At 38.3% G+C, this 72,089-nt stretch overlaps 1 protein-coding gene across 1 annotated transcript; it reads right to left on the bottom strand.

Moving 5' to 3' along the window:
* Positions 1–36,269: 36,269 nt before the first annotated feature.
* On the bottom strand, positions 36,270–56,032 carry MCUR1 (mitochondrial calcium uniporter regulator 1). Its single transcript, XM_027876767.1, has 9 exons — positions 55,501–56,032; positions 52,912–53,031; positions 49,302–49,405; positions 48,525–48,626; positions 47,300–47,341; positions 43,861–43,932; positions 41,076–41,129; positions 37,493–37,607; positions 36,270–37,033 (listed from the first exon to the last, which is right to left on the bottom strand). The coding sequence occupies exons 1-9, from the start codon at positions 56,030–56,032 to the stop codon at positions 36,978–36,980; spliced, it is 1,197 nt and encodes a 398-aa protein (XP_027732568.1). The 3' UTR covers positions 36,270–36,977.
* Between the last annotated feature and the right edge of the window lie 16,057 nt (positions 56,033–72,089).

The raw sequence follows: 72,089 nt of genomic DNA, 5'->3' as shown, positions 1-72,089 counted from the left end.
ATTATGCAAATTAAAAATAAGAAAAATCTTCAGGTCATTCAGGCCTTTCTGAAAATATTGTTTTAAGTAAAGTTTCTATGAATCTAAAAACTCTTTTTATTTAGAGGATAGTGGTAGTTGAATGGGAGGAGCATCAGAGGAAAAACTAGCAAGTTGTGCTTATGTTTTTCCATAAATGTAATTTCAATAAGAAGATCTGAGAATAAACTTTCACTTAAGTGCTACTGGGTAGTAAATGAATTACCAGCATTATCAGTCCATGCAACCAACCTTCAAATGCCAATGTGAGAGACCGGAGGAGTGTCCAGCACAAAACTTACAGCAGAAGCCAGAGAACCTTTTGAAAAGAAAGCTAATATGGATCAAATTCACTGAAATTGTTTTTGTAATGGTACCATAATGGTCAAGTCAAGTCAAGAAGCATTGATTGAGTCTACTAGGAGCCAGGCATTGATAAAAGTTTCAGGGGCCTATTTGAAATTGAAGTGGGTACCTGAAACCTCTTAACTGTAGACTAAGCCTGTCATTTAGAATTGGGTTGATCCCCAAGAAAGGTAAGGCCTTGGCAAATTCACATCAAGATGGAAATACATGGTAAGACAGGGACTATGTGAGTGAGAAAGAAACTCCCTCTATCAAAGTGTTTCTGCAGTTATTATAGACAGAGGCCTAGAGCACTGAGAGGGCAAGTGACTTGTTTAGGGTCCTATAGCTAGTATGTATCTGTCAACACAGGCTTACAAAGGTTTGAAATTCTAAAAACCAAACACTAGGAAACAAAAGTCAGCTTTATTGAGGGGAGAGACTCACAAAATGGTGGAGGATGGACCCAGAGCAATCAGCTGGGCTCACAGATGGAGTTAGTAACCTTACTGGGGAAGGGAATGGAGCACTCATTCCTGAACCAATAAAGTTTGGTCAGTTTTTATAGAGTTCTTATCAGGATATTGCAGGACCAAGTGTTGGGGGGAGGGAGTCAGGATCCTGAACTTCAGGACTGATGCTGATTCATACTAGTGGAGGAAGGGAAGACTTGGGGAATTAGCAGCCAAGAAACATTCACACTCTCCACCTGAGAAGGGGCGTTGGGCCATTACTACTGAGCTTCATTTGACAGGGTGAGTCAGGGCAAGCTTTCCTGGGTTTCTTCATTTCAGGGGTTCAGGGGGTCCACTATATTCCTTACAGTATCATAGGTAGGAGTGTCTGATTTGATATTTCATATCCTTTTTAGAGAATTGGTTTTGATTAGGGATAAGCTTGGGAAGGGAAGGAAGTGGGTTGGAAAAGGAGAGAAGGGAGGAGCAGTCTGGGAGAGTTTAAGGGTGCAGCCCTGGGCAGTGAACAGACAGGCACAGAGAGACAGGATGGGAGTACCAGAGCAAAATGTGCTATTTCACAGTTTTGCCTAGGGATGACCACACATGCTGGCTTTTCTTCAAAACCAGGTTTCAGAGAAATGACCTTCCTTTAAACAGATTGATCTAATTTGTTGCTTTGTTAGAGTTAAGTCTGGACCAGCATAAAAATAAGTACGCCTTTCAAGTGCAGGTTGTGAAAGGGAAAACCCTGGGTAAGAAGGGAACAGTGAATTCAGATAACCCTGATTCTCCCTTTATCTGCCCAAGCCCCCTGTTTTCTAAGCTTAATCTGTCCCAGCACCACCTGTGCTGTCGATTGGAAGGCCGATGTCCTGCCTGGTCTTTTGAGTTCTTCTGGTTCTCCTTAGTCAATAACTATAGATTCTTGTTAACCTTTAATTCTGCCAAGGCAGGATTGAAAATTTTCCCCCAAAAAAGCTTAAAAAATCAGAGAACGCTAGAAGAGATCTTAGATAAAACCACAGAAGTGTAACAACTGCCCTCAAGATCTGCTGCTCTAGACACATGCATAAAATGAGCTGGCATTCAGCTTAATGGACATATTAAGAAGAGTGGCTAGTGACAGCCCTATCTAGATGGCCCAGTGGATACAATGCTGCTGAGCCTGGAGTTAGGAAGATAAGAGTTCAAACCTGCCCTCAGAAACTTATAAGCTGTGTGACATAACCTCACAGCCTCAATTTCCTCAACTGTAAAATGGGAATAATAGTAGCACCCTACCTCATAGGGTTGTTGTGAGGATCAAATAATATGATATTTATGAAGTACTTAGTATAGTCCCTGGCACTTAGTAGAAGGTTAATAAATGCTTGTTTTCTTCCTTCCTAGGAGCATGCTCTGAAGAGGTGAGTTCATGAATCCAACATGCTTTCAGCCCTGGGCCCTCACTGATGAGTCATCTCCTCCCTACCCCTACTGCCCCACTTTCTGTTACATATGCAAACCCCTTTTTATTTTTCCTGCCCTTTATCCTGCTTCAGCTGAATGCTGGACCAAAATACTCAGATTCCTACCCAAAGGTATATCATGATTGGCACCACCACCACCGCCACCAGGTTTGGTGGGATTTTCAGTCGCTTCTAGAACTTGCTTCCTTATCTTTTCTGTAGAGCTGAACTATCGACTGCTCCCCCCGCCCCCTCCACCTCCAGGACCAGGACTACGTTGCAGTTCAAGTCTGAAATTGCTGGTTCCCAAATGAGGAAGGTATCCCTCTATCTGGTCCCAAAGGGTTTCAGCTGTACACTGACCCTGCTACAGCTTTCTCAGCTCCTACAGGAGGTCTCGGTGTCTCCGGATGTATTTATTCCTATCCTGTTTGGTTTGCCTGAGGCATTTTTGGTAGCTGATTATTAAAGTTGGTTCTTTCCCTGGTTTCAGGGAAACCCAACTTCTACTTTCCTAAGCTTGCCTCCTCTCCTGAGTGGCTAAGATGCTAGGATTCAACATTCCCTCCCGGAAAGCAGCAGCATTGCCAGTAGCAGTTTTGCATCTACCTATTCCAAAGCTCACACTCCACTCTGGGTTGCCCGCAAAGCTCCAGTTTCCGGTGTGGGTCCCGCCTCCTTGGCTCAGCTCATTTGCAGAATAAACATGAATGACACGCCCCTAAATCCAGTGAATGATTAAGCCTCTCTCTGCTCAGGTTTCTAGGTTTGCCCACTTCCCCAGGTTCTTTCTGATGACTCATCCCTCAGGTGCCTCCAGGGGAAATGTTTCCCAGAATCCTAGCTTTATGGCTGGATAATAACAAAGTTATTTTATGTATAAAGAAACAGACAATTTCACCCAAAGTATCAGGAAAGCCATCACCTCACAGGCTGCCTTGGTCTAAGCAGCTTTGTAAACAGCATTCCTCTATTCCTAAATCAGTTTATGGTTCTTTTAAAAGGAGCAATCAGAGCAGACTGCAGCCACCAACAGTAGCCAGAATACAGTAGCAACCTTTACTCTGGGGGGGCTATTGCCACAGCTGGAACCTGAGAGTTCATTGCTTTCATCAGTCTCCTCTGTGGGCTTGAGGTTTTCTCTGCGGATACTTAGGTGAAAAGGTAGGCTGTTTTTTGGGGGGTGAGGGCGGGGGAGTGTTTTGGATTTTTTTTTTTTTTTCTGGATTGGATTGCCTTGGCCCAGGGATGGGGAGCCTTCGACCTCGAGGCCACACGTAGCTCTCTAGGTCCTCAAATTCTGCCCTTTGACTGAATCCCAACTTCACTGAACAAATCCCCTTAATAAAAGGATTTGTGCTGTAAAACTTGGACTCAGGCAAAAGGCCACACCCAAGGACCCAGAAGGCCACGTGTGGCCTTGGGGCCACAGGTTCTGCAACCCTGCCTAAGCCCTTGAATAAGTACCATCTCCCTTTATAATTCTTCCACCCCTTTCAGAGGGTGTTGTGGCTAATTTTAAGCTTATCAGTTCAAGCTGGCAAATAGTTTCTACCACAACCACAGCTAAAGGGTGCTGTGGGAAAACAGGAAGCAAGGTTTGAGAGAACGGAAAACAACGGGAGGTGACTTAACCCTTCCCCGCCACCAGAAACCAAAGGTTTTAAAGTAACACTTGATAATTCTGGTAAAGAATTCTGAAGAAAGTAGTAGCTGCTTCCTCTTTTCACTGTTTGAAGTCCTATCTCTGATAAGAATTAGAGAGCAAATTTCTATGTTGCTCTTGATAAATCAGTCAGTTAATCAACAAACATTTATTAAATGCCTATTATGTGCTGGACACTGTGCTAAGTAACGGGGATAGAAAAAGAAGCAAAAGATAATCCTTGTTTTCAAAGAGCTCACAATCCAAATGGGAAAGACAACAAGTAAACAAATATGTACAGACAAGCTACATGCAGGATAAATGGGAAATGATTAAAACAGGGAAGGCACTAGAATTAAGAGGGGTTGAGGAAGGCTTCCTGTTGTTCAGTTGTGACCCCATTTGGGATTTTCTTGGCAAAGATACTGGTGTGGTTTTCCATTTCCTTCTCTAGCTCATCTTACAGATGAGGAAACTGAGGCAAACTGGATTAAGTGACTTGCCCAGGGTCACATGGCTGGTAAGTGTCTGAGGCCAGATTTGAAGTTTTCTTGACTCCGGGCACTGACAACACTCTAACCACTGGGCAACCCAGCTGCCCTGGCTAACTGTAGAAGATGGATTTTAGTTGGCACTTAAAGGAAGCCAGAGAGGTCAGTCGTCTGAACAGAGGAAGGATAACCAATGATAATGCCCTGAGCTGAGAGATTGAGTGTCTTGTTCATGAAACAACCAGGAGGCCAGTGTCCCTTCACTGAAGAGAATAGGGAGAGGGGGGACTAGGGGGCAGGAAGAGTATGGTGTAAGAAGGGCTAGGTTATGAAGGGCTTCAAATGCCAGAGGATTTTGCATTTAATACTAGAGGTGATCAGGAGTTTATTTGGAGGCGGGGAGCAGTGTGACATGGTCAGACCTGCACTTTAGGAAAATCACTTTAGTGGCTGAATGAAGGATGAATTAGAGGGGGAAAAGTTAAAGCAGATAGACCTACCAGCAGGCCATTGCAATAGTCCAGGCATGAGGGCCTGCACCAGAGGGGTGGTAGTGTCAGAGGAGGGAGGGACGAATAATCAACAGATGTTACAAAGGTAAAATCCACAGGCCTTGGCAACAGATTGGATATGGGGGTGAGACATGCATCACCTTGTAGCATCTCTTTAGGGATGTTCTTCCTGTCGTCCAGGAGGTTCATTTAATTGGTTGTTGAGTGGAAAGTAATAAGGAGCATTGATGAGGCTCTTCAGTGGAGGTGAAATGTAAAATGATAATGAGCAGCCCTGTTTTAAGTATCTCTAGAAGGCTTATGTACTAAGGCTCCCTGCCCCTGAGACCTTTCTCCTAGTGGAAAGTGTAAGGATGATTCTAAACTTCCTAGGGCCAGTATGGAGTGGGGATACCCTTCTACCCAAAGCTTGTGAGTGCCTGACCGCTTAGGAAAGTCTGTGGGATAGGGCCACTTGGACTGAAAAGCATTTGGTGGCTTCCCTCTTTCCCAGCATCCAGAGGATAGGATATCAGCTACTGCAGTCATTGCAAAGCATGTGTTATGACAGTAACAGTCAAGATACCCACAGAGAGATAATCTGCTGGGAAGAACAGAGCCCAATTGGGGTTGAGCAGGCTCTCCTTGGGGGAAGTGAAAGGTATATTAGCTAATGAGCAGCCCTTTTGCAAAGGTCCCAGTGAAGCTTTTTGTACCAGACTCTCAAATGATTGAACTCCAAGAATTCCTCTAACATGCCTCAGAAACCTCGGTGTCCTGGAAATTCATTCCAGCCCTGGAATTCATAAGTTGGAAGTACCCCTCTGCACCAGGCTTCACCTTCGGATTGGATGGCTCTCCACCCTCCCCTCCCTGAAACTTCCATTTAAGGCGGGCACCAGCCAAAGCCAGTCACGTTTCCAATCCTCTCCAGGCTGTACTCCTGACTTTCTTCACCATACATACCTTCATTTTCTACACCACTAGTTTTAAGCTTCCTTTTATGGGTTGCCTTCCCCTTTAAAATGTAATCTTGGGGCAGCTAGGTGGTGCAATGAATAGCACACCAACCCCCGACCTGAATTCAAAAGTGGCCTCAGACACTTACTAGCTATTTGACCCTGGGCAAGTTACTCAACCCCAACTGCCTACAAAAAATAAAAAATAAAGACAAAAAAATGTAATCTCCTTGAGGATAGGACTGACTGCTTGTATTTGTATTTCCAGGGCTTAGCTGTGGCTTAGCCAGATGTAGTGCCTGGCAAAAAATAAGTGCTTCATAAATGCTTTCTGCCTGGCTGCCTTCCTGACTAATTAAAATTGCCTGTTCCTTACCTGATTCATATTTGTACTCTGGATACTTTTTAACTTCCTCCTCCACCGTTGGGGGTGGGGAAAACCCTTAGACTAGAGCCAGAAATAGAATTATTCACCAGGAATCTTAACATGGGGAACAGAATTGAAGCTCTGGCTGGGAACCCCTTATTCATAATAACTCCCCTATTTAGGAGTCAAGCCAGAGTTTCCCAGGAGGGCACGTAAAGGACAGAAAAAGGCAGAGGTCACCAGCCCCTGAGCTGAAATCTAAAATAATAACTTTTTTTAAAAAGTAGAATTTTAAAACTGGAAGGGATTTTAAAAGTTATCTATTGTAACTCGTTTATTTTAGAGATGAAAAAGCTGAAGCCCAGAAAGGAAGTAATTTTTCCAACATGATCCTTATCTGGCTTCAAATTGATGTCATCTAAGTCTGGAACCTGGGCTCTCTTCCGCTACATATACTATCTCTCATTGTTACGTTTAGGGTCAGCACGTGATTATTCCGATTCTGCTCTTCCCTAGGAATCACTCCATTCATATCTTTCCATACTTTTGTGTTGTCTTCTCATTTTAACTTACTATGGTTTGGAATAGTGAAAGGCGGTGACGCATGATGGATAGCAAGCTGGTGTCAGTGTCATGACAGCCTGCCTCAGACATACACTGGCTTTGTGATTCTGGGCAAATCACAGCCTTTCAGGGCCCCAGGCAACTCTCTAAAAGTAAGATCTGAAAGTTGCAGGGCAGCCTTTTTGTTTATTGATAGGGGGAGTTCCTTTTTAGGAGTTCCTTGTGCTGATGAAATCACAGTCTGGTTAAAAAAAAAAGTATAATAGTATATTCTGTCACATTAATAAATTGTCTGCATTTCAATAGATCTGTGATCTCTTCAATATGGGTACTCCCTTACATGGTACAGATCAGAACCTATCTACACCTTCTTATGCTATGTTGTTGCGGTCTGAGAGGTTGAGACCCCTCAAAGACTGGAGTACAGGACAGGGTGGTCTAGAATGAATTCACAGACTCAAGCATTCTTCAAGTCAAGGTGGCAAAGATTTATTGTTACATTTTTCAGCGGGCAAGGATTCTTAAGGAACCTGCGAGAGACTGAGGATGGAGCTAGGGTTTATATGGAAAAGGACATGGAAAAGGAATCCCAGGGATACTGATTAGGTAATCCAAAGGTCCAGGTGTCTTTGGGAGCCATGGATGGGAAAGTACAGGGAGTATACCAGACAGGGAGGGAGATGACAGAGGTACGGATCTTGGGAGTCTGGCAGGAGGAAGAGTCCTTGGGCCAGCCAAGGACAAAACTCCTTGGGCTGGGCAAGGCACCCCTCTCTCTCTGTCTTGATGAGAGAATGCTCTGCAACAACGGAAAGCTTTCTCACAAGACAGGAACTTAGTGAGGAATTGGGAGGCTTCAAGAGACATGATCTGAGGGCTGGGGCCTGAGCAGCCCAGCACTCTCTCACCCAGCTTTGTGTAGCTGCACCAGGAAGAGAGAGAAAGGTCTTGCTGGGGCCCACGCATGAGTAATTGCTAGGCACAGTGTCCCTGGGCTGGGGAGTGATTGTCAGAGACAGTGTTTTTGAGACTAGGGAGAAATTGAGGTCCAAGTACACGCACAAGCACCCAAACACAAGCACCCAAGCACCCCATCAATGTGACTTTTATCCATGTATCCTTCTGGGACATCACCCAGTGTGCTAAGGGCCTCTGGGACTCATGACATTTCATGAACATCAATGGACACAAAGATTGCCCATCATCTTTCTTGTTATATAACTGGCCCATTTACTTTTCTGGTCATATATCTCCTTGAAACTATCTTTTTTTCGCATTTCATTTGTGTAATGCTTTGTTGGTTAAATTCTGTAGCCTACTCGTATCTACAAAGATGGTTCTTTGGAGGGTCTATAATTTTGATTATTTAGAGGTTAATGCATTCTATGACTGGGAGCCATATAGTGTCATTGAAATGATATTGATGTTAAAAAATTAGACTTTTTTTTTCCAGGAAAAACTTGGAGTCATTAAAAGTAATGTGACAGAAGCAAGGATTTATTGTTCAACAAAAACTTCTAGGGAAACTGGAAGAGTCTGGCAGAAATTGGGTTTAAACCAGCCTCTTACACAGTATACCAAGATATATTCCGAATGGATATATGACCAATATGAAAGGTATCACAGCAAACAAACTGGAAGAACATGTATGGAAATATTTATTACAAAGGAAATATTCGTGACCAAAGGATTGAAAAGATAGACAAAACAGAAAATTTTGATTACATAAAGTTGAAAAGCTTTTGTTCAAACAAAATCAATACACAGAATAAAATTGAAATTAAAATTAGAAGGGAAATGTAAATGGGGAAAATATTTGCTTAAGGAAGTGATTCAAATATGTCAGAATAAAAGTCAGGCATGGTGTCATATACTTTTAATCTCTGTTGCCAGGGAATATAAGGCTGGTGGAGCTATTGAGCTCAAGAGTTTTGAGTTGCAGTAAGGTTAAGCCAACTCTTTTTTTGTAGTGGTGAAGAACTGAAATTGAGAGGGTGCCCATCGATTGAGGAATAGCCAAACAAATTGTATTATATGAAAGTAATGGAATATTATTGCACAACAAGAAATGAAAAAAAAAAGATGGCTTCAGACAAACCTAGGGGAGATTAATATGAAATAATGCAATGTGAGGGGAGTAGAACTTAAAGATTAATTTATATAATAACAACATTTTAAAAAAAACCACCAAGAAAGACTTAAGAACTCTAATGAATGCAATGATGAACCACTGGGCTAAGCTCTAGCAATACCAAAAAAAAGAAAAGAACAATCCCCACTTTCATGTAGTGCATAGTCTAATGGGAGAGACAATATGCAAAAAAACTACATATAAAAAAGTTATATACTTAGGTTGTGAGCCCGGAGGCTGGAAGGGATGTTGGTTCTCAAGACAGGAATAAGTGGGGCAGTTAGGTGGTGCAGTGGATAGGGCACTGGCCCTGAAGTCAGGAGGACCTGAATTCAAATGTAGCCTTAGACCAAACACATGACACTTGCTGTGTGACCCTGGGCAAGTCACTTAACCCCAATCGCCTAAAAAACAAACAAAAAAACAGGAATAGGGAAGTTAGGAAAAGGGGAGGGGACAGATAATGAGTTCAGTCGTGGACATCTTAGTCTTCAGGCTCTCCAGCTGGAGATGTCCAGTAGGCAGCTAGGGTTGCCAGACTACATTAGATGAGTTGGATTTGGAGAAGGATGAAGAAGAGAGATAGGAGACATTTCTAAGACATTTAGAAATTTTGAGAATCTAAGGATTTAACCGCTATAGTCTTGGCTTGGTCCTGAGTTTGGGGGATAAAACTAGTACCTTTGCAAACACTGATAATGCAAATATTATTTATCCTTCTTTTATAGATCAAGAAACAGCCTGACAAGATGAAAAATGCTATCCCTCTCTTTGATCTGAATGCAGATCAAAGCATACTTTTTTTACTTTCTTTATTTTTCTTGAGGTTTTTTTTGGTTTGTGTTTTCTTTTGCAACATGGCTAATATGGAAATATGTTTTTCATGACTGCACATGTATAATCTATATCAAATTGCTTGCCTTCTTAAGGAGGGAGGTTAGGAGAGACGGGGAGAGAATTTGGAACACAAACATTTTAAAAACAAATGGTAAAAATTGTTTTTGCATGTAATTTGAAAAAATATGTAAATATTTTCACTTAAAAAAAAGAAATCTGAGAAAGCTTATAGCTTTGTGTCCCTTCCCCACCCCTGTCAAATAGGTAGTAAATTATAACAGTCAGAATTTGTGCCAATTCTTATGTCTAAACTTGTATTCTTTCTATTATACCTGCCTATTAATTAAAGCTCACAGTTATATAATGCTTTATAGTATAAAAATAATTTTGCATACAGTATCTCATTTCCTACTAACTCCTGTGGGTATTAAATAATAGTAACATTTGACCTTTATATAGTATTCGAAGGTTTATTAAAGTACGTTGCGTTATCTCATTTGAACCTCAAATGAAACAGGCTGAGAGAGCTTAAGTAATTTGCCCATGGCCACATAACTAGTAAGTGTCAGAAGTGGGATCTGAACCTAGCTTTCTCATGATTCCAAGTCCCCATGGACTTTCCCCTACTCTATGCTGCTGGTGTTACTATTATTTTCCCTCTTTACAAATTAGGAAACTGAGGCCAAAGTTATGACTCCAAATTCACTGTTCTTTTCATTAGACCACTGCATGGGCAGGGAGGCTCTGACATCCTTACAGAAGATTGTTCTTTGAAGTGAATTTGGTCTTTAGATATAATTCACTCCTAAAGAGCCATCAGTACTGGGGCTTGAAATAGGTTTAAGCCCTTTCTGGTCTGAAACTATGTGCTTATGGTGCCCCCTTCTGGATGCAACACTAAGACCAATCCATCCTGAAGCCTGCACCCTCTCTCTTCTAATTACTCAAATATTCCTTCTTCTCTAGAGCTGACAACAAGCTCTAGATCACTTTACTACTAATTTTAATATGCTTTTTACAGGCATTGAGGACCAGCTGCTTTGATCTGTCACAGAGATTTTTTTTTAAACTCCGATTGAGAAATAGCTCAATTGCTTTTATTTTTGAATCTTTATTGATGCATTTTGACAAAAGAGGCACTTCATAGGATCATAGCTTTAGAGCTGGAAAAGCCCTTAGGGGTTAACAAGTCCAACCCCTCTCCCTCATTTTGCAGATAAAGAAACTGAGGCCTAGAGAGGTTAATAGACTTGCCCAATGCCATACAGGGAATGTCAGAGCCAGGATTTTAATTCAGGTTTTCTTTCCCCAAATTTAGTACTCTATTGCCATCCCTTGCCCCATCATGCTTGAATAATATTTCATCTTCCTAAGTACATACCACAAAAATAGTTAAGTAAAATTCCATAATTGTATGATTACCACTGATAGGATAAGTCACTTTCTAACTTTCTCGTTTTATTAGTTAACAGAAAGGAAGGCTTTGTGCTCTAATTTTAGAGTTAACAGTAATTTACCAAGTATTCGTTTTATCTGATCCTTCTATATTTACTTGGTCCTGGTCATTATGTATATTGTTCTTTCAGCTCTGCTTTCTCCATCCTGATTCACTTTATACAGAATTTTCTCATGTTTCTCTGGTTTCTTTATAGTCATCATTCATTATGGCACACTAATTTTCCATTGAATTCATATGTCAAAGTTTCTTCAGTCATTTTTAGCCACTGGGTGCATCGATTTTCCCTAGCTTGTTGTTACTACCAGTAATACTGCTGAAAGTAATTTTTGGATATAGAGATCTTTTCCCCCATGTAATTAATTTCATTGGGGCTATAATCCCAGGAATAGGCAAGTAAAAATAAAAATGAACCCAAAGAATTAAAATTTTGGATTTAACAATGAAAAAAACCCACCACTTTTTTTGTTACATATTCATGACAATAATGTATATAACACCTCACAGAAACAAGTCAGAAATAACATGTTGTAATGAGAAGAGTATTGGACCAATTGTTGGGCCTGGATTCCTCTGCATGATCTTTTTTTTTTTTTTTTTTTCCCTGCTAGGCAATGGGGTTAAGTGACTTGCCCAGGGTCACATAGCTAGTAAGTGTTATGTGTCTGAGGTCGGATTTGAACTCAGGTCCTCCTGAATCCAGGGCCGGTGCTCTATCCACTGCGCCACCTAGCTGCCTCTCCTCTGGATGGTCTTGAGCAAGTCACCTTCCCACTTTAGGTCTGTTTCCTTGTCTTTAAAAAAACAGCAATTTGGGATAAATGATCTCTAGGGTCCTTTCTAGCTCTGTGTTTCAATGAATAAGCTATAGATGTTTACAGAGCACATACACTTTTTTCTATATGCTGCTGAGGATGGGTAGAAAGCATTGCAACTTTGCCAATTTTTCCTCCCCCTTTTTTCAATTCCAAGGATCTGGTGAGCTCAGGAAGCTGCAAAGGCTGCATGTTTTCCTCCTTATCACATAGGAGAGCAGACAAAGATGACTTTATGCAAATGAATTAAAGAGTCTCAGGGAAAGGTAGGTATTGTAAGGGCTTGAGCCATGTTTAGGTAACATAGCTCTACTGGGAAAATTCAGAGATGCCACTGAAACTTGGCTTGTGTCTTTCTAAAGTGACTTGTCTTTCTCACTAGAATGTCTGAGTTTAAAGTGACCTAGTAATCACGTTGCAATCACATTATAAATGAAGAATGCCAAATGATGCCTAAAAAGGTGATTCTATAGGGGAAAAATATATGTATGTATGTATGTATACACGCACACAAATACATATATCTATCTATCTAACAGCGAGCAACTTTTGATGCGCTGAAGAGGATGGGGCTATGCATCCTCTCCCTTTTTATCAAGCAGTTCCTCTGCTCTGGATCTATACAAATAGTGATCCAGGCTGGGAGAGCTTGATCAACCAAAAGAGGGGTTAGAAACATTTTCTTGAACTCCCTTATTCATTACACCCGGCACCGCAGGGAAAATTTCAAACATAGGATTGGCCCCAGTCTAGAGTCTCCCCAAAGGGTGGAGTAGAAAGGTCCTTGATTTACATTGTAAATCAGTTTTGGAACAGGCATTTATTTTTCCCATGTAAAAGAAATGCTGGATACAAAAGGTTCTCACAAGTATGCATTGACAGAACTTAAACAAACAGCAATAAAAACTATTGTTATATTCTCCTGGGAGGCTGAGACTTAAACCTTAGAATGTGAAGTGATTTGCAGAACTGATGAGTAGGCACTTTACATTTCACTTTGGCTCTGCACTGTCTCTCTCTAAGCTGATGCCTTACAGTTAGCCAGGCTAGGGATTGGGCTCATCCTCTGACCAGAGGTATCCTTTCTGTCTTTCTTTTTTTTTAAAGCTTTAAAAGTATGTTACAAATATAATCTCATTTGTTTTTTTAATTAATTTATTTTGGTTTATCAACAATCACTTCCATAAGCTTTTGAGTTTTAAATTTTTCTCCCCCTCTTTCCCCACCTCCCTCCCCAAGATGGCTCACAATCTGATATAGGCTATACATATACATTCTTATTAAACATATTTTCATATCAGTGATGTTGTAAGTAAAAATTAGAACCAATAGGAGGAACCACCAGAAAGAGGAAACAAAACAGAAGAAAAAAAAATAGCAAATAGTGTGCTTCAATCTGCATTCACACTCCATAGTTTTTTCTTTGGATGTGGATAGCATTTTCCATCATGAGGCTTTTGGAGATGTCTTAGATCCTTGTATTGCTGAGAAGGGTTAAGTCTATCAATATCAGTACCTAACTGATTGTTATTTCCTTCTTGAGCCAAATCTGATGAGAGTAAAGTTCAAACAATGCTCATCTCCCTCCATTCTTTCCCTCTGTTGTAAGAGGTTTTTTTGCCTTTTCCTGTAATGTAATTTACCTTGTCTGCCTCCTCCTTTCCTTTTCCTTTTTCTCTTAGTATATTTTCTTAGATCAGATTAATCGACTTACTTGGATCCATTTAACCCATTTGATTAGATTTTTTTTTTATCATTACATCAAAGTCAACTTTATGTTTACCACTTTAACATGGTGTAATAACAATACAGTTCTCAAGGGTTACAAGTGTCATCTTCCCTTGTAGGGATGTAACCAGTTTGCTCTTGAGTGGGATGTCCCTAAGAAGACTTCTCAGTGTAATTAAGGTTTGGGATAAGACTATCTTGAATTTGGAGATAAGTATAGGATAAGTATAGATTTCTATAGTTGCTCTTTTCTCCCAGTGTTACATCAGTAGTTAAAGCTTGCCAAGCCTGAAACCCCTGAAACCCTCTGTATCCTGTTGTTACATTCCGGTCGCGGTGACCTTCTCACAGCAGCACCTAGCTTGATCGCACATTCTAAGTTGTTCATTTTGGCAGCAAACTAAGGTGATGGATATGTATGTTGTTCCTGTGTTCCCTGTCTCTGGGGGTAGATTTTCGAGTTCAGATTGTAAGCCAAAATATTGGTCAGTTGGTGGGAGGGGGAATCTCCCCATTAGGGTTATTTAATCTGGCTTTTTGCTTCTGTACTTGGTCTCCTTTCATCAGATCATACTGGTGGAAGGACACCCGATTCTCGAGAACTGAAATAAACTTTCTGTTCCTACCTTGAGATACCTCTAAGTGTTTTTTTTTTAGGTCACATCTCACACACTCTTATTAATAACATGGTTCTTTCTGTCCTGTTTACCTTTTTATGTCTCTCTTGAGTCTTGTATTTGAAGATCAAATTTTCTGTTGAGCTCTGGTCTTTTTAACAGGAAGGTTTGGAAGTCCCCTATTTCATTGAATATCCATCTCCTCCCCTGAAAGACCATGCTCATTTTCGCTGGGTCAGAGGTATCCTTTCTACTGTGGGAACTCAACCTGTTACCAGGCTGCTCCAAGGAATTCAGGATCTCCAAACTCCTGAACTTACAAAGGTGCCACCAAAGACATGACACCCATCTCAGTATCAATGTCCGGTCACCTACATGTAAACTCAGAGAAAGAAACACAAACAGAAAAGGCAGGTGGGGGTTTGAGCTCAAGTTGGCCTAATTGAGTTCCCTTTCTCCAGCTGTGACGTGAGAGTAGCCAGGGACAGGAAAGTGTAGCCCTTTCCCTCGTCCCTCACAGGAGAAATTCAGATTGTCTTGCTAAGATCTACAGCCAGAAGGAAAAGGGATAACTGAGAGTGAGTCACTCCCTTGTAAAGATTAACTGAATTAAAAGTTGTTCATGCTTACTGGCTAATAGGGGGATTCTTTTGTCTTCCCCAAAGACCCCAGTCCTTTAGAATGGATTCACACATAGCCAGTCAGAAGCAGACGGGGGCTTTGTTATCCCCAGAGATCCCAAGCCATGAGCTACCACATATAGTGAGTCAGAAGTCCGTAGGGCAGTTCTGTGTATGTTCCATCCCTGTTACATGTGGAAAGGGCTTCAAGTCACCATGGATTCATGAAAATAGAAATTTAAAAACTATCTTGACTCTAAAACATTTGTGTGTGCCTTGATATTGAAATGATTTTTTTCCCTCTGATATTGGTAAATTCCTTTAAAATACTTTGCCTCTACATATTGACCATCAGGAATAAAGACATAGGCTTGTATTTAAAGAAATTAGTTGATATTTCCCAACATTACTTTCTTTTCCTTACCACATCCCTACTGTACTTTGCCTTCCTTACCTCTCTCACCATTGATAGTAGGTAATTGTCTTAGATTCTTAGGCTCAAACTTTCTGATCATCTTTGATTTCCCCTCTTTACCATCTGTATTGCTTGAGGTTTGTCCTCCGTTCTCAAAAAGGACCATGATGTCAGGGAGGTGATGCCATGACATGCAAGTGAATTGGATTTAAGTGAGAGAGGGCTGTGCAAAGTTACCAGCCTCACTTTCTCCTCCGGAGCCATCTGGGTCCAGTGGGCAGATATGGATCAGTATAACTGGAGATGGCCCAGTATGCAGTGGGAGATCTTGACCTTTTCAAGCTAAAGTCTTTAACAGTTTTGACTGAGGCAGTGCCCATTCAGTGATTAAGGCTTAATTTAAAAAACAAAAAAACAAAACAAAACAAGGTGGCAAAGATATGGAAGGGGAAGACACTCAGGGTTTCTGGCCAAAACAGAAACAATTGCTAATTACATTCATTCTGAGCCAATCAGGGCCCAAACAGTAACCAAGCAGGGCTTGGTCTAGGACCAGAGTGATTTGGGGTTAATGCTGGTCTTCAAGAGAAAAGACCAAAACAAAAAAAAAAGGTTTCAGAGATTAAAATTTACCAGTCAGCCCCCAAGTTCTATCAAAAATTTACACCTTCTTTTCTATTCCCATGACCACTACCTTAGTTTGGGTCTTTGCGTACCCGTGTTAGGAGACCATAGTTCCCTAACTAAATCACAGAAGCTGAGAGTTAGAAGTAATGTGAGGGATCATCCAATCCAATGGGCACCTACAAGAGAATCCCTTCTACAATGTATCTGACAAGTGGCTGCCCAGTCTTGCTTGAAGACCTATCTCACAATGCATCTCAGTGTACTTTGGGATGGCTCTAGTAGGGAAGTTTTCCTAAATCAAGCCTAGATCAGCCTTTCTGAAACTACTGCTCCTCATTCTGTTTTCTAGGACCAAGCAGAAATGGTCTAATCTATTCCGGGGTTTCGGCCCCTCAAAGACATCAACTTCCTCCTGACTCTTCTCTTTTCCAGGTGAAACATCCCTACTTCCCTGAACCAGTCTTCCTATTGTATGACTTCAAGACCATGGTGAAACATCTTGGTTGCCTTTTTTTGGATGTCCTACAGCTAAATAGTAAGAGTTTCATTATGAACACTCTGAGAGGCAAAGTTTTACCAGCAATATATGTGGTTCGTACTTTTCTCACATAATGGCTTCTCTTATTCTAGTAGCTGTTCAGTCATTTTCATTCCTGTCTGACTCTTCATGACCCTACTTGGGGTTTTCTTGGCAAAGATACTGGAGTGGTTTGCCATTTCTTTCTCCAGCTCATTTTCCAGATGAAGAAACTGAGGCAAACAGAATGAAGTGACTTACCCAGGGTCACACAGCTAGTAAGTGTCTGAAGCTGGATTTGAATTCATGAAGATGAGTCTTCCTGACTCCAGGTCTGGCACTCTACCCATTGCACCATCTACCTGTCCTTTCATTCTAGTAGCATTGGTAAGTCACATATACTATGATCCAATGAAACTCACCTTTTCACTGTTCCTTATGCATGATACTCCATCTTCTATCTCTGTGACTTTTTTTTTTAAAGGCAATTGGGGTTAAGTGACTTGCCCAGGGTCACACAGCTAGTAAGTGTCAAGTGTTTGATCTGAGGCCGAATTTGAACTCAGGTACTGCTGACTTCAGGGCTGGTGCTCTATCCACTTCTCCACCTAGCTGCCCCCTATCTCTGTGACTTTTCACTGGAATGCCTAGAATGTGCTCTCTCCTAACATTTTCCTCTTAAAATCTTTAACTCAAATGCTGCCTTCTACATGAAATATTTTCTGATTCTCCCCTGGTTCTGGGACTTTCTCCCCAAAATTACTTGGTTTCTATTCTGTACATACCTATACATATACATATGGTCTCCCATGGTTGGATCATAAACTCCTTGAGGGCAGAGATTGTTTTGTTTTTATTAATTTTTGTCTTTTTAAAAAAATCCCCTGTGCCTACATCAGAGCTTGGCACATAGTATGTACTTAATAAATGCTTGTTAATAGATTAATTGAATTTATTCTTTATGAGCTCTGATTTATGACAATTTTCATCCTTATTTATTCTTTCAATTCTCTTGTGAAGCATCCTGGATTTTTTTTTACTATTGATCTAATATAATGTTTGGGTGCTCTATAGAATTTATTGTCTTAGATTCCTTTTCATCAAGGATTTCTGAATCACTTTCCTTGACTTTGTAGTATTTTTTTTTCCTATTGTAATGTGTCTCTTTCTAGATTGTTTACTCATTTCCTCCTTTTTTATCCATCTCACTGATAGTTTATCTGTGATGTCATTCCTATGATATATTCTTTTGTTTACTTTTATTCTTTACTATTTTGGGCACATTGCCAGCCATTTTGATATAATGGATGTGGGTTAAGCTTGGACATAATGACTCACTCTTCCATTTTGCTCAAAATCCACTTTTTTTTCCTCCTCTTTTCTTGTTTATTTGGTGCTTTTTTAGCTATTTGGGACTGAGTCATGCCTGGTGATGAGTCGGTCCTTAGCTTATGGCCAGTCTCTCTCTTGACTTTCTTGCCACAAATCCAAATATCATTGCATTTTCTGGGTTCCCTCTCCATACACAGCTATTCATCATATCCAGATCTCAAAGGCTGAGTGAGTTTAGTGGCCTCCCCCATAAAAGAAGTAGGGTTGTCCATTTAGGTTTCTGTTGTGATATGACCCTGAGGAGAAATGACAGATGCCATTGCAACCATGGGGAGCCGGAGTATGAACTTGGTAATTTTATTCTTTTTTTTTACTTTGGTGAATTTCTTGTTGTTATGAGGTGGTTAGGGTGGAAGCTATCTTCCTGGGGCAACCTCACATTCGTCCTTGTTTTATCTAGTATTGTTTCTACTTCATGTAGCACGTTGAACAATGAGATGCTTGAGTCCAAATGTGGTGGCTTCACTGTCATTGATAGGGAAACAAGTTTATTATAGAAATTTCCATAGATCCTTGTCATTTCTTGTCTATTTACAGTCCTTCAACTTTTTAAAAAAAATTTATTTTAGACAAATACTAAAACTTAAACACACAATAAGAAAAGAAAAAGAAACGTTATAAACTTAAATATAAAATAAGAAAAAACAAAGTCATGTGCACAGCAGAACATAGGAGAGGATTCAAAATATATAGCAATAACTTTTCATTTCAAGAAAACCTATATATTAAATACTGTGCATTCTGTTGAAAGCTGTCTATCTTTGCTTCCTTGTAGGTTTTCTTTTGTTCTCTGCTGGAAAAATTGAGGGAACCTCTGCTGCCTGGGAACCCCAGACCCAGCTGTGCTGTGGAGTGCTGTGGGGTTGAGAAGGAATCAGCACATGCCTGGTGAGAGCAGAAGCAGTGCGGCTGGATACTGTGGCTGTGGGCACTTACAGGAGGCTAGAGGTTTTGGTTTGAGTCAAGGTCAGAAGGGAGAACTGAAGAGGATTAGAGGTGTTTACTCTTTACAGGGTGGAAATCTTGTCCAGGATTTTTCTTCAGATATTCTCCAATTGTTCCAAGAGGACCTCTCTTCTGACCTTACTCTTATTTGTTTTCATGCATCTAAGTTCACCCAGAGGCACTATTTTATCTCTTTTGTGGAGGAAATCTTGAGAGCTTGAAATTTTCAGACCTACTTTACCATCTTCCCAGAATCCTCTCCCAGCCCTTCCTCTTTAAATGACATTTGAGACTAGAATGGCTTCCTATTCTACTTGACTTTAAAATATTTCCACTTTACCTTCAACGCCTCTATACCCTCTATCATATTTCTCCAAATTAATTTCCCACAAAATTGGGACACTAATGCACTATTGGTCGAGGTGTGAACTGATCCAACCATTCTGGAGAGCAGTTTGGAACTATGCCCAAAGGACTATAAAACTGTGCATACCCTTTGATCCAGCAATACCATTGCTAGGTGTGTATCCCAAAGAGATCAAAACAAAAGGAAAAGTACGTATACGTACAAACATATTTACAGCAGCTCTTTTTGTGGTGGCAAAGAATTGGAAATTGAGAGGATGTCCATCAATTGGGGAATGGCTCAACAAGTTGTGGTATATGATTGTGATGAAATATTATTGTACTATAAGAAATTTTGAGTAGGATACTCTCAGAAAAATCTGGAAAGACTTACATGAACTGATGAAGAGTGAAGTGAGCAGAACCAGGAGACCATTGTACATAGTAACAGCAATATTGTGTGGGGATCAACTGTGAATGACTTTGCTATTTTTAGCAGCTTATTATTATTATCATTATCATGTTTTAATCTTGAGTTGTGGATAATGTTGCCCTATCTAAGGCAATTCCAAAGGACTCATGATGAAAATTGCTATCCACCTCCAGAGAAGGATCTGGTGGAGTCTGAATGCAGATCAAATGATACCCTTTCATTTTATTTTTTTCACTTTTTTTGGCGAGGTGGTTTGTGTTTTATTGTTTTGCGTGAATGCACATGAGTAACCTGTATCAACTTGCTTGCCTTCTCAATAAGGAGGGAAGAGAGAGAAGAGAGGGGAAGAGAATTTGGAACTCAGAATTTTAAAAAATGTTAAAAATTGTTTTTATATGCAATTGGGAAAAATAAATTATTGCTAAAAATTTATTTCCCTATCTCCCTATCTCCACCCCATCTCTTTCTTTAGTCAGGACAGTCTCCTTAATATCCCTTATACATCTTGTTTATTCTCATTTCAGTGCTTTCAGTCATACTATTTTTCAGATATGCCCTTAGGTTTAAAAAAAAAAACAGTTAAAGTTGAATTTAATATATTGTTGCAAATGTTATAAGATCACAAATTGGGGCTGGAAAGGACTTTCATTTTGTAAGTGAGAGGCCCAGGGAGGATAAATAATTTTCCCAAATTCCCAAAGTTGGAAAGTAGAAGGGTGGAAATTCAATATCCAACACTCTTTCCAGTCTACCACATTTCCTGTTCTATTGTAAGGCATATTGACCTTTCTCAAGAAATCTTTTTGGTTATTCAGGGGCAGAGTTGCTAAGGTTATTGCTGAGGTTCAACAGTTACCAAGGTTAATTAGTAACACCAGTCACTGTGTATAGAACAAGTCAGCAGTTCTTGAAAGAGAAAGCTTGAAGGGAGAAGGGAAATTGAGAAGTGGGAAAATACTTCCTTTTTCTTGATTTAGAGAAAAAAGTGAGATGGGGAATTTTAAGATATAGGTGATGAGAGGATGTTATGCAATTATCTCTTTTTTCTACTTCTTGGAGATGACTGAGTGGAGTTGAGAGGGAATAAAAAGTAGGCTGCTCAAAAAGAAGCAGTGATATAAATGATTATTTAAGCTGAAATATTCACTTGTGGGGAGAAGCTATAGAGCACTTAGTGACAAACTGACCTGAAGTGCTAGAGACATGAGTGACACCAATGGGGGAGGTTTAAATAACCTCCCTTAGGTTAAAATTTAGGGTTAGTTATAAAGGAATATTCTAATAGATGCTTGTATATGAGGTTTTGTTGTTCAGTCATGTCTGACTCTGTGACTTCATTTGGGGTTTTCTTGGCAAAGATACTGGAGTGGTTTGCCATTTCTTTCTCCAGCTCATTTTCCAGATGGGGAAAATGAGACAAACAGCGTTAAGTAACTTGCCCAGAGTCACACAGCTAGTAAGTGTCTGAGGCCATTTTTGAACTCAGGAAGAGTCTTTCTGATTCCAGGCCCAGAACTCGATCCACTGTGCCACTTAGCTGCCCTTATATATGTATATAAGGTTAGGGTGAGATTAAATTGAAAAGAAAATTTAATGATGAGTAAAATATACCCAAAGGCATTTATATGTATATTTATATAATATACATATATATGTATGTAAATTTATTCTACACACATTTCTATTTATCAGTTCTTTTTCTAGAAGCAGATAGCACCTTAGTTCATATGTCCTTAATTTTTGATTTTGAGTATTTATAATAGTCAAAATGACTTAATTCTTAAGTTGTTCTTCATATTGCTGTTACTGTATAACATGTTCTCTTTGTTTTGCTCACTTCACTCTTCATGTTGTGCAATTTTTTCCATGCCTTTCTAAGATCATTGAGCTCAATTGTTTCTTATTGCACAGCAGTAATCCAGCACAACCATAGACCACAACTTGTTTGATCAGCCATTCCCCAACTGATGGCGATTCCTGCAATTTACAATTATTTGCCACCACAAAGAGAGCCACTATAAATATCCTATTCATATTCAAAGTTATAATTACTAATTGTAAATTTTCCTCCATCTTATTTTTACTATTTTCTTTCTTAGCCTTTCTTTTTACCTTTCCGTTACCTTATCTTCCCCCCCACCTCCCACTTCACCCACCCCTCCATGAATACCCCCAACCCCTCTTTCCACCCTCCCAAATCCCAATCTACACACTGCTCTAAAAGTCCCCTCCATCCCCCAGTTTTCTCACCTCTCTACATGTTCAGAAGACTTCTACACCCTTCCAGATATACACGTTTTTCCTCTTCAACTCAAATGAGACTAAGGTTCCAACATTACCAGCTCTCTACCCCCATCTGCTTCCTCTTCATTGCTTCTTCCTTTCACGCCTCATTTTTATAATACAATTTTTTACTTTTACCTTTTCCTACACAATTTTGTTTTTTAGAACCACCCTATAATACACAACTCAGCCCCAAGCTTTCTTTCAAATTACCTTAGTAATGATGACAGTTTTAAGAATACCGATAACATTTTCATATATAAATATAAGTAAACAGTTTGACTTTAATGAGTACCTTATAATTAGTCTTTAATGTTTTCCTTATATTTCTTCTGGATCTTTTATATTGAATTTTCCATTGAGTTCTGGTCTTTTTGTTTTGTTACAAATACCTGAAAGTCTTTCAGTTCATCAAATGATCTTTTTTTTTTTTTTTCCATTCAGGATTATATTTAACTTTGCTGAATAAGTTATTCTTGGATGCAACCCCAGCTCTTTTGCTCTTCAAAATATAATGTTCCAAGACCTATGGTCTTTTAGAGTAGAAGCTGTTAGGTCTTGTGAAATTCTGACTGTATTTCTGCAGTATTAAAATTTTTTTTTTCTTGTTACTTGCAGTATTTTCTCCCTAACCTGGGAGTTTTGAAACTTAGCTATGACATTCCTGTAAGTTTTCCTCCTGGGATCTCTTTCAGGTGGTGAATGGTTTTTTTTTTTCTATTTTTACTTTTTCTTCTTGTTTTAGGACCTTAGGGAAATTTTCCTTAATAATTTCTTATAATATTTATTGAATTTCTTTTTTTGATCTAAACTTTCAGGTAGTTCCTGAAAATTCTTATATTGTCTCTCCTCAATCTGTTCTCCAGATCAGTTGTTTCTGTGATGAGACGTTTCAGATTTTCTTCTGTTTTTTTTCTAGTTTTATTATTTCTTTGTGATTTATACTGTCATTCAATTCCTCTTGCCCGATTCTAGTTTTCAAGGAGTTATTTTCTTAAGATTTTGGACTTCTTTTTTCCAATTGGTTAACTTTCTTTTCATAATTTTCTTGGTTTGCTTTCATTTTTTCCCCTAATTTTTCCTTATTCTCTCTTATTTGTATTTTGAATTCCTTTTTAAATTCTTCCAAGGACTCTTTTTGGGCTTGTGACCATTTGACATTACTCTTAGGAGTGACTTTTTTTATCTCACTATTTTCATCTGAATATGAACCCAGATCTTTGTTTACACTAAAGTAGCTATCTATGATCATGTTCTTTTTCCTTTGATTACTCATTTTAATTTTTATTTTGCTTAATTTTATTTTTAGCAGCTTATTGTTATTATTATCATCATCATCATGTTTTAATCTTGAGTTGTGGATAATGTTGCCCTAGACTGCAGGTCCTTCTCACTGTTATTTTCTGAATTCTGTCTGGGGCTTCAATCTCAGGGACCCCTCTCCTCCCCCAAACCAAGAAAATTATGAAAAGAACGTTAACCAATTGGAAAAAAAGAAGTCCAAAATCTTAAGCCAATCAATATTGACTATACATATTCTCTACAAATATGCCTCTCTGCCTTTGAGTCCATTCTCATTGCATGTGCAAAAGAAGAGTATAGCTCCAGTTTGGGAAGATTGTTTTAGCAACTGCTTTTGTGATAGTTTTTCAATGAATTCCTTTTTTCAAGTTAATAGAATTCAACTGATTCTGACTGATAATAAGGAATACGCTGGTGGGATTCAAGAGCTATAGTATTACAAATGCCAAATTACAGGGTTATTTCTAGAATCATAAAGGATTTATAATTTTGACACCTTGGAGATCATTTAATTCTAAGCATTAGATTTTAAAAGAAAATTTTAAATTGTACTTTTGATGTAAAGCAAAGGAGGAAAATCATATCACTCTGTTGCTAATTAAACTTACTGAGTGATCCAGTTGGTCTCAGTGAATATTTATTTACTCGCTATCATGTTGTTCCAGGAGAGGGAGATTTCACCTAGATGTCTAGTTAAAATGCTAAGTATTGACATTCATTTTGGACAAAATAATTTCCTAATTTAGTTGCCTGGGTAGATCATTCAGATAGGCACAGATAATTATTTTCCAGGACATTTATTGATACATAGCTTTCTGAGGTAAGTAGATACTTTCACGGATTGGGGGAGCAGGATGTTATTGAGTTTGTACAGTAAGAAATAACTGCATTGCACAAATAAAACCAATGCAACCAAGATTAGAAGGAAAGCAGAAAGATGGGAAACAATTTTTACAGCCAGTGTTTCTGATAATGGCCTCATTTCTCAAATATATAGAGAAATGAGTCAAATTTATAAGAATACAAGTCATTTCCCAATTGATAAATGGTTAAAGGATATAAACAGGCAGTTTTCAGAAGAAGAAATTAAAATTATCCATAGTCATATGAAAAAATGCTCTATGTCACTATTGATAAGAGAAAAGCAAATTAAAACAACTCTGAGGTACCATTTCACACCTATCAGATTGGTTAATACGACAGAAAAGGAAAATGATAAATATTGGAGAAGATGTGGGAAAATTGGAACATTAATGCATTGTTGGTGGAATTGTGAATTGATCCAACCATTCTGGAGAGCAATTTGGAACTATGTCCAAAGGGCAATCAAACTGTGCATACCCTTTGATCCATCAATGCCCCTACTAGGTCTGAATTCCAAAGAGATCATAAAAAAGGGAAGAGGAAAAAAAAGAAAAAAAAGGGGGAAAAAAGGAAAAGGACCCACACGTACAAAAATATTTATAGCAGCTCTTTTTGTGGTGCCAAAGAATTGGAAATTGAGGGGATGCCCATCAGTTGGGGAATGGCTGAACAAGTGGTACTCTATGAATGTAATGGAATACTATTGATCCATAAGAAATGATGAGCAGGTGGATTTCAGAAAAATCTGGACTTACATGAACTGATGCTGAGTGAAGTAAGGAGAACCAGGAGAACATTGTACACAGTAACAGCAATACTGTGTGATGATCAACTGTGATTGACCTAGCTCTTCTCAGCAATCCAAGACAATTACAAAAGACTCATGATGGAAAACCCTATCCACATGCAGAGAAAGAACTATGGAGTGTGAATGCAGATCAAAGCTCTTAGTTTTTTTGTTTTTTTTTTCATGGTTTTTCTCTTTTGTTCTTTTACCACATGACTAATGTGGAAATACATTTACATGATTGCACATGTATAACCTATATCAGATTGCTTGCTGTCTTGGGGAGGGGAGATAGGAGGGAGGGAGAAAAAATTTAGAGCTCAAAATCTTATAAAAAATGAATGTTGAAAACTATCTCTACATGTAATTGGAAGAAATAAAATACTATTTTGCAAAAAAATGTGCACGGTGATGAAGGGATAAAAAATGTAATAATGAAATAAAATAAAAAAAGAAAGAACTACATTGGTTTGTCTAGGCCCAATAGATAAAAGCCATTGTTTCCTCTTAAGATAGAAATAAATAGTGCCCAAGGTTCAGCTGTGTGCACAACCTACCAGGCTTTGATGGCTAGAATTCTTATAATAGAAAGCAGCATTGCCTGGAAGTCCATCAGCATGTTTTTGGTAAGAAACTCTTCCATGTTTTTTGGCAGACTGGGGTAAATCTGTACATAGAGGGGGTGAGGATATGGGGGTTGGGTGGATCACTTTGAGCGTGAGGAGATTAAGACATAATGGGGGTTGGGTGGGGTTTGTCATAAAAGGATTAGGATTCTAGTGTACTAACAAGCAGGTAGCTGTAGTTGGCTAATGTAAGTTACTAATTAGTAGTTCCCCATTTTGCAAGAAAGCAGCAGTAGCTCTCATCTTTTTGTGAGTACCCTTTGAGGGCTTCTGAGGATGAAGGAGTGGCATGACATTGGTGAACCCCACCAGGACCTACCACATACATGTAAGACAAGACAGAATTTACAAAACAGTGTATCTTGTACTCTCTCCTCCGGCAATCTCATTCCCTCTCATCACTTCAAGTGCTTTGTTTCTATATCTCTAGACATGATTTCTCTTCTGAAAGTCAGATCCTCATCAATGACCTATTAGACATCTTCATTTAGATACTGAACTGGCACCTCACATTTAATAGTTTTATACATCAATACTGTAATAGATCTGAGATCTCATCAATTAGGGGTAGGCCCTCAAGGTCCTCAAGGTCCTCAAGTACAGCCCTTTGACTTAATCCAAACTTCATAGAACAAATCCCCTTAATGAAAGGATTTGTTCTGTAAAACCTGGAATTAGTCAAAAGGCCGCACCCAAGGACCTAGAAGGCCACATGTGGCCTCAAAGCTGCATTACCCCTATATGATGTCAATAATGATATTCCCTTCAAAAGCTCCTCATCAGCTCATCTTGTTCAACTCTCCCACAATTTTCTTCATTGGGGGGGGGTTTCATCCAACATCCTAGAAGCCTTCACTTAGATTAAAAATCCCATAACATTTCTAGTCTAATACTGTGGCTATCTATCTACTATTCTTTGCTCTCATCACATCGTTCATCCTTTTTTCTAATCATACATATTCATTTTTACATTTTTATCAATGCCTTTTGTTTTTTACATTACATTACATACATCTCTGATATACTTTATATCCCACTGAATCATTAAAACTGGCTGACAGTCTATCAATCGAGTATTTACTAAGCATCTGCTGTATGCAAGACACTATGCTATATAATTTCTAGTAGGAGCAATATCTTTTTTTTCCCCTTTTTAGTGAGGTAATCAGAGTTAAGTGACTTGCCCAGGGTCGCACAGCTAGTAAATGTCAAGTATCTGAGGCTGGATTTGAACTCAGTTCCTCCTGACTCCAAGGCCAGAGCTCTATCCACTGCGCCACCTAGCTGCCCTGAAGTAATATCTTAACCCTGTCCCTGTGCAAGTCAGTCTATTTCTTCCTATAAAGGTATTGAGGTCATAATCAAGACTAGTTTGGCTCAGAGGACTGGAGGCTCAGGATTTTGACGTCACTTCTGTTTTGCCTGAGTACAAAGCCACAGGCAGGCTGTGATGATTGTTTGGTGGGTTGAAATGAGCAGCCGAGGCAAGGGAGCTTCACTCAGCTGAATCAGCTCAAAGGAGTCATCAATGCCTTTCCCGGCTGAATTGTCTTCTGCTCTGGCTAAGTAACTTTCCTTCTGTTAACTGCTGAAAGACCCGAGTGCCTCATTCTGCTTCAATATCTAAACTAAACGACCTAAGTCAGGTCCAGCCCAGAATAACCTTGTCCCTGTCATTCTACCTTCATGACATCTCTTGTATATGCCTTCTTCTCCCTTCTGACCCTGCCATCACCCTGTTACAGCCCCTCGTCCCCTCTTACCCGGACTACTGCGGTGGCCTGTTGGTGGGTTTCCCTAACTCAAGTCTCTCCTCACTCTAGTTCAGCTTCCATTTAGCTGTCAAAATGACCTTCCTAACGGATAGGTCAGATCGTGTCACCCCCTTTTTGACAAATTCTAGCTTTTTCTAATTATCCCCAGGATCAAATACAAAATGCCCTGTTTGGCTTTTAGAGTCCTTCATGACTTGGCCCCTTCCTATCTTTCCAGTCTTCTCATACTTTATTCTTCTCCACATACTTTGTGATCCAGTGCCTCTGTCCTCCTGGCTGTTCCTTGCACAAGAGACTTCATCTGCCCGGCTTTCCTCCGTGCTTGGAATCCTCTTCCTCCTCATCTCTGCCTCCTGGCTTCCTTCAAGTCTTAGCTAAAATACTAAACTCTGCAAGAAGCCTTCGCTGGTCCCCCTTAATGCTAGTGTCTTCCCTCTGAGATTATCTCTAATTTTTCCTGTGTACATCCTTTTGTGTATAGTTGTTTGCATGCTGTCTTGAGAGCAGGAACTGTTATTGCCTTTTTCGTATCTCCAGTACTTAGCATAGTGCCTGGCATATAGTAGGCATTTCATAAGTAGTTGTTGACTTGACTTGTTTCTACTTCTTTGCTAATGCAAAAATTGCTGCTATAAATATTTGAGTGTATGTGTAATCCTTCTTTCATTTTTTACTTCCTTGGGGATGTATACCTAGCAGTGGAACCCCTAAGGTCAAGAAGTACGGATATTTTACACACTTTATCTGCATAATTCCAAATTGCTTTCCAGAATATTGTTGGATCAATTCACAGCTCCACCAATGCATTGGTGTGCTTGTTTTTCCACATCCCCTCTGATATCTTTGCTAATTTGTTGGGTGTGAGGTGAATCATTAGGGTTGTTTTAATTTTCCTTTCTCTTTCTATTATATATTTGGAACATTTTAAAATAGTTTTGTTAATAGTTCGAGATTCTTTTAAGAACTGTTCATCTCCTTTGATCACTTCTCACCTGAGAAACTAGTAAATACTTAAGAAATAAGCATTGACTTAATTTTCACAAAGCAGCCTCCTCTACTCTTGTTGCCTTTTAAATACTAAACCCTTCTTCCATTCTCTGTTCTCCTTTACCCCAAAGCCTGGGAGCCAATCTGGATAGACAAGACATGTATACAGAGAAAGAAAATAAAGTAGAATATACTTACATAGGGAATGCAAAATATCATGACACTCATGAATTTCCTAAGGTACACTAGAAGGACCTCTGAAGCAAAATAACCATCCTATGAGTACGGGAAGTGAGCTAGAATATTATGATAATGAGATTAAGGTGAGCAGTTCATTCCCTATGTAAGTTAATATATTTTGCCCTGGTCCGTGGAACTATAGTATTCCTAAGGTGAGCCAGTATTTTATGGGAAAAAAAACAACATTTTTATGAATAAAAAACATTTTCTAAATAAAACAGTGTTTTATGTGTCACCTGTCACAAGGGAGACTAGGTAAGACAATGAAGATGAATGGAATGTGTCCTGTTTCTGTAGTTCTAAAGGACTTTTTTATTTTCCTGATGGAAGAGCTTTACCTATTATCATATCCCCATGGACAACCTGACACCTGAACCATTATCAGCATTGAAATACCATTTACAATACGTATGTGAGTAGCTATTCAATTAAAATTTGTAATGCCAGAATACTTTTTTTTTTAAACTACCTTTCTAAAGACAATGAATACAACTTTGCCATTACCAGAAAAATTGGTGAGACTAAGAAGAGGACAAAAAACAATGCCATTCTTTTATTCAACAGCTGGTGAGGAAAAGTTGCAAGTTTTAGTTCTCCCTCTCCAAAAACAGATCCTTAAATCAAGGTGAAAGAAACATTGAAAATGTCCTTTTGATTGCAGTAGTTCTAATTCATTTGACAAATGTTTTATTAATCACTTCCTATGTGCAATGGATTGTTCCAGGCATGGGGGAAGAGAACAAAGATAAATAAGGCAGGATCATTGCTCACACAGAACTTCAGTAGGACAGTACACGTCTAACAGCAGCAGAATATAAACAAGAATGTAAGTGCATAGGGAATACAAAAGGTGGTGACAGATTTATGAGTTTGCTGAGGTATCCTGGGAAGGGCTCCTGAAATACCACAACTTACTAGTTTGGAAAGTGAGCTGGATACTCTGATGAAATTAAACTCAGCAATTCATTCCCTACATAAGTAAATATATTTTGCCTTGGTTCATAGTACTACAGTATTCCTAAGCTCAGTCAGTGTTTTATGAATAATTGTGCAACCTGTCACAAGGGAGAGTAGGTGAGACAATGAGGATGAATCAGCCTATATCCATCACTAGTACATTTTATGGCAGTAATTTCTGGTATAAAAAAGATTAACATTGCGATATTCTTCTCCACTGGTAGCATCTTTGTATGTTTATCTCACCTGCGCTTTTTTGTCTTTGGGCTAACAATATGGCAGGGTGGAATTTTAAGAATGTTATTTAATTTCCTAGCCCATTAAAAGTAGTTCACTTCATCTCAGAGAGAGGTTGGAATCCTGCTTCTGACTCCTAACTAGCTGTGTGACTATAAGCAATTACCTTAACTCCTTCCTCATTTCTAAAATGAGGATGGTGATGTTGCTATTAGTGACCCCGTGTATGCTAATACAGTCCAAGGAGTTTTCTTGGCAATACGTTGTATGACAATTTGACAAAAGAAGGGCTCACTTCATTATTTTTTTATAGTCAAGCAAAACAGATTTGTGTTATATTGGTCATGTCTCATTCTAGAGTCCATTACCTTCCACTAAGAGGAAGGAGAAATGTTTTATCATGGAGTTGACTGGTTATTGCATTGATCAGAGTTCATAAATCTTTCAGTTATTTTTCTTTGCAGTGTTGTGGCTATTGTACAGTTGTTTGTTGTTGTTTTACTCATTTCACTTAGCATCAGCTCACACAAGCATTCTCAGGTCTCTCTGAATCTGTCCCTTTCTTCATAGCACAGTAACATTGGTTTAACACTAGATTTGTTTAACAATTTATTTAGCCTTCTCTAGTGGATAGGAATCTATTGTTTCCAGAGTAGGTAGATAATGAAGTGAATAGAGTGCTGGGCCCTGTCAGGAAGACTCATCTTCATGAGTTGAAATTTCCTCCCAGATACTAGCTGTGTGACCCTGGATAAGTCACTTAACCCTGTTTCCCTCAGTTCCTCATCTGCAAAATGAGCTGGAGAAAGAAATGGCAAACCACTCAGTATCTTTGCCAAGGAAATCCCAAATGACATCATGAAGAGTTAGACATGACTGAAATGACTGAATAACAAATTGTTTCTAGTTCTCTTCTACAACAAAAAATGCTGCTATATTTTTGTACATGAGTCCTTTCATCTTGTTTTTGATCTCTTTGGAGATTATATGTTTAGAAGTGAATCAGAGTTTAGTGACTTTTGGAACATAGTTCCAAATTGCTTTCCAAAATGGTTGGACCACTTCACAGTTCCATCAATAGTGTTATTAGTATGCCCATCCTCCCTCAGTTCTAATTTCCTTGTCATTTTTGCCAATCTATGTGTATGAGATGGAAACTCAAACATGCCTTAATTAGCATTTCTTTTATTAATTTTTGGAGTATATTTTTCATGATTGTTGGTAGCTTGGATTTCCTTTGTTGAAACCTGTCTGTTCAAATACTTTTACTATTTATCTACTGGAAAATGGCTCTGGTTTTAATATATTTGTATCAGTTCCTATGATTATTAGACCTTTGTCAGAGATATTTGCTGCTAGGACTTTTGTCTCTTAACTGTTTCCTTTCTAATGACTTTATTTTGTTTGGGCAAAACTTTTCAATTTCATGTAATCAAAATTGTGCATTTTACCTCTCTTTCCCTTGTTTGGTCAAGAACTCTTCTATCTAGAGGACGGCATCACTTTCCCTTTTCTAACATATTTTTATGGCTTTTTAAATATTGGTCCATTTGGAGCTTATTGTATAGTAGTGTATATGTTGATCTAAGCTTAATTTCTAAGTCAGACTTTTTTCTTTCAAACTTTCACAGCAGTTTTTGTCAAAAAATAATTTCTTACCCCATTAGCTGGTGTTCTCAGGTTTACCAAACATTGCATTTAGTATGTTATTTGAATGGAATGCTACTTGAATTAATTATTTATTAAGTGTCTATTCTGTGGCAGGCCCTGTACTAAGTGCTGAGGATTTAAGTACAAAGAATAAAACAATGCCTCTTACAAGGAGCTTTTATCGTAATGGAGGAGATAAGTACACATGTAAATATATACGGCATAAATACAAAGTAAATAAACACAACAGCATATAAAGTAGTTCAATACAAGATAGTTTGGGAGGGACAGCAAAGGCAGTTGGAGCATCAGAAAAGGCTTTGAGTGCAAGTTAGGACTTGAGTTGCATAATGAAGAAAAAGAAGTACTAAGCATGTAAGAGGATCAGGACAAAGGCATAGAGAAGGTGAATGGAGATGTGATAGAAAAAAAGGCCAATCTGGCGGTATTGAACAGTGAGGGGGGAGTATGAAGCTAGAAAGATAGGTTGGGGACAGGTTCTGTAGTACTTTAAAAGCTAAATGAAGAGTGACATCATCAGATCTGTACTTAAGGAGAATTACTATGTGCAGTGTATAGCAATGTGTACGACAAACTGGAGTTGTGAGAGCCCAATTAGGAAGTTGTTGCAATAATCTGGGTGAGAGGCGAGGATGGATTAAAGTGAGTAGGAAGAAGGGGTTGTGTACATAGTAACAGCCATGTTGTGTGATGACTAATATTGATAAACTTAACCATTTCCAGCAACACAAGGATCTAAGACATCTCCAAAAGCCTCGTGATGGAAAATGCTATCCACATCCAAAGAAAGAACTATGGCATTTGAATGCAGATTGAAGCAATACTATTTACTATTTTTTTTCTCTTCTGTTGAGTTTTGTTTCCTCTTTCTAGTGGCTCCTCCTATTGGTTCTAATTCTTACTTACAACATCACTAATATGAAAATATGTTTAATATGAATATATGTGTATAGCCTATATCAGATTGTGCGCCGTCTTGGGGAGGGTGGTGGAGAGGAAGGGGCAGAAAAATTTTAAACTCAAAAGCATATGGAAATGATTGTTGATAAATCAAAATAAATAAAAAACAAAGGGGTTGGATGGAAGAGATGTTATAGAGGGAGAAATGGCAAGACTTGGCAATATATTAGATATGAGCTAATGGAAATCGAGGAATTGAAGATAATGCTGAGGTTATGAACCTGAGAAACTGGATGCATGGTGCTGACTTTAATAAAAATATCTGTTTGGAAGAGTGAAAGCTTGGGGGAATCAGTAGCTGTTTCGGACATGTTGAATTCAAGATGTCTCCATGGAAATACAATTTGAAATATCTAATAAGCTTGGAGAAAGATCGAGTCTGTGTATATAGATCTGAGTCATTGGCATAGGCATAAAAGTTAACTTAGAGTTCATTGACAGAGTGTAAAGGGAAAAAAGGGCCTGGGACAGAATAATGGGCAACATGCACATTTATGGAGTATGTTGTGATGAGTCAGCAAAGATGACTGAGATGAAATGATCAGACAGATAACCAGGCTAACCAGGAGATGGTGATCAACAGTGTCAAATGCAGCAGAAACATCAAGAAGAATAAGGACTGAGAAAAGATCATCACATCTGGCAATTCAGAGATCACTGTTAACTTTGGAGAGTAGTTCCAATTGAGGAATGAGACCAGTTGCTAGACAGCAAAGTCTTAAGGAGAAGAGGCAAACTGGAGGCAACAATTATAGACAGCTTTCTCAAGGAGTGTAGCTGAGAAAGGAGGAGAGATATAGGATGTTAGCTTGAGGGGATGATAAAGTCAAGTGGCTTCTTAAGTATGGTGGACCCTAGAGAATACCTTCGAAGGCAATACAGAAGGAACCAATAAGGAGAGGTTGAAAATTCTAGTATTGCAGGATGAATGGATTAGAATTCTTGATGCAGGCAAAGAACAAGTTTAGGAGGGATGTGGCATAGGGAGGTGTAGAATAGTAAGAGATTATGGTGAGATAGAGGTCAAAATTTCTACTTAGGGAAGTGGTATACTTGTGGGTAATAGTGAAGTAAAGTATCTGACCATTCCTGTATGGCTGAGGTGGAATGAAGGAGCAGGTCATACATTTAAGGAAGCTAAGGAATTAGATCAGAGGATTTAAGGCACAGGGTAGAGAGTAGTTTTGATTCTTGACTTCTCTGATTAGAAAAAAATGCAATAGTCACATAATGCTCTCAATGTATTTTATTTTAAATATTAAAAATATTTCATGCTCTCTATTACAAAGGCTGTTTCCCCTCTTTATATAAATTTATATATTTACATATACATATAAACATCACTGAATACAATTAAGAAATGATTTAGAAATGGAAAAAGAATTTGTTTCAAACAGTATACATAAGAGATCCCAAATAATTCTCAGACATTTATATACATTATGAAAGAGTTGTTTCCAAAAATATACTTTTGTTTTGGTATCACCAAGAAATTTCTGTGTTAAATTATTTAAAGGCTTGATCAATCTAAAACCTAATTCCAAGGGGTCCTCAGCAGAATATTTTAGATGTTTTAAAAATAAGATGACAGAAATCCTTATAACAGAGTTCCATGTGACTCAAAGGAATAATAATGGAGGTGCTTGTCAATACTGACAAGGTTAATTATAAAGCAGAAGTGCTGGGGGGAAAAGGAGATTAGAAAACTGAGGAAGATATATGCTATACATCATGACAAAACTAAATTCAACCAACATTTATTAAGCACTTACTGTGTATGGAACACTGTGCTAAGTGAGATACAATTTAGATAAGACACGTTTGTTTATGTCATTGGTGGAGTATGAGCTCACAGCAATGAAATAACAGATTTGTGAAATTATCAAAGTATAGAAACAAGGAGCAAAGAACATCTTCAATAGTAATAGGAAAGAGCAGCTGGGTTAAAGTTAGAGATATTCACTATCGCTCAGAAAAAGCATTCAGGATTTTACTTTTATTAAATCTTCAATGCCAGATTCCAGCCACACTTTTAGTTTCAGTAAAAGCCTTCTTCTCTGACTTGTTTCTCAAAAGAGGTATTTAAAACACTTGAGGGAAACAATGGATACATTCAGACTCCTTTACTACATATGAAAGTAGAAACCCAGCTGTGTTAATAAAAAGAACATAGTAATTTAAATTGAAACACTGCTTCCAAAGGAGAAATACTATAAAATATACCAACAGGTGACACATTAGCAGAGGATTAAAAGAGCAAGGAATGGTTTTTGGCTGCCTTTGGCTATATCTTTATTTTTAGAGGCATAACTGGAAAAGTACCCCTCCAAACACCACCCCAATAAAGACTGAAGCGTCTACAAACACATCCCACATCAAAAAAGAAGCAAAACCTGACTGTTTAACTGATGTTCTTTTCAGGTGTTTGGTTTTATATTGTACCCTTGATTCTAGAGACCATTTATGCTGTTGTTTTCTAGGGGTTTATTTTCAACATCTAATCAGAGCAAGATTTTTAATGTAGATAGACCAGATGCTACAGTTTAGAAGTGCTACAATATGACAGTACATTCCCTACCTGTTACCTCCCTACTCCATTCTCTGAAATTATGACAACCCATTTTTTTCTATGTAGGGTAGGATTCTGTCCTGTTTGGTAGCAGTACACTTACACAGCTTGTAGCTTCCTGAGCCTACAGTAGAAAACATTTTGCAGGAAGGTTACAAAGTTCTTAAAAATGAAAATAATGGATGTAACATATTCCAATCCTTCCTAATCATCACATGTAGGGGCAAAACACCTAACAGAAAGGAAAAAATATTGGAATAAGAAGGTTCCAAGTTAGGATGGAAAAGTTCTTGCAAATTATCTTGTATTGACAGTAAAGCACCAAATAAATGAATTATAAAGTCATATCTTAAAATGCATTTTTAAAAGTAAGAGGAATGTCAACCAGCAGTGTTCTAATATACTTTCAATACCAACAGGGAATGTTTGATTAAGTATTTAAACAAAAACTCCTTAGTTGGGACACCAGATTTAGTCAATCTATCATTACTACTGCATTTGCTGAATAATCAATCCTTTCTGGAGTCTTTTCCAAAAGGGGAAAAAAAACAAAGATGTTTCACTCAACCAGAAGAAAGCAACATTAAATATTAGGTTTAAAACTGAGCATTAAAGTATCACTTGGTTGCTAATGCCACAAATAAATCCAAGACTGGGGGGGAGGGGGAGAGAAGATAGAGCTTTCATATTTAATTGGGGGGTGTGGGGTCTTAGGATTTTTCTACAACCCAATTCTGTTCTGGAAAAGCCATACTAATTATACTCTAACAATTAGGAACTGTCATTGATTGTACTATGTGCAAAATTCCAACACATAGCTAACAATTTGACTAAGTCTCTTAACTTTTTTTCAACCTAACCATGGCACTTGTATTGAACTGTTACATTAATGCAAAAATTCACTTGAAATTAAAATGCTTATTCTGTATACAAAGAATTAACACTGAGATGAGAAGAAAATGCTTTCTAAAACTAGAACTTTGGCTGAATTGGATACAGAAAGTTTCTCTAATGTTCTTATAAAAAGAAAAACTACATACACCCTTGGAAAAATGATGCAATTAGAACTACATTTCAAAAGTTAAGGCGGGTTTTTTTTTAATATCATTAATGAAGAGGCAGACTAAAATAGATGAAATGTCTGCACTAAGATGATATTTGGGTAGGAAGAATCTCTGGGCTTAAGAACCCAAGAGTGAGTTAGTGATAGATGCGAACAAGATCATTAAATGATCAGTTTTATTTCTACTGAGATAGGTGTGCATATGTCACCATGGAAATAAGACTAAATATCTCCATTGTACAAAGCAGATGAAAGTCCGGAAGAAATAGACTGTCACGCAAAACTGAAATACAACATTGTCATGTTTCTCACTAGCAAGTTTTCAAGGTCACTAGAAAATGACAGAGTATTAGTTCCCAAGTCACTCCACTGATAGGGAAAAAAGAAAACACCAGAATACTTCAAGAGGTAGAAGAAGTGATTGCTTACTATGCCAACTCATTTTATCGGGCAACATGATTTTCTGGCTGAATGTCACAAACAGCAAATACTACGATAATTTAGTTGTTTAGGGAACACAGGAATCAACCCAGGTTTCAACAAAATTCATTGAAATAAAAGCATACTGGTAACAGTGCACAAGCTATTTGCTGCTAGAAGCTTGGGTCAAGAGGGAAAGAAATTTTTGTGGTCTTGGATTAATTAGTCTGTGATTCTCTGTCACTCATAAAGCCATTTTTAATGACTTTTTAATAGTAAATTCCTTAAAGAGTAAGTATATGAAAGGTGATCATCACTCTGGTCAAGGTAAGTGGGTTCTTCAGTATTTCAGCTAGTGGTATTTTTCTCAAAAATGTACTAGTGAGATCAAAGGATATCAAAAAGATAAAGAGCTACAAAATGGATTTTCTGACACTTTAAAGATGGTTATACATCATAATGTGCATAAAAAATAACATAAATAAAATCAAATCAGGGTTAAAATTTGAAATGAGGAAAAAAGTAATAACCTCATATTTTTAAGGCAAATATAGGTCCTTTTAAGGAGACACTTAAATCCATAGACGATAAAATCCCAGAGCTACCGTTAGACATGTAAATATAGAACCTGTTTAAAAAAAACAAAACAGGGAAAGACTATTAGTTCTTTTAACAGCTGCTTTAAGGAATGCTTAAATACACATACATAACCTTTTCCTCTCCCCACAGAAACTAGCAGTTCAAAGATCTGATCTGCTATATTCCATGAAATATTTGCTCATAAAAACTACAGCTGCTCAAATACAACACTACTTGTAACCTCCAAAGTATAAAGGAATGTTGTTTTTTTTTTTTAATAGAAAAAACCCTTGAGACACCAAATCCAGTGTGTAAAAATTAGTATAGCATAATTTATAGCAGGCCTGCAGTAGAGAGAGCAAAAATTTATTTCTTAGTGGTTAAACTTTAAGATAATTACGGATTTTAAGAGATAAAAATCCTAAATCAGTGCAATTTTTTCTTTGTCATTTTGTTTTTGGGGCTTATCTTCAATTTATTTCTAATAGCTAAATGCACAACATCTTACCTGCTAAATATTTAATATTATCAAGCTTGTGTGATTCAAGCATGGTTTTCAGGCCAGCAACTTCAGTGTCTATCTTTCTGTCTGTCTGAGTAAGAGCCCGGAGTTGTTGTGCCTGCTTTAAAACAAAGAGGTACAGGACATTATATAACTACAGGTTATCAGGTCCCGTTGAACTCATACATCTAATTTAAGAAGCTTGATCTAACTCGACAACACTGTAGGAGGCAGTATGTCATAATGGATACAGTGTTGGGCTTGGAAGTGAGGATGACCTGCATTCTAATCTTGTCTCTAACACTGTTACAAAAACTCTGAGCCTCATTTTCTCCGCTTAGAGAGATTATCTCCAGGGATATTATAGGGTACAAATGTGAGAATACAGAAATAGTTCTTTCAAAAACTTTTGAGAATCCCCCCTAGCATACATGTCTAGTCTCTACCACATTTTTGAATATACTATACTCTAATTGGTCTATGAACCCTGATTCCTTAATTAGATTATGAGTTTAATAAGGGCAAGGACCATTTCTTTCCTTTAAAAAAACAAACAGTCCCTACAGTAATGGCCACAGAAGAGACAACTCAAAATACTTATTTGAAGTTAATCTGAAAATAAGAGTGCTATCCTGCTATTTTGTCTTAATTTTCTAACACTACTTATATATAAACTTATATAAAAACAGCATAATCTATATGGCTGCTCATTATGTGGTTTAGATACACAGAGATATACTGAAAGTTAAGCCTGATTACAAAATAACCCATAAAGGTTAGTCATGAAAATACTATATTCCTACTTAATTTACTTATTCATAATGAAATTGAATTTTTAAAAATGCTGATGGGTGATGGGCAGTTTTATACTGCTACCCTTCTATACAAAATAATGAAAATCTGGATAAGCACAGTTTTCTATTAGGCATCAATGTACCACAATTCCTTCATATGGACTAAAAAAAACCCTTTTGTTCCAAAGGGGGCATTCAGCTTTGAAACTAAAATAATATCTATCATTTCTAATGCACTTTAAGATTTGTAAAAGCACTTCAAATCCTATTTCATTTGATCTAACAACAACCCTTGAAGGTAAGCGTTATCACAGAACCTACAGCTAAGGAAACTGGCTCTGAAAGAGGTTAAGTGACCTGCCTAGGGTCACAGAGCTAGTGTGTGAGGCAGGGTTTGAATTCAGGTCTTCCTGACACCAAGTCCAGCGCTTTATCCATTACTCAATCTAGCAGTCAACACACAAATAAATTTGATTGTGCTCTAGTAGAGGGTTGAGGAGGTCAGAGTCAACTCCACTTGAATTAATAAGTTTACAATCATAACCTTTTCTTTCATGGTCAGATTTTTAATTTGGTCAAAAAAATTAGGATATAGAAGCAGAGGGAGAGGGAAGCTGCCTTTTGGAAACAGAATACTCATCTTTTAGAAAAGGAAGGTTCTCCCTGATGCTTAGCACCAATTATTGTTGAATATTCGTGTCTAAATGGTTCAGGTGGAGATAGGGATTATTCATTTATCATTTGAATTTTATGACAAACTTAGACTTTAGAGAGAGGTCTCACCAAGGACCAGCTAAATATGAAAATAAAAAGGCATAAGAAAACAATTAATAGGATTAAAAAGCGAAACAAACAACAAACAAGATTCTTTGTATCACCAACCCCCAACAACTATCCTCAAAACCCCAATGGGGAAGTCTTCCCTGGGTACTTCAAACAGGTAATAACTAGTGTCTGGATTTCCAATAAAATTATAAGTCTAGCACCTATCCAGTTTTCTTTTTTTTATTTTTTATTTCAAGTGGATCTCACTATGGAGACAGCAGAATAGATGATCTTTAAAAATACAAATTGTTCTTACTAAAGTTTTTCAACTCTATTCTGGAATTCCTCAATCCTGAGTCACTGGTTCAATTGGTAACAGAATTCAGGTAACAAACCTAATCATTTGCTTGAAAAAAGTAGCTGACATTTATAAAAGTCTGGAGGTTTATAAAGGTTTTTTTTAAAACCTATATTACCTTACTTGAATTCATAACAATTCTGTAACAGATGCTGTTATGATTCCCATTTTACACATGAGGAAACTAGGTTCAGTGAAATTCAGTGACTTCTACATGGAAGTCTAGTAAGTATCTGAGGCAAAATTCAAATCCAAGTCTTCCTTACTGTAATATCAGCATTCCATCCAATACCCCATACTGCCTCTCTTAATGATTCAGTCATTAAGCTGTCCTAATAGAATAATGCAATGAAATATGCTGGAATTCAACTACTAACAGAAATTGACTATGGGGATTCACTGGGCCCTCAAGCAGACTAGAGCGAAGTCCTGTTCAAGTACTGTTAATATCAGAATGGTTCTGTATTATTATGTAATAGTGTTATCATCAGATGTATTACTCAGAATGACTCATGAGGCAAATACATTTGTGTATACAATAATAACAGATGACATTTATGTAGTGCTTTAAAATTTTCTTTTTCATATATATTATATCATATTTATGTTTCCATACTCAAGTAAGTATTGTCCTAAGAGTATACTACAGAACAGCTGGCCATTAGAAGGCAATAGATAAGGAGTACGGGAAACAATATGTATGAGGCAGCTAGGTGGTATTTAGAGCACTGGGCTTGAAGTCAGGAAGATTCATCCTACTGAGTTCAAATCTGGCCTCAGACACCCACTAGCTGGGTGACCCTGGGCCTATCTAGTTTTCTATAACATAAAAGCAATTTCAGCCAGCCATTTTCCCCACCTATCTTCATGTAGGATTAGTAAATGTCAGCTTAAAAATAACCCACAGAAAACAGATTCTATTTAACTATTCAGTTCCTTTTCTTAAAAAAAAAAAAAAAGTTGTTTTATTGGTTCATTTTGAATCAACTCATTGATTCATCAGTTATTTTGGAAGTGGAGAATCCTCTCTGATAAACTTACGACTAAGCAAAAACATCAACATTAATCACGTCCTTTTATTTTATTCTTCATTTCTTTTTTTTTTTTGTTTTGTTTTTAGAAAATTGGGGTTAATTGATTTGCCCAGGGTCACACAGCTAGTAAGTGTCAAGTGTTTGGTCTGAGGCAGGATTTGAACTCGGGTCCTCCTGAATTCAGGGCTGGTGCTCTTATCCACTGCGCCACCTAGTTGACCCTCATTCTTCATTTCTAAGGAGACATGGATTGTATGCCCAACAGGATTCATATATCTTTGCTTTTGAGTTATTTCAGCCACTAAAGTCATTTTCAAATTCTGAGGCTCTACAATTCTCATGAACTTCACTTTGGAATTCAATTCCACAAGACGCACTAAGAGACATCATGGAAAGGAAGAAAAGCAGGGAGAATCTCTTGATAATCCCTTTTGTAAACCAGTACAAAAGCTCCATAATGTTTGTTACTAGTTAAGAAGGTATTTTGCATCTTTAGGATCTGATTCCACCATCATGAACCTAACAGTTCATAATTTTACCACAGACACACTGGTCATTATCCATTAACATATTAGTCAGAACAGGAGGCAAAGGTGAATTTAAGATATAACACAGCAATGCTCAGTTTCACTTCTTACCAATGTTAATACTTCTGATCTCATTTCAAGTAGCTTCCTTTCATTCAATGCATACTGAAAAGATAAAATTTAACTTGTGTTAGACTACAACTTCATTCCTGTTTATCTCTTGCTCTACTATTATAATTAATATTGTGATAGAGTGCCAGGCTTGGAGTCAGGAAGATTTATCTTCCTGAGTTCAAATATGGCCTCAGACACTTACTAGCTGTGTGACCCTGGACAAGTCACTTAACCCTGTTTGCCTCAGTTTCTCATATGCAAAATGAGTTGGAGAAGAAAATGGCAAACCACTCCAGTATCTTTGCCAAGAAAATCCTAAGTTGGGTCACAGAGAATCAGACACAACTTAAAACAACAACAAAGCATTTTAGAATCACCTGACGGTGTAGGAACAATCATATTACTTTTGTCTAGGGATGCACTTTAACTGTAAATAAGAGGCATAATCTTCTAGATTCAGCAACCCAATACTTTGGAATCTTTTTCTCCGACTCTTATGGCTATATCTACTTTCATTTCTCCTTTAAGGATTTAATTTTTGGGAGAATGAAAAAGGTGGGGAAGAACAATCCAAGACACATTGGATGTTGGGAAATCAGGTGACTGAGGCCTGAACAGAAAGAATGGGAGGGAAATAGGTCTTAAAAAAATAGTATACGTGTTGTCTTTGGAATCTTAGATGAATAAGTTCACTACTAACCAATGTGAAGGCAGTGGATTGCAACAGAAAAAGTCCTGGATTTGGAGTCAGTTCAAATAATTGCTTTGCCACTTATTAGCAATATGAGCAGAGCCAGGAATTTAACCCAGTCTTCTAAGTGCAAATCCATGGGCATAGGGATCTTTTCTCTCTTTTAAAAAAAAAAAATGTTTGTTGGTAAAAAAAAAAAGTACATGTTGATTTATATGCCAAATCACACAAATTTCATGGCTTATTAAATATACTTAACTCGTATAACAGTGAAAGCAAAACAACAAGACTTTCTTCACTTGTCAGGTGTCAATTTTTTGTAAAAAGAGCCACACTACAATTATAGTTGATGCTACTTTGTATTGAGTGACAATACTTGGAATGAGGCTTGTATTTTCCCTTTGGCCATAGTTAAGTACAGTTTTTTGGCATGCAGATTATATTTATCATATCACTCAAGTGACTAGAATTCTTGAAATGAGGATACAGAAGAGACAATTCGTAGTTTTGGTGGTAAGTGGAAAAAATTTAGTTAACTGTTTTTTTTCCAAACATCATATGAAATGCCTAACATTTAAAAAAAAATTCACTATATATTCTATCTGTAAAGAATTAAAAAAACAAGAATCAGGTTAGTGATGAGGAGGGAACTCTAAACTAAAAGGAATCTTAGAAGCACTTAGCAGTCAAGTATGATGAATAGATAATGGTCACTCTCATCTTTTAAACTACAGGTTCAGTGCAAGGAAGCTCACTACCAAAGGGCAATGTGGTACTGGTACTATTTTCTAGCATTTGTGTACTGCTCTAGCTTTAATCAATTAAATATTAACAAGTCTCCTTTTCATAAGAATACACCACATTGCTTCACTTATCCAAAAGGAAGGGGATAATCAGCTGAAGATTAAATAATAAAAGTAATCTAATCTGTTCGTCGCAGGCTAACTCGATAAGCTAACCAATAGCTCCACGGAAACATAGAACTACACTGATGGTGTCAGCTGAAAAATAACAAAGGCAGACCTTCAAGTAGGGCAAAAATAGTTCTCTACATTTCATTAGTTTTGTCCATGTTTTCAGTACTGCAAGCACTCTGCAGATCAGGCTGGATCAAAGAACAGGCTGCCTGTGGTAAATGTAGCTTCTTACTTGCAAAATCATAAAAACCAAAAGGTACAAGAAAGAAGTATGTTTTCCTTTAGAGACTGGTCCTATGCTAATGGCCACTTTGCACATAGTAGGTATTTGAAGTATTGTGGGCACTTAGACTCCCAGTTATGGCACTAGATTAAAAAGTGACTGTCCTTTGGTCTCAAAGATGCACAGCCTCAGTATTATGAGAAAATTGTGAAGAGGAAAAAACAAGAGCTAGTAATTACTCTTCAATTTTGTGTGTACCAAGTCCTATGCTAATAAAAGACAATTTAGAAGCATACATTCTTTAGCAAGAAAGACAATGAGAAGTGAGCTATGTAGAATTCCTTAGACTTCTACTCAGATCACTAAACTATTTTACTATTAAAATATTTAGCTCTTACTAAGTTTAATAAGTCTGAGGCCAAAGAATATGACTTTGAAAGTAAACACAAAAAACAACAGTGCTAGTTTACAACTTAAATCTTTATTTCTCCAGTCTAGTTATCAGTATTACTTAATTTTTTTCTGAAACAGATTCTGAAGATACTTAATCTTATTCAATATAATACTAGAATTAAGTGTAATCCTCATATGAAAGTCTAGGTGATACACTAACAGTTTAGAAGTATGCTCTCAATTCAAGAATTTTATCAAAGCATCCAAGCTCAGTTTGACTAAGCTTTAAATTTTCATTCTGTTAAAATATGCCAAATTTAGTGAAAGAAAAGTTCCTGAAGGTAGAATAAGAATCAATCTGAGAGATATTTTGAAATTTAGGGTACAAGGGGAGTTGAGGAAAGTTTAAAAATTCAAAAATCAAATAAAAGGCTTTGCCTGTGTTCAACTCTGTCAGAGAGTTATGTACAGGATGGTCTTAAATATTCAAACTTCATGCAAATTCAGGTTTCATCTAGAATTTTACCTTAAAATGAAACTAAATTTCAAAGAACATACCAATTCTTTTACTCTGCTCTTTTCTAGATTGAAATCCAATTTATTATCTGCCCGAACTTTGAGTATTTCATCCTGGAAGGCAAGAGAGAGAAAAGAGAGGTGGAGAAAAAACAAACAAACAAAAAATCAGAGAAGGGATGGAATCAAAAGATGGATGTTACTCCATTCTACTTAACTAGGTTATTACTTAATTCTTCTATTAAGACAAAGTCCTCTGTTCTTTTACACAGAAATATTCACTATTTAGAAGCCAAATAGGAAGAATAGTAAGTATTCTTTCAAAATACAAAAGAATATATTGCTCAAGAGCATATATTTTCTCTCTAAGGAATGTTCCCTCTATGACAATTTGAATTACTGCTGGAGAGAGATCAAAGTAGTATTATGAAAAATAACCTTTTAATTTCTTTTGTAAAAGTAAAGAAAAAGTAAAATCATACCTACTATCAAATAGACAAAAGTAACATTCTGTAATAGTTCTACTGAAAGGCAGGTAACATGTAATCCACTCAAACCATTTAATATTCTAAGAACTTATTTTTCATGTGACACTGTGGATCTGACAGTCTCAAGTCATAAAGATGAACTTTAGTGGATTGAGAGCTGGCCCTATATTTAGGAAAATGTGGGTTCAAGTGTAACCTTTGACATACACTGGCATGTGCATGTGTGTACACACACACACACACACACACACAAACTGACTAGTTTAAATTATTGTCTCCCCTGAAGAATCACACAATTTAATAATTAGCATCTAGTTTTTGTGGTCGCTATGGACCTGCACATTGGTTAAAAAAAAAAAAAAAAAGCACTAAAGAATGTAGCTTCATTTATTTTATACCAGTGTGCCCTTTCAGAGATAAGGAGGAATAGTTTAAGTCAGGAGCTCTTAGCCTGGGGTATGCCAACTTAATTGTATTTCAACATAACCAATTTCCCTTGTAATTCTATGTATTTCATCTCACACATTTAAATACATCCATCTGAAAAAGGGTCTATAGGCTTCATGAGACTGCCAAATGGGCCCAAGAAACAAAAAAAAGGTTAAGAATCCCTTGTCTAGGTTGAGTGAAGATATTTTCCCCTCTTTTTTGAACAGTCAACAAACATTATGTGCCTGCTCTGTGCCAGACACTGTGTTAAGTGCTAAGCGCAAAGGAGAGGCCAAAACACAGTCCTTGGCCTCAAGAAACTAACACTGTAAGAGGGGAGACAACATGAAATAACTATCTACATACAAGATGTATGCAATGTAAATGAAAGATAATTCATTTACAGAGAAGGGAGATATTAAGTAGAGTCTTTGGGTCTATGGGCATCATGAAGAAGAGGGTCTAGGCTTAAATAAGTTCCAAGCAAAGAAGATTCTTTGGGAGAATAAAGAAGGGAGGAGGGGTGGAGTTCAATCAAAAAGCAGATGGATGTTCCACTCGAGCAGGCAACATGTCGGTCACGCTGGTACCTTTGGCATATTTATCTAGCACCTTCATTCAGGGGGACTATGGAAAATATCTGTAGCACAGTTGCAATAATATGAATCACATCCATCTAGCTGCTTTCCTACCCTGGAAAACTGCCTCCAACCCTGCAGCCCACTCTACCAACTGACGAGTTCCTCCCTGGAACCTCCATTGGGGGAAGTTATCCAATCAGCCTCTGTCATTCTTCTCCCAGTTCTGCTCCTCTCTTCAGACTTCTCCAGCTCCACACTAGCAGCCTTCTCACTTTGGAAAATGACTCTGCCCCTTCACCCCTCTCCTTTAGTTGGTGAATACCTCACCTCCCTTCGGTGAAATACCCAATTCAGCCATGTTTACTCCTCTCCTGGCTCCATTCTTCTCTGGACCCCATGACTCCATTCTTCTTGGCTCCCATGTGGATACCACACCATTTCATAAAAATCCCCTCCCCCCACTCCCATTTATGTAATATCTTCTCCCATTAGAATGTTAGTTTCTTTAGGGCAGGGTCTATCGTTCTTCCTTACTTGTATTCGTATTTTCAGCACTTATTAGCACAATGCCTGACATATGGCAAGCTTTTAATTGAAGCTCAATGTATCTATCTCAGAGGGAAGGCATTAGCCATGGAGGGGAGCAGGGGAAATTTGGGGGTGCTAGAGGAGCTTCCTGCAGAATGTGGGGTTTCAGCTGAGTCTTGAAGGAAGCCAAGGAAGCTAGGAGGCAGAAGTGAGGGGGGAGCATGCCAGGTATGGGACACAACCAGTTGTAATGGTAGGATACAGAGTAATAAATATAGGGAAAAGCAAGTAAGCTGGTTTGGCTGGACCATAGAATGCACAGAGCAAAGTGTAAGATGACTGGAAAGGTAGGAAGAAGCCAGGTTGTAAAGAGCTTTAGATACTAAATATATTTGATTCTGGAGGAAATAAGGAGCCACTGAATTATTGAGCAGGCAAGGTAACGAGGTCAGACCTATATTTTAGGAAAAATCACTGGCAGCTGAGTCAAGGGTGGACTGGAGTGAGAAGACCAGAAGTAGAGAGACCAAGCAGAAGGTTATTGCGATAGTCCAAGTGTAAAGTGACAAGGGGCCTGCATTATGGTTGCATCAGTATGAGTGGAAATAAGGGAACTTACACGGGAAATGTTCTGAAGGTAAAAATGTCAAGGCTTGACAACAGATTAAATATGGGGGTGGGGGGAATCAAGAAGTTGCAGGTCTGTTTACTGAGAGAATGGTGGTGCCTTTAACAGTAACAGGAAAATTCGGAAAAGAGGAGTGACTGAGGGAAGGACATGTTGAATTTGAGATGTCTATTGGACATCCAGTTCAAGATGTCTAAAAGGCAGTTGGTGATGTAAGACTGCTGCTCAGGAGAGAGGTTAGGATTGGATACAGAGATCCAGGAATTATTTGTGTATAGAAGACAGTGATCTAGGGGAGCAGATGAGATCAACAACCAAACCTGTATTGAGGAAGAAAAAAAGAGGACAGAGGTTGGGTAACACCCAGTAAACAAACTGGTTTAGCTGTATTGAGCTACAGTGCTTCTCTAACATAAAAGGTCATCTCTTTGAAGGTCATCAAGCTTTACAAGAAATTTTCAAATATTAGTAAAAATACAAAATCTTGATAAAGAAAAAGCTGAGACTAGCCACTGGTTGTCTTTCTAGCACAAGTTCCCAATTCCTACTGCTGAGGTCAGTTAGTTTTAAACAAACTAAACACCAGAAGGACCAGGCAAGTCAACTGTTGCAAAAATATTATGACTTAAACTTTTTGAAATAAAAAACATTCATACTACTACCTTAATTTTCTTTGCCTCATGGGTAAAAAAAATGCACTGTATCAATTGATGCAGCTTGGTCTTTTGAGATATTCTTAAATTCTAGTCCTTCTAGTGTAATAACAAGTACTTTTAAAACTATATTCATTAATGACTCTTTATTATTACTCATAAAGAATATCTTACCAGCATTCGCTGTTTTAACTGGTGGAGTTCAAGTGTTAATTTCTAAAAACATCAAAAAAGAAACAAGTTAAATATAGTAATAAATTAAAGGTTTAGGAAAAAAAGAAAAAAAAGCTAAAATTCCATTTCTTTCTCCTGAACCAGGATCCGTCCTTTCTTTCTCCTCCAATTTTATGAATATCAGGTTTAAGACAACTCACTTATGTCAAGATTCCCCTCAATCTAATGTATTAACAATCATACTACTACATTAATTACACAATGTTTCTTAAAGGGGATGTGTACTAATAAATATTAAATAAAAAATGTTTAGCAGTCTTTTTGTGAGAATTTGCCTCTAAGGCTGAGCCTTCATCTTTTCAGTATCTTATTCAAATTTTTTTCAGCTACTCTAGCCCTAGATGTAATCTCAAATTATAGCTTTCAAAGATGCTTTTTCAATAGCTTTAAGTCCAATCATTTGGTCAAAAGGAGAGGATTGTCTTTGAGGCTGACAAAAAGAAATAGCCTTTTAAGATTTTTTTTTAAGAGGAGTAAGAGTATACACAGTTGGTAAAGCCCATGAGTTATAAGCTACAATAAATGTAACATTTTCAGCTAAATGGTAAATTATGAACTAGTAATTATCATACAGGGCAGCTAGGTGGTGAACCGGATAAAGCACTGGGCCTGGAATCAGGAAGACTCATTTTTGTGAGTTCAAATCCAGCCTCGGATACCTACGAGCTGTGTGAGGTGTGTGACCCTGGGTAAGTCACTTAACTGTTTGTCTCAGTTTCCTTAGCTATAAAATGAGCTGGAGAAGGAAATGGCAAACCACTTCAGCATCTTTGCCAAGAAAACCCCAAATGGGGTCACAAAGAGTTGGATACGACTGAATGACAAACAACTATCACAGAACTTGGATTTCAAACCCTCTAGAGTGGGAGTGAACCCTGTGAACTTAAAAAAAAAAATTGATAACTATTTCAATAGCATTGGTTTTGTTTGTTATCTTATATATTTTATGCACTGCCAAACATTGTTCTGAAGTGTCCACAGGCTCCACCAGACTGCTTAAGGGATCCAGTGCATAAAAAAGGTTAAGAACCTCTGCTTTAGAGTATTATAAGATTTATTTTTTCACTGCATAAGGAATTTTAAAACTTACATTAACAATTCAATTTGACAGCAGTGCCTTGCTGTAAAAGGTTTTATAAAGGTAGGAGGAGTTCTATCAGTTTACCTGATTTTCTGCTCTGAGAGTTGAAAATTCACTCTTTTCTAAAATGATCATATCCTTTTTGACACCAGCAATCTGAGACATTATCTGCTGTACAGTGATCTCCTAGGAAAAGAAAAGCACATACACAATTGACATATATTACCTAGAATGTTCAACTTATCCTCTTTGGAGTTTCTGTCAAATGTAAAGTAGACACTTTTTACCCATCTCTAGAAGGCCTGCACGTAACATGTCAGCTGTTAACCATCACCAAGGGGATAATTAAAATCGTGAAACAGAAAAGTATGTCTAGTTATACTTTTAAGAATACTTGATTTTTGGGCACTTCTAAATTTACTAAAACAAGAACAATAATCTTTTTGACACTTAAAGACTGTATGTCTAGATTAAGAAACATTATCAAACATATGTAAAATGCTTTTCAAATCTTAAAGTGCTACACACATGCTTATCTAATAAGTATTGGTATGAAAGCTTTAGAGGAAATTTATCTCCTATTTTCCCTCCTTGCTTCCCAACCACATCATACCACAGCGACTATGGGAAAAGCAGTTATGTTTTTGTTTTCAACAGCTGAATTTTCATAGCATTGAACCTCTTCATCTCTGAGGACTTTGGAGATGACTGCTAGGCACTTTTCCTTTGAACACAGGTACCCAATGAATGTTAGTTTCAAAACACAATGTAGGATACCAATACACATATGCATATACTAATTTGCTTATTTTAAAATGCATAAAACACCCACAAACCTAGAAGATTTTCCTCTCATCTAACCTGATGCACCTTGGTGACCATATTCTGGCTGACAACCTCCATGTTGCTGTTCATGATCTTCACTAATGAAGAGACAATGATTTCTGCTTGTTGAGTGGTAAACCCTGAATAAATAAAACAACTACATTCAGGAAAATTCTATGCCTTGGATAAAACCTTCAAAGAAATTTATATCTTACAGCAAAGGCTTTAATTTTTTAATTAGCTTAACCAATATGCGGCTGTGCCAATAGTCACAAGAAAACATTTCTGTGGGTATAAGAAATATATACGCAATGTAGCATAATGGGAAGAATGAACAGGCTTTTATGAAACACTTATGTGCCAGGCACTGAGGGATACAAAGATCAAATAAACAAATAAACAAAATCAAAAGATTCTCTGTCCTCAAAGATGACAAATCAAGAGTGGAAAACGGAATCTGAAAAGACACAGTCTAAACATCTCATTTTAAAGATAAGGAACTAAGGACTAGGAAAGTTAAGGGACTTGCCCCAGGGCACATAAGTAGTAAGCATAAAAAGTGGAATTTGAATCCTGGCACCCATGTTTTTTACTGTATTATGAAGAGCTTATATTCTATCTGGGGAAATAGTATGTATCCATTAAAGTAAATAGAAGATAAAGGTGGGCAAGAGGCAGGTTGTGATTGGTTTTAAATGCCAGGAATTTGTATTTTATCCCAGAAGTAATAAACAGGGAGCCACTGGAGCTTTTTGAGCAAGACAGTGACATGGTCAGAGCTGTAGTTTAAGAATATCAAGTTGCTAGCTGTGTGGAGAATGGATTGGAGAGGGAGACTTGAGGAAGGGTGCCCAATCGGTAAGTTATTCAATAAATCAACAATTAAGTGCCTATTATGTGCCAGGCATTGTGCTATGTGCTGTAGATAAGCTATTCAAAAGATGTTTACATTCCAATGGGGAAATAATAAATATATGTGTAAACAGATATAGAATAAATATAAAGCCAATACAAATAAACACAAAGTAGTTAATTACAAGGTAGGAGGGAGGGTACCAGCAGTTGGGGAGATCATGAAAAATTTCATGAGGAAGATGGTGCCTGAACTGCGTCCAAAAGGAAGAGAGGGTTCTATGAAGCAGAGATGAGGAGCAAGTGCATTCTTGGAATGGGGGGCGGCCAATGCAAAGGCAAGGAGATAAGAAATGGAGTGCTGGATCACAGAATACAGGATGTACAACGAGTCTGAAAAGGTATGCTGGGGTCAGGTTCTGAAGGGCTTTAAAAGCTAAATAGAGAAGCTGAGTTTACTGAGGAGAGGAGAGAATTAATCAGACAAGTACTTCAGCAGAATGAGAGATGGATAGAAGTGGGGAGAGATCTGAGGCAAAAAGACCAATCAGGAAGCTATCAAAATAATTTGGGCAAGGGGTGATAAAGACCTGATCTAAGGGGGTGGTGGTATGAACAGCAAAGGGGGCAGACGTGAGAGATTATCAACCTGGAAGAGTGGTGGTGCCTTCAACAGAAACAGGAAAGTCTGGAAGAGAACTAGGTTTTGGGGGAAAGAGAATGAATTCTGTTTTGGACATGCCAAGTTTGAGATGTCTTCAAATCCAGTTTGAAATGTCCATTAAGCAAATGGCGATGCAGAGCTGAAGCTGAGGTTGAGACAGAGACTGGGGAAATCTATCCTATCACTTCATTAATCTCCTTTGCCTCACACCTCTCCTTTGCCCTCCTCAACATCTCCAATCTTTTCATTCCTCATTCCTTTATCAGGTCATTACTCCTGCTCTGACTTGACTTCCATCCCTCTCCAATTATGATTGTATAGTCAGTCATTTCAACTCTACATTTTCCTCCACTTTTGAACAGACGATAAATGCCTTGATAATAGGACTGTGTTATTCACTATATATCTATTTTCAGCACCTAGTATAGTACCTGACACATAGTAAGCACTTAGTAAACACCTGTTGATTGATTATAGCGTTAATGGGGTAGTGATTGAGAGTACAGGAGACATGAAATGATAGGAAGTTATGGTCAAACACAGGAACATCAATTTTTGATTAAGTTGAACACTTATGAGTAAAGGCGAGATGCAAATTACTGCAATAATTCAAGGATGAGGCAAGGTAGGTCTGAACTAAGGTGGGAGCTATATGGGTGGAGAAGAAGGGATGGATGGGAGCAGAAAAGGGTTTTTTGTTTTGTTCTGTCCTTAATTCTGTGACTTTGGCCACCTCTCTGAAAAATACGAGGTATGGGAGTCGTTTAACCAGTCAAACTTATATTTGACTTATAAGGTGCTTCTTTCATTTTTTCATCTCTTTTTTTTAGGCATACTTGAAACGCAGTTTTCTACATATATACACAACTGGTTAAATAACTACACAATGAAATAAAATCAAAGCTGCATTTATATTGATAAAGATGTGTCCATTTTAAACTTGTTCATTTCTTTTCTAGCAAATTATGCCTATTTCCTTTTATTCAAAAAAAAAAGCACTGTTATATAAGCAACTACATTTTATACACACACACCCCCACACCCACATACAAACATATATATAGTGTTATTTTGTATGATTCCCACTACAGGCAATTCTTTTGCAGCCCAACAATATTTTAAATGCAAACTTTTTTTTTTCCTAAATGCAAACTTTTAAAAGCAAATATAGGCTATATTAAAACCACTGCCTAAACTGTCCTAAGGGCAGTTATGGGAACCTTGAATTTTGCTGACTTGTGTCTACATTTGCATCAACAATTACAACTTCTTTCAGAGTAAGAGATTTATAGACTGCTCTATTAAAAAGTTTATACATATACACACACACAGGGTAAAAAAAAAATCTAGATATCAAATCTTGTTGAAACTGTCAAGGTGGTGAGATTGGTCACTTTCCTCCTATTAGTATATCAACTAATTGATGTAACTATCAATTATATCAGTTAGGAAGCATTTGAAATTTGTAAGGTTCCTTTTTTCTTCGTTGCCAGGTTCCTACACAGGTAGGGGTTACAGAGAACTTTTTTTTTTTAAAACTGACCAAATCTATTTATTTAACATCTAATTTTGAACACAGCACTATAGGAACAACTCCTGTGAGAAGAAGGATGAGGTAGATAATATAATAATTTGCTCCAGATAATAATTCAAATTCTAACTGAGATTTGGATTCTAGCAGTTGATTGGATATAGTTTATTCTGACAAAGGAGTAACAGATGGAAAGTTTCAAAGAGGCCTTTCAATAATTAGAAGTATTCAAAAGTAGTATGACCTCCCTCAGAATGCAGTGATTTTTCCCTCACTGGGAGTCCCTAGGAAAAGTTGAATGACTATTTGTTCAGTAAGATGTAGTGAGAACTTTTCTAAGCTGATGTGCTGAAAGGACTTAAGGAAAAACTTTCTTCAATTGATTATTGATGTTTCTCCCTAATCCCCTGTTGCAGTTTATATTTTTAAGCTAGTGGCATTTTTTCTGTATGTTCCTTTGTCACAAAATAATATTTTTAGAATTCAGATTTAAGAATTACAGAGTAATAACAGAACCAATTTAATAGGTTAGGTGAGAAAGTAAATGAAATTGTGTTATAATGCTTTATTTCTGAGCAATCAATATCTAAGAGAATTACCCTTTTCCTCCAGAAGAAGCACCACAGCATGGGTGTCGAAGTACAGCTTCTTACTCCCTGAAGAGGCGAAAAGAGGTAACTTTTGTGTTGCTTGTTGTGACCTAGCAGAAATGCTCAGATCTAGGAAGGAAAGGAAAACACAAGGCCAAAAAATAGAACACATTTAATATTAAGCAGAGGCAATATAATAATGTGAAATGAAGCATTCAAAAAATTGCATTACCTTAGAAAGATACTATCAAATAGCTTATATGCTTTTAAAAAATACTTTTAACACACAGATGAGCCATTCATTAAATTAATCTCAACTCTTAAGTTTAAGTCCTAGAACCTTCAGTCACAGAAATCACCCAAGCAGCTGGAAAAGATACCTCAGAAACTGTCTTTATTCCTTAAATACTGCAAAAGAAAACTCAGAATCTATCAGAGGTGTTATCTCTCGGAATTCCTGTGCAAATGGGAAGTTGGAACAGATAATCTCTAATGTTCCTTTCAAATTACAAGATTTTATGATTCTATGAAAATGGAAATAATATGAAAGAAACAATGATACTCTCCCTATGTAACACTAAGTTGGTACTTCATCATTTCACCAAGCCTAGACTTGGGTCTAGCCTCCAATGGAGGTTTTCTGTCTCTCTCACCTTCCATTTATTAAAACTGATAATCCCCCCCCCCCCATGGAGTCAAGGAACTTGCAAATATCAACAGATCTCTGGCATTAGATTATTCCAGTTTCAATTTCTAATATGATAATCATCTATGAGGACAAAAAAAAAACAACCTAGAGAAGTCAGGAAAGAACTGCAAATGCATTCTAGGCAAAAAATAATCCTGCTCTGAACAGTGCTTATAGATTTTGGACTGAGATTATAATAAAGGGTACTTGGTCCAACAATGTTAAAATGAATGTCACTTTATGAAATGTTAAATATTTGTTCCATTTGCCACTCCTACCACCATAGCTTAGAGGTATAACCTCACTTTAGTCAACTATATTTCTAATGGTAACACATTTAGTATTTGGGATAACAATTTTTCTCTAATAACGATGGAAATGGAAGATTCTGTCAATCAACTATAAATGAATAGATTTCACTGAATTAAAGTTTCAACAAGGCTCAGTCTATTCAGTTCTTCTCAAGCAGCTCTTAGTATATTAAAAGGAATATTCTGAATACATTTTCAAAACAAAAAAAGTGAGCAACAGAAAGAGCACTGGCTCTAGAGGTAGAGGAACTGGCTTCAAATTCTACCAAACACTGCCTATGTGATCTTGGACAGTCAATTAACTTCCCTGGGTTTCCACATCTGCAAAACAAGGGAGTTGAATTACATAGCCTCTCAAGTCTCCTTTCAGCTCTAGATCTATGATCAATTTAACTTTTCATTTTCAAAACATATCTTCTTGGAAAAAAAAAAGGCCATTAATAAAAAACAGCAAATAATAAACCAGTGAGCAGAGAACAGAGACTTTAATCCACTCATCTATTACTGGGCACCAATTTTGACTACTTCCTTGCTGGGATCCTTTTTGCTTTTGTCTTCCTCCATTTACCTTTGAATTTATTTATTGGTTATTAAGAAAAAATAATATCAGTACAAGGGGTGGAGATGCCTGAAGGCAAAAAAAAAAAGTTATGTGATTAATGGCCTTGCTAGTGGTACTACATTGTTAATAACATCAAGAAAGTTGGCAAATCATTGGGCGAAAGGAACACACTCCCAGTCCACAATCCTATAGGTTATGAATATTACACAAATCAGATTTTCCCCAGGGAGTCTCAGCGTGGCACCAACAAGCATGACCATGTAATCAAAGTATAATACAGTTAAGACCAAATACTTCTGGTTCAGAATTGCTAGGTGACCTTGGGACCAGTGACTACTGAACCATGTACAAACAGGACTAATGTCACCCATCATCTCTCCTCAAGACAGCAGTACAGTTGACCTTTGGCAACTCTAACCCCCAACAGTAACTAGAAGCAATTTAGTAGGATTGAGGGCTATTTAAACTTCTGCATCTTAATACGTCTAAAATTTCAAATTAACTGGAAAAAAAAACTCTCTTCGTTTTCCTCCTCGAAATCTGGAAGCCGCCACCTCCCCCTCACCAATCCTGTCTTTAGAAAGAAAAAAAAAGCTCATTTCATTTGTAAGTGAAAAAATAAAAGGTCAGAAAACCAGAGATGTCAGAGCAAGGTGCCTTTCCACAATCAACCCAAGTCCAGGATCCAGTTCGGCCGACACGCGGGCCTCCTCCCCATGCCCCGCCCATTAAAGACTGAAAGCCCACCCCCCCCGGGGGCACGGGCATCGGCCTTACTACAAGGTCTTCTCGGCTGGGCCAGCTGACTACCTGGCTCAGGGCAACTTTTCCTCGAGGAGTCAGGGGCGAGGCCAGGGCCCTTTGCTCTCTCTCCTTCTCTCTGGGAAGAGCGATGCACTCGGCTGACCCCGTCCTCCTCACCCCCCTCCGCCCGAAGCTTGCAATGCGGCTGTGGCATCCGCGTGATTCCCAGGGGCCGAGGCTCCGGGCCTCCCCACTCAGCCGCCCCCCCTCTCACCTGCCTGCCTCCCCCTCACCTCTCCTCGCAGGAGCCAACACCGGGAAGCTGCACGGGTGAAGAGGGCCGGCGACGCTGGTGGCGAGGCACGCCTTGCACCACCGCCACTGGCCGCCCAGCCCCATGCCCGAGGGGGGCGGCCCCAGGGCGGCGGCAGCGGCCGGCGGCTGCTGGCGAGGAGGCGCGCGCGCGCCGAGCTCCTCCGCCGGGCTCGGGCTCCGGCTCCGGCTCCCGGCTGTCTCGCGAGGCCTCGGGCGCGAGCGCTCCCAGTCTCCAAGGTGACGGCGCTGGGTCGCCGCCGCGAGCCGAGGGCGGGGCAGGAGGAAGAGGAACAGCAGCGGGGAGGCGCGCGACAGGCCGCCGAGGCCTACCGACGAGCTAGGGGGCAGCCCTTGGAAACCCGCCGGGGAGGCAGACAACCCGCAGAGGCTCCGGAAACAGCCGCCGCCATAGGTCCCCCACCGCCTCCTGGGCCGCAGCAGCAGCCGCCGCCGCCGCCGGGCCTGCGGGCGCCCGTTCGGGCCGACGCCGGCGACGGCTTCCTCGGCCATCGTTGACGCACTCGCTCACTGGTCCCAGGACGCGTTCATCCCTCGCCCGCCGCCAGCTCCGTCCCACTAGCCTTCCGGAGCTGAGAGTCGGGTAGAAGTAGGAGTGACAGCAACTGTCTGGGGCTGGACGCGGTCCCGCCCTTTCCTGCGGGGGCGGGGGGTGGGCGGGGCCGAGCCTGGGGCTCTGGGCGTGCTCCCCAGCCAGAGGGAGGGGTGTGACCTGGAGCTGCGCGGGGGCGGGGAGTGGGCGGGGCGTCGCCCCGCCCCGTCCCTGGTCCCCGTTTCTTTTTTCCAGCTGGAGCCAGGGAGGCTGAGGCTTCCTGGGCTCTTCCCTCTGTGCCCAGCATCTGAAGGCAGGTTGGGAAAGTTGAGTCACTCGAGCTCTAAGCTGTGGCAGAGAAGGATAACTGGGAGCAACGCAGCCTTCAGAGGAAACGACATCCGTGCTCCCGAGGCTTGTGAAAAGTTCATCCACTGACCAGTGGGCTGATTTGTCTTGCTTTGAGTATTCTTTTTTGTTTGTTTGTTTGTTTGTTTGTTTTTTTCCAGTGAGGCAATCGGGGCTAAGGGACTTGCCCAAGGTCACACAGCTAGTACGTGTCAAGTGTTTGGTCTGAGGGTGGATTTGAACTCAGGTCCTCCTGACTTCAGGGTCAGTGCTCTATCCACTGCCACCTAGCTGCCCCATTGCTTTGAGTATTCTTATTTGTTGCTGGGGAGAGATTTTCTTTTGGGGATGGGTAGTTAATAATGAGAGAGAGAGAGAATTAGAATAGTCAATAAAACATTAAAAACACACAAGAAAACAAAGTTCAGAAAGAACCATAAACTGGGCAACTTTGTTACTGCTTTGCTAAACAACATTAAAAAAAACAGAGTAGGTAGCAAGATCGTGGTTTCATATACAATCCTTATTTTTGTGCTTTTTATATTGAAATGTTTCAGTTTGATGATGAAGGTTTCTTAAAGTCTCTGCAGCTACTCCTTTCTCTAGGCTCTTTTCTTCATTTTCAACACAAAAACCCCCCACAACCAGTTGACTGGGGGTATTGAGCTACATGATCTCTTAGGTCCCTTCCAGCTCTAAGTCTGATCCTCTGATCCTGATTATTTGATTGCCAGAAGTAAACCAAGGGTGGGATGAATGTTGCCAAGTTTGAGGATGGCACTGAGTATTCTGTAACTTTTGTTGTTCTTGGACTTAAAGCAGCATAGAGATGAAAATGTGACAACTTGGAGTATAGTGAACCAATTGGAAGCCCAAGTAATAGCAAGAAGGGTACTTGAAATCAACCTCTAGTGTTTGTTAGAGATTATTGGGGCTGTATGTTCATCAGCATTCCCAGTTTAGGGACAAATAGTCTAGCTAGTGCCATATAGCAAGGAGTTGCAACTATGGAGTTTTCAGTTTGTGTTGGAAGTAATATGTATGACCCCTCAAGATTCTGGGTCTCTGGATCTCTTTGGCCTTGATAAGTTTCAGTCTCCTTGTAGCTAGGAAAGGGCCAAGTTAAAGGTATGGTAAGATCATGAGAACAGACAAAAGTCTACTGCATAGACAGGTGAGGCTTAATAAAGAGTACAGGTATATTATAAAAGAAATATAATGTGTTTATTGTGTTTCAAGTTTCTGTTTTGAGAAATTTGGAGGTTCTGGGTATTTTCCTCAAATAAATGGAATTTCCTTTCCTTTTATGACTTAAACAAGAACAAACTAGGCCTAAAAATAAATTCTGGCATTACAAGCCCACCAGCTGACCAGCACAGTCTCCGTCATATCTCATCCCCCAAAATAGGAGTGGGTAGAGATACTGTACTATGCAGGGCCCTCTGACATTTGCCAGAATTGCCAGATGTCTTGTCCAAACCTGGATCTGGCTTAGAGATTTAACTTTCATTTTAAATTCATTTTATTAACAAAAATTTATTTATCATTTACTATGTATAGTATTGTGTCATAGCTGGCCCTGGAATCTGGAAAATCAGGGTTCAAGTCCTCCTTGTGACACAGAACTGGCTGTGTTGCCCTGGCAAATTTCCTGACTTCATGATATTTCATTACACACACAGAGCCTTCTACCTAAAGAGGAAAAGCCATTCCATTAGTCCCAGACTCCTCCTTTCCAAGGAAAAGAAGAAAGGCCATTCATCCCATCAAATCTCCAGCTTAGTCTCCTGCCTTGGAAAAAGGGGAATAACACCGTTCTTTGGCTCTAAGTACTGGATGCCTTGCCTGAACTGTGTAAGGCCCTGAGAAAACTCTACCTTGATGCCAAACCCTAATAGACAAAAATGAAAATCTATTTAAACTTTCCTCAGTAAACTCCCCCATGTTTATACCCTCCCCATCCCAGTGATTCTGAATCTCCAAAGGTCTTCTTCATTCAAATACTATCAGTCCCTAATTCTCATTCTTTTCAAATTTCTTCCAACTCTAAAGCCACCCCTTTGACTATGCTCTCTAGAATCCCCGTTTCATAGACAACAAACTTGCTTTCAACTTAAATCATTTCCTTTCCCACTCCTTCCATCTAGTGGCTCTCAATGAGACTTGGCTCCCTCCTGGGACACAACCTACCTTGGCCACCCTTTCTAGCAATGGCAGTACTTAAACTTTTCCCCTAACTCACTGGTCCAGCTTGGGAAATTGGAATATTCTTTGCTCCTCATTGCTACTTCCTGGCTCTCCTTCTCCCACTATCACTCTCTAACCTTTCCTCCTTTGAGCTTCACTCAATCCATATCTTCCACTCAATTAAAATTCTGCTAGCTGTTGTCTGCTGACTAATAGGACGCTCTCCTTTCCCCAATGAGTTTAGTGCCTGGCTCAATCTTTCTTGCCTGTCCAACTTCTTCCCTCATACCAGGGGATATAAGTATGCATATTGATACACCTTCAAGCACCCTAACCTCACAGATCACCAACTTACTTGTTTCACATGGCCTATTATTCCTTCTCACCTTAGTCACACCATAAAGATTGTCATAACTTTAATCTTGCCATCACAAATATTCTACTTCTCTGTTCATGAACTCTGAGATTCCCATATGTGATCACAATCTAATGTCATTTCACCTCTCCCTCTGCTTTTGCAATGCTAAATCCTGTTTTTCCTCCACACTGTGATCTCAAATCCCTTGACCCCCTCAATTCTTTCCCAGGCTATTGTCCCTGCACTAGCTACACTCTTCTTCCTTTCCTGATCTTGACCCTTTGGTGAATCAGTACAACTCTATGCTATCTTCTCTTGAGTCCCTGGCCTCCTTAAGATATTACCAATCATTCCTTGCCAAACCTCAGCCTTGGATAACTCTGACCATCCAGTGCGTCTGCTCTTTCACACATGCTGCTGAACAAAGCTGAATAAAATCACTAAATCGTGCAGACTAGATCCACTATAAATTTGTTATATCACCTCTATTGGACTCTCATTGTTGCAAAGCAATCCCTTTACATTTTCCTAATTTACTATTCCACTCACCACAACTTCTTCTGAACCTTTTTTTCTCTCTCCAAACCTTTTATGGTTCCCCCAGGCCCATCATCTTCTCAGCTAAAAACCTTGCCTCACATTTTACTGTAAGTATTTAACAACATTTACTGAAAGCTCCATCTTTCCCCCTCCTCATCTCCATCACCCAGATGCTTTCTGTCATTATCTCCTTCATCCCATTTCACATGAAGGGGAGGGTCTCTTTGCCAAGGCAAACCTCTCTACCTGCACAAGCAATCCCATTCTATTTTGTCTCCTTCAGCAGATTGTCCCTCTCTATCATCCACATCTTACCTTCTCTTCAATCTCTTGCTGTCTGCTGGTCATTTCTCTACTACTTACACACATGCCTTTGCTTCCCCTACCCTCAAAAACCCTCATTTGACCCATCTACCCCCAAAAATTATTGTCACATATCTCTTCTCCCTTTTGTGTCTAAACTCCTTGAGGTCATCTATAATAGGTGTCTTTACTTCTTTCCTTTTACTCTCTGTACTAGCAATAGTCTGGCTTGCAACCACATTCAACTTAAACTGCTCTTTCCAAAGTTACTAATAATCTCTTAATTGCAAAATCTAATGACCTTTTATCAGTTCTCTTCCTTCTTGACCTTTCTGCAACCTTTGACACTGTTGAGCATTCTCTTCTTGGTACTGTCTTCTCTCTTGGTTTTTTCTTTCCATGTTCTCCTACCTCCTGACTACTCCTTACTCTCCCTTGCTGATCTTCATCCAGGTCATGCCACTAAGGCTGAAAGGACTCTTCTTCTTATACTGTTGCACTTGGTATCATCTGTTCCCATGGATTCAATTATCATCTCTGCAGATGATTCTCAAATCCACTTATCTAGTCCTAGCCTCTCTTTTGACCTCCAGTCTGGCATCTCTGTGATATTTAAAACATTTGAGAGTCATGGTTTTGGGTAATTAATCATTTTATTAACAATGCTAGCATATTATTTATAAAAGAAGTCAGTGGCACTCTCAAATGCCAAAGACCTTCATGGTGGTGGGCTCACGGTTTATATGCCTTTGGAAGAGTGAGTGTTCTTGAGGGTGGCAATCTAATTGGCTCACAATGAGAAAATGAATATTAAAGTGAGATGTGGGCTCATCTTAATGAGGGTCTTGGGGGTATGTGACTTGGATCTCCCAATTCTTGGTCAAAGAGACTTATCAATATACATATCAAAGGGGGAATCCACTTCTGCTCCAGACCTGTCAGACCAAACACAATGAGCAGGAATTCACTAATTCTCTCAGCCTGGTTGGGTAAGTTTTCCCCAAAATTTCTTACAATGAATAAGGAACTGGAAAGCCCTTTAATCCTAATTCAATAATTGGTTATTAATATGAGAAAGAAATAATCATTTCTCTCATCTCCAACTTCCTCTTGGACATCTTGAACTTGATGCCTTGTAGAGTACTTAAATCCAGCATGTCCAAAACTGAACTCACTGTCTTCTCTCCACTAGCCATCCCTTTTCCCTGTTACTGTTCAGTGTACCACCATCCTCCCCTTAACCCAGGGTAGGTATCATTCTTGATTTTTTACTATTTCAACACCTACCCCACCCTCCATACCCAGTTTGTTGCCAAGGCCTGTCAGTTTTACCTTTGCAACATCTCTCAAACACACCCTCTTCTTTCTTTTGTCATTGTCAACACCCTGGTGGTGGCCCTCATCTCATGCCTGGACTACTGAAATAGTCTGCTGGTTGGTCTCCCTGCCACAAGTCTTTTCCTATTCCAGTCCATCTCCCACTCTGCTGTTAAAGTGGTCTTCCTAAAGTGCAGATTTGACCGTGTCACTCCCCTCAGTAAACTCCAGTAGCTTGCTATCATACCCAGAATCAAATTTTGAACATCTTCCGTTTGGCATTCAAAGCCCTTCATAACCTTTCTCCCCTCCCCTTTCTAGTTTTCTTACAGTTTAGCCACGCCCACCCCAAAGGTATACTGTGATCCACCCAACTTAGTATTCTGTGAACAAGACCTCCATTTTCAGACTCCAGGCATTGTTACTAGCTGGCCTTCATACCTGGAATGCTTTCCTTCTCATCTCTTCCTCCTGGCTTCCCTTAAGTGCCAGCTAAAATTTCATCTTCAACAGGAAGCTTTTTCTCAAGTCTTTTTGATTCTAATGCCTTCCCTCTGCTGATCATTTCCAGTTTATGTCATTTGTCTTCACATATGACTGTGAGCCCTCAAGAGCAGAGACTGTCTTTAACCTTTTGGTGTATCCCCAGCACTTAGTGCAGTGCCTGGCACATAGTAGGTATTTAATAAATGTTTATAAACTAAAAACCTCTCAGTGCTCCAGGCAACTCTCCAAGACTATAAATCATTGTGGAAATGTGCCAACTTGCATTGGTAGATGGAGTACTGTATATCAAGGAAATCATAATGTTAGTACCTATACCTATCCTTATATGTGGATCACTGGATATTAGAAAATCTGAAACAAAAATCTATAGGAGTGTGTGAAGGAAAGCCTTCATTACGCTTCTCGCGAGAAGCAGGCCCACTGCACCCTAGTAAGGTACATGTACACCCATATGGAAGCAGAGCCAACTTTTAAATGGTTAGTAAAATTCATACTCTTCCCATCTGAGCTGGGATTGGACCAGCTCATTTGGGTTACACTCTTCCTGAACCACCCATCCCATGTTACTCCTTGTCGTGTTCATCCTGCCTGGTTCATATGTCCCATGTTAAAAAATGGTGGCTATCTCCATCCTTGGGGTGTGTCAGTTAATATTTATTAGGCACGTTAAGCAAGAGCAGTGGAGAAAAGCATTTGCTCAGTCCTTGACCATGAGTTAGCCTCTAGGGCTGTGTCTTAGGGAAGTAGTTCTGCAGAATGTTCAGGGTATTTTCTCATTGGTTAAGGGACTGTTTGCGAGATCTTGAAAGTCCCCCTCAGAATTGCCATGTTCTGCTGTGGAAGCCTAACTTCTAATCCTTTCCCACACTGGACTAGATAGAGGAAGATACAAGGTTTAGATAAGATCCAGTCCTTGTCCTTTCGAAACTTTTACTATAGTAGGGAGATTTCATATATGTAAATATCCTGCCCCTGCCAAAAAAATTAGTACAAAATATTTGATTCCTCCATTAAAGTCTTACTCTGCCTATGGGTTCCTGTAGAATATAAACTCTAGCAGATGCTGGCAAGCTGGAAGAGGTTCTAGTACTTCATTTCCCATCAGGCCACAGTCTGATGGACTTTTCCACCAATATCCCAGATATAACTTCATCCTGGAAGATCACTTCAGCTCTGGAAGTCATGAATTGGAAGTACCCTCTGCCCCTAGGACTCTTCCTTCTTATTGGTGTGCTCCTCCTAGTACCTCCACAAGGAGGATACCTAGGCAAGCCATCTCTTCGTTTCCTACTACACTGAACTCCTCCGGATTTCTCCATCATGTCCCATTCCCTTAATATGCTGTAGAAAAGTGAGTTATTGAATAGTGAATAGAGTGCTGGATGTGGAGTAAAGATACTGAAAATAATACTAATTTCTGACATTGAACCATTTGACAGTGCCAAGGACTTTTCCTGGTCTTAAGTAGCTTTTGCTGTTGAGGTGGCAGGAGCTGCACCACTTGCAGAGGTTGTTGCCAGATACTGTCTTCACAAAGCCTGATTCCCTAGATGATAGGTTAGGGTATATGTTGCAAGCAGAGCCAATGGTCTGGGGCAGGGGTAGGGAACCTGCAGCCTTGAGGCCCTCTAGGTCCTCAAGTGTGGCCCTTTGACTGAATCCAAACTTCACAGAACAAATCCCCTTAATAAAAGGATATGTTCTGTAAAATGGCCTCAGTCAAAAGGCCTACCCTAACGACACATGTGGCCTCAAAGCTGCAGGTTCCCCACCCCTGGTCTGGGGGAATTGGGACATTTTCTGGGGCTCTTGGGTTTACCTGTTGTTTGATTGCAATTGATTAGTGCAGAGCATTTTGAAAACTTTAAGAGTGCTATGGCATTTATATAGCACTCTAAAGTTTGCAAAGTGCTGTCACCAAGCTGGCTATGTGATTGGACAAGTAAAGGTCACTCAGGAAACATTAGTGCCCTCAGGTAACTGTCTAAGACTACAAGCTACAGAGCAGGTAGTGACCTCTATTGGTAGAGGAAATTGCATCATCATGACTTCCTGATACCAAGGAAATTACAGGTCCTACCTACTTGTACCTACCTCTCTAATGACTTTTTTTATGATCCTCAACTTTATTTTTTAAAAGTAAAAATTTTTAAAATTTGTCATAAGTATTTACATAATTTGGAAAATTGCAATAAACATGCCTAATATTCTGCAAGTGGGGCCACTCAGGATAAATATTTTGGGACATATTTTGAATGACGGCAAGATATCCTGGGATGGAGAATGATGCCTTCAATTCCCAAGATGACCAGCTGCCATTCAAAATATTTGCCCCACTGAGGTCTTTAGTCTGGCCATGCTTATGAGGTGTTATATATGTGTAAGACAGTTTAGTTTCCAGAAGGTAAGTTTACTTATTTATTTACATGTGATTTGTTGATCTATTGCAGTAACTCTGATAGATGTATCCCATGTGTTCAAAAGCCTGGTTCTCTAGAATGTAAGTGAAATTAAAAGCCCAAGATTCTCTATAAATGAAATTTCATGTTTCAAAGGCCATTTCCCCAAAGGGTTCCACTTCTAAATGGGAAATATACTTTGTCATACAACATGAGCAGTCCTCTTCTCAACTTAGGGAAATATAGCAATCTAGAAGTAAGGATGTTTTATTTTATCTTTTAACCAATGCAGACTTAAGTCCTATGATTTAAACTTGAATAGATGATGTTTTTAGGGACTGAAATAAAGACAGTTTTCAGTTCAAATGTCCATTTGTTTTGGCAATAGAAAAATAAATTAGAAATTCAGTTTTAATTCTTTAATTCTCATTATGAAGTGAGATTTCATAGCTCTCTTCCATACAGCATCATTGGAGGAATGTTATTTTAAAAAAGATTACTCTTTGTTTTAGGTGAAGCTCGGGGGTGTCAAAAGCACTGTGTGAATTTTGAAAGACAACTCATTTTATTTTCCTTCTGTTCAACTCTAGGCTCGACTTAATTGTCCATTTGCAATATCCATGCAAGATTTAGTTCTATGAGTTGTCCATCTAATTGCATATCATGAACTGAATAATAAAAATTCTTGCCTTTATTTCTTTCTCATTTCTCAACCCTTTGAATTTTGGTGTTTGGCCTAATCATTAAACTGAAATTGCTCCCTTTCCAAGTTACCTATATTTTATTTTTTTAATAAAATTTTATTGATGTCTTTTGTTTTTATATCACCTAAATTTCCCTCAATATTCCTCTCCCCAGAAATCTAATTTTTATTATACCAATAAAAATTGTTATAAACAATTTTTTTTTTAAAGAAAAAGAGGAAGAAGAGTCTTGGGTGAGTTTACAATCCTATTTGGATTGCTGTTACAATGGCAATGATCTGTTGGGGAAAATTGGGAATAAGGACCCATAGGAAATTAGCCTGAACCTACTACTTACGGGAGATGGTATGGTATAGGGAAACCCAGAGAAAATTTGATGTGCTCTGTGTAGAAAGGGACAGGCGGAAATTTTTTTTCCCTATTGGATGACCTTATTCACTGAGGTAATAGTGGAAGAGTTTTTACTGAGGACAGTTTTCTCATCTGGGAGTAAGGAAGTGATACCAGTTGACCCCAAGTTCTGCATCCCTATTGGGAAAACTCCATGTGACCTGTAAAGCTCCTTATGCCCAGGTTACTGTCCAAGACAGGAAATAGTTTTCTTTGCTCTTGCTTTTTCTTTTTGTTTGTGGGTTGAGGAAAGCTATGGTAATACTGAGTCAGACACTTGTTGAGCACTAAGCAAACGTTAATCTTTGGTAAACTGTGACATGTTTGTTGAATCTGAAAAACTTTGAGGATAATTGTGATTTTTGCCTGTATGTGTAGGACTGTATAAGATTGTGTTACCTTGACTGTTTAGACTTTTTCCTGTATGGCATGGGGCAAGCAAGTGAAAGGACGATGCTTATGCTTCTCCAGAGACTGTGGGCAGCCATGTCCCCTAAAGCCCGTGTATACAGATGTTTGTCCTTTTCCCCCCCTCTTGTCCTAAGCACCCTCAGATTCTTGTGGGAATATTATTGTTTCTGTTGTCAGTCTTCCAATCAATTAATGACATACCCTACCTTATGTTATTAACTAGTTCCAAGAAACTACAATAATAGTGACACAACATTTTGGGGACAATGCATTCTGTAGGGAGGGTGTCATAACTGAAAGCAATTATATTGTAGTAGGGTTTTGTGACTTGATGGTAGGATTTGGTTGTATTGTGAAATGATATAAGTTAGAGGTAACTTCCTGTGGCTTGTATTTTTGTCCTAAATCTCTAGCCAAAGATCCCAACTTCTATTAAACTTTGTTAGTATTTTAAATACAATTAAATGTCCTCTATTATTTATATGCTAACTGAAGTTAGTCTGTTGTCAGGACCATACTCAAAGCCTTTTAAACTTGATAGAATCTGCCAGAAGCAGTGCTTCATTGGTATAATATTGAAGAAACTAGGATCATATCTCTACCACGATGAAGCAACACAGCAGACATTTTGTGGAAGTCCTGATGGCAGGAAGTGTCTGTTGTCCAAGGCCAACCTAGTTAAGATAGATGAGGTTCATCATTGGAAAATGCATGTTTGTGTGGGTCTGTGTCATCTTGCAGGGCTCTTGACTAGTATAAACACAAAGACCACCCCAAACATAATTGCAGCTTTTGTACCAACACCTATTGCCAAGTATGAAGAAATTCTATGAAGAGCTTAGCAAAATCCTCCACGCCAAGGCAATTCATGTGTGTCAGTCAATCAAGTATTTATTAAGAGCCTACTATCATGGGCATTGTGCTAAATACTAGGGATACAAGTACAAAGTATGAAACCATCTTCATTGACAAGGAACTTACATTTTAATGGGGGCAGGAGATGACAAGTACATTTACAAATATATACAACATAAATATAAAGTGAATTATATTGAACAAAACCAAGTATTTACAAAGCAGGTCAATAGTATTTGAGGGAATTAGGAAAGGATTCATGCAGAAGATTGTGCTTAAGCTAAATCTTAAAGTGAAAGAAGCACTCTATGAGACAAAGGTGAGGTTGGAGTAGATTTCAGATATGTGGGACATCCATTGCAATGGCATAGAGATGAGAGATGAGGAATCATGAGAAGAGAGGTCAATTCTGACTGGATTACTGCCAAACTGTGGTAGAGGAAATAATCTGTGAATCTGGAAAGATGGGGTGAGGCCAGATTGTGTAAGGTTTTAAAAGCTAAACAGAAAAGAAAATGTTTTATTCTAGAGGCAAGAGGAAGCCATTGGAGTCCAGTGATTTCAGTGGAAAGGTGGGCACAGGGAAATAGCTATGAAAAATATATTGGAAAATATAGTTTGAGATTTTAAAATGAAGGTAGAAAGTGTGTAGATTACTAAGAAAACCTGTTGACTAGGTAACATAAATTCTTCCTTCTGGAAGTGAGTTAGAGGCATAAGATATGGAAAACACTGAACAATATCAGAAAAACATAACATTGACTATTGACTGGTAGAACCTATTTTCAAAATCAACTGTCTCTGTACAGTTAGACCATTGACTAATTAGACCAAATGTAAAAATCAACACCAAAATAGAAAATAAATATGAAAAGATGACGATGCACAATAACAATAGCTCCAACTTGATACATCCAAATAGCCATTCATGGAAAAAAATGGGAGACAGATAAAATGAAATTACACCAGTTATTACCATTTCCTACAGATGTTTAAGTTTTGAGAACGTTTGCTACAATGAAGAGGCCAAAGGAATCCAGAAACATTATTAGCCAGCAACTCTTGATCTGAGCAGAGATATGGCAGTCGAGCTAGTTCATAGTATAAATTAATTTGCAAAACCTTATGGACAAGGTTGATGGAAGCTTACAGAAAATATTGCTTCACCCACTGTATAGAGCAATGAGGGGGGAAATGAATATGTAGAAAGTTTTGCAAGAGGTTCACATAAAGTGATCATCCCAAGAGCACTTCTAGATGAAACAAGGTCAACAAACAGAGGAAAGTATAGAACAAATGTACCAACATTTCTAGAGACATCAGTTTTTATCATACATGACTATAAAACAAATTTAGAATCTAACATCAGTTTCTGATTGCTATATGAGTAAGCTAAAATGGCACTTAAGGAAATGATGCTGGATAAAGTGGCAGGATTAGATCAAATACATGTAGAAGATATACTTCTGGACATGACAAAATTCTCAAAGTATTGAAGAATCAAATTTTAAGATATCTAAAAGCTGTCAAAATACCAAAATTATTTTTAAAATCATGAATTGTATCATTGCCAAAAAATTCACAATTAGGACATCTATATTTTCTGACCAACATGACTAATTCATCATCTTTATAAAATCTTAATGAGAATCTTCATATGTGTAAAGGGTATCCTTGAAGAAAATATGAGAAGGTAACAGGTAAACTTTCACAAGTAATTTTCCACAACAGATCAAATCTTTAGTCACATAATTAGCTGAAAGGTGCAGGATATAAGATTCCATTGTGTTTATTATTTGACAATTTATTTTATGAAAGCATTTGATTTTGTAGTACCACATAGGCATTAATAACTCCAACAGATTGTCTCCTATGCACATGTTAAGATTATACAGAGTTCCTTGACAACCGTAGTCATAACTTTTTTTTTCAGCCAACCTCTGATTATCAATATCAAATGAGCCATAAAAGAAAGAGACTTATACATACCATAGGTGTTTACCTATGGCAATGTAGTATGTCCAGCACAGAGTGTAAATGGAAGAGGGATATCCTATAGATGACAAAGTACTCCAGATGCTGCTCTTTTTGGTTAACATGATTGCATCAAATCCCAAAATATGAGGGGCCTTCTCAATGAGATGCATTCAAAAAATAGGATTAATCATCCATATAGGAAAAACCAAATGGATGAAGAATACCTCTTCTTGGCCTCTGACCAAATACTTGACATTTACTAGCTGTGTGACTCTGGGCGAGTCACTTAACCCCAATTGCCTAAAAATAAAAAAAGTAAGAATGCCTGTTCTCTAGACATGAAGTTGGATAGGCAGCCCATTGAATTAGTCCATCAATACATAAATCTTGATATTTATTACAGATGGACAGATTGGGTTAGAACAAGAATTGTCTAAGAGGAAGAAAACAAACTAGATTGCATTTGGGACATTATGTAGCTTTTTCTGTGATCTCAAGCTGCATTATGTTACAATACTCCCTTATTCCCCACATTTTTTTTCAAACACTGATATTCTTTTAGTGATATTATCAGTCTGTAAACAAAGGAATGCCACGATTTTTGTAGAATCCAAATTGTGGGTAACTCAAAAACTAATGTAGAAATACATAATAAATTTTAAGTGGCATATTACCACCAATTACTTTTGTGTAAGAAGTGGCCTAAAATATCATCCAGAAAGTAAATGATTAGGCTAGGAGGTTTGTAGGTATGTTTTTACCCATGTACATGCTAGCTAATTGAGGGATAATGGATGAATACTCAAAGTGCTACACTGGTACTTATTCAGTGCAAAAGACCTAAATGAAGTCTTTCAGAGTGTTGGGTACATCTCTGTAGAGAATGTAGGAGGATGTGGACGAGCTATTCGGGATGAAAAGAGTTCGGATAGACTGGATAGATCTATACTGATCAACAGTCACTTTGATGAGGTCAAAGATTCACTGACAAAAGTTAACCTTGTTCCTAGTTTCAAGTCAGAGCAATGTTTGTTAGTTCCTATAGGAAAAAGTATGTTGGAGCCAGCTCTAACTGGTTGAAAGAACCAATCATTCAATTTTTAATGTTTACCTAACATTTCTTACCTTGGAAATCAGGAAATGCTACAAATCAGAACTTTATTGTATTTGTTGATTGTCTAGACTTAAGAAAATGATGGAGATGGTGGCAAAAAATTGGAAATTGAGAGGATACTCATCAATTAGGGAATGGCTGAACAAGTTGTGGTATATGAATGTAATGGAATACTATTGTGCTGTAAGAAATGATGAACAGGCAGATTTCAGAAAAACCTGGAAAGACTTGTATCAACTGATGCAGAGCAAAATGAGCAGAACCAGGAAAACATTGTACACAGTAACAGTAACATTGTGTGATGATCAACTATGAATGACTAAGCTGTTTTCAGTGATGCAACTATTTAAGACAGTTACTAAAGACTCATGATGGAAAATACTATCTACACCCAGATAAAGAATTGATGGAGTCTGACTGTAGATCAAAACATACTATTTTCACTTTATTTTTTTCATGATTTTTTCCCCTTTTGATCTGTTTACTCTTTTACAGCTATGACTAATATAGAAATATGTTTTACATGATTATACATATATAACTTATATCAAATCACTTACCATTTTAGGAAGAGAAAAGCGGAGAGAGAAAAATTTAGAACTCAAAATCTTGTAAAAATGAATGCTAAAAATTATCTTTATATATAATTGGGAAAAATACTATTAATTTTTTTAAATGATGGAAAAATGCTAATAATGGAGATTAAATTTAAAACTACGTGGTGAGTACATTTTTCCTCCTGAGAGTCAGCTGTTAAATGTTTATTAGTACAGCACTGTTAAGAAGTTATTCAATAAACATAAAATTCTAGTGGTTAGAACTAAGGGTGTGCTAGAACCAGTTCAAATTGGTAAATAATGCAGATTGAACTTAATGGTGTATTATGAATACTTTTTCTCCCCTGGAGAGCTGGTTGCTAAACATTTACCAGTATATTGCTAGTTAGAACTAATTAAGTGAAAAGTATTTTTCAACTGCTGTTGGTGTAGTTAACAAAGCTTATTTACATTATCTATTTTATCTTATCATAGTTTTCTTTTCCTTTGTCATGTTACAAAAAATTTAGGTATTTAAATAGTAAAGGTTGTGCAACGTTCTAGTTAACTGATACTAACAATACACTAAATATTTATTTTTACAAAGTAAGAATCTTTTGAGAGCTTGGTTTCAGATACTGATATTTATATGAATGAATAGAAGTAAAAGTATCCCAGCTAATATTTATTCCCTTATTCTTTTAGGGGACAGCTAGGTGCCACAGTGGGTAGAGTACAAGGCCTAGAGTTGGGAAGACTTACCTTCCTGAGTTCAAATCTGGCCTTAGACACTTACTAGTTGTATGACCCTGGGTAAGTCACTGCAACCTGTTTGCCTCATTTTCCTCATCTGTAAAATGAGCTGTGGAAGGAAATGGCAAACGACTCCAGTATCTTTGCCAAGAAAACCGCAAATGAGGTCATGAAGAGTCAGACATGACTGAAACAACTGAACAACAGCAGCTTAGGAAACACTACTATATTTCTCTGAGTCTCAGTTTCTTCATCTGTAAAATGGTGGTTATAATACTTATACTAGGGTTGTTGTGAGGATCAAATGAGATAGTGCATGTACACAAAGCACTTCATTAGCCTTAAAGTATTCGATAAATGTCGGCTATCACTATTACAGTAAAAGAGAGGGAGAAAAGAGACAATGATCTAGCATTAGAGACATAAATCATACATTGAAACTTCCAGAACAACAAGATTCTGTTTGAGCACCTTTTAAACTTGGTGGTCAACCTTCCTACATTGGAGATGTGGGTGACTGTGGGTACAGAATTTTGTTTATATTGTCAAAGGTGTTTGCTGTTTTGGTTTTTTTTCTTAATCAACTCACTTATTATTTGCTTAAAACCATCTTGTTTGTCTTTGTTATAAACTAAAGTTCACTGAAGGAAGGTGGAGAGGATGTAGTGGCAGTGTTGGGGCCTGTTATATCTGAAAATGGCTGTGATATAAAAAACAAAAGAGATCATTGCAACTTTTTAGAAATGAAAGCTAAAAATAAAATAAAATTGATGGGCAGATGTTGTTAATTAGAGGACTAACAAAACTACAAACCAGATGGGAGGATGTTACCCAGTAAACCTCTTTGGATTGCACAGCTGTTTACAAAGAAACCATAAGAAAATAAGAATTGACATACTGGGTCAGGCCACTCTGGCCTTTCTTTTTCTGATTGGCACCAAGAGAAGTTTTCTGGGAGTGTTTTTGTCTATGATACTGTCTTCAGAAATGTACCTGGAACAACTCTAACTCCTCTTTAATCACCAGTTTCTAACTGAGGGAATGCGTTGGAACAGAGTGTACAGAATGGACTTATGGGCTTTAAACTCCTTCCGAGAAAATCACAGAATTTTGGTGCTGAGAAGAAATTGGACAACTTCTTGTGATTCATTCTTCTGGCTCTGGATAGGATTGAGTTTACTTCCAGAAACACATAGTTATCAGTTCTATTCTCAAAAATCCCTAGGAAAGCGTATTTCACAGCTTCACTTGATAATTTCCTTTTACTACACAACTATCCTTGCTTCATATTCAAAAAAATTTTGATATCTGACTTTCA

Source organism: Vombatus ursinus, unplaced genomic scaffold (genome assembly GCF_900497805.2).
Source record: "Vombatus ursinus unplaced genomic scaffold, bare-nosed wombat genome assembly UNPS02000577.1, whole genome shotgun sequence".
NCBI classification, from domain to species: Eukaryota; Metazoa; Chordata; class Mammalia; order Diprotodontia; family Vombatidae; genus Vombatus; species Vombatus ursinus.
This window is presented reverse-complemented; position numbering and strand designations above follow the sequence as displayed.

Bases quoted from the DNA above. Each gene is read 5' to 3' on its own strand.
- MCUR1 (XM_027876767.1), bottom strand. From the start codon at position 56,032: ATGGCCGAGGAAGCCGTCGCCGGCGTCGGCCCGAACGGGCGCCCGCAG. The intron at 49,406-52,911 runs GTAATTCTCTTA...TTATTTATTCAG, and splicing joins GCTTCTTCTGGAGGAAAAGG to GGTTTACCACTCAACAAGCA. The intron at 48,627-49,301 runs GTTAGATGAGAG...TTCTTTTCCTAG, and splicing joins TGGTCACCAAGGTGCATCAG to GAGATCACTGTACAGCAGAT.